We start from the raw sequence: 57,515 nt of genomic DNA on the forward strand, positions 1-57,515 counted from the left end.
ATACATGATGGCAAGAAAATTAAATGTGGAAAACAGATCCTAAGAGTCTTAAGAATTAAGGAAATGAGATCAAGCATGTGTCCCCCTGCTAAGCAAAAGCTGCCATTTTACAAGTTCACTCCTTTCAAACCCTTTGTCACTTTCCTAAGGCAAGACTGTTCGATCTCCAGCCACTCATGGGTGAGTTCAACATCAGCTGCCTCTGTGCTTCTCACCACCTACCAACCTCCTACAAAACTCCCCCTCCATCAAGCCTATGACACCTAACTCCATCACTTCCTGTCCCTCCTCATGGTTGATACCTACTGGCTCCTAGAATACTCCCTCCATCCACTGAAGACTTTGGTACCTGGATCACAGTCTTCTTAAATCAATTAACAACATGCAAGTAAATGACACTGCCGCTATCACATACCCATGATGCTCTGTCTGCTTGAACCCCATGACTTAAATTTCTACTGCCTTTGCTAATCTACTTCCATGACGATACTCTGAATTTCAGGATTGTTCCACTTCTGAAATTTTAGTTCCACACACCCTTCCTTCGGAACACATTCTTCCATCTTCTCCATCTTTCCTCCTGTCCTAGCTGCTCCCCTTTCCCTCCATTCCAAGAGCCTCTTCCTTCTGGCTTCCTTTTCCAAGCAGCCTAGCCATCCTGGGTTGTCCTTTCAGCTTCCACTTTACCTATTAACTCCTTTTTGTCTCTGCTTTTACTGCACCTCCAACCCTAGATCAACCATAAATTTCTCTCCTTTGATACCCAGGCAGTCAAATACTGGGGGGAAAATACCATGTAATTTTGCAGATGGGTGACACTGTTGAGAGTTACAGGACTTTGAAAACAGATCTATAGAATTATACAGTTTTCAGGAAACATGATTTAATCCCTGGCCTCTGGCAAGAAGTGACTAATTAGCTCAAGCCCCCCTACCTCAGTGCCAAAGCTCATGGGAAGTTAGGCTCAACCCAGGTAGATAACAATATTACACTTCAGATCACTTGGGCACAGTCCAAGTTCTCTTATACAATAAAATCTCAGGTTTAACCAAGTTACTTTATAGTTCTAAAATTTTATTGTATGCAATTCCATGTAAAATTAGTGACATTTGGGAATATTTTTGCATTTTAGTGGCATTTGTTTGAAAAGAATTTGACCTACAGTGGTAAATAATGTGCTTAATGATGGGGTCCAGAGATGGTAATGAAATGGAGGTAAAAGGCATGCATCACATAGACACAAGCCGAAATCACAGCTTCAAAGGGTTGGGGACCATTCTCAAGGCTTACGTGCAAACATTCTCTTACTTAACAATATTACTTTAAAAAAAAAAAACCCTCCTGAGCCTGTATTAATCTCTTTCCAAAATTGTTTTCAATTTCAAATCCAACATTTTTTGTGCTAAACAACTCATAGTAATAGCTCATGTATCCAAAATCATTCTACATTAGTCATTTTCCCACATAACTGAAGACTTCCATCTTTTAGTATTATTAAAAGGTATATCGGTTAGCCACCTTTCTAAGTTGATTAAATTATTCTCTGCCATCTTAAGGATAACATATAAACGTTTAGCTCTTTCTAGATTTTGCAAAATCCTCTTGTTAAAACTCAATTATAGAACTTGTAACATGTTTGGCTGCTCAAAGAATTTTTATGATTCTCTCTAGGTTTTTGTCTTTTTTCCCAAAGCTGAGATGGCTAGAAAAATATCCTACAGATAAATTTGTTGCTAAATTATAATAAATATGTACTATTATCTCCGAGGTATCAGGAAGTTTAATAATGGCCTCAAAACATTTCCCTGAGAGGTTTCTCTCTCTAGTTAACACCAGAAATAGTCTCTCAGATGTACCGAGAGTAACATATTTCACTCAAAAATATGAATAATAACTCATTTGTCACTTTTAAACCTTCTCACATCACTTTTGGCTTCAGTCACCAAGTTGTTAGCAGAGCCTGGTGATCAGGGTGGGATAAGGTCAAATGATTTTACCTGGGTTTAAGGTACCTCAGCTATCAACTGAAAGTGAGACTCGCATCATCTCTGCTCCTCCAGATTCCAGAGTCCGAGGTTCAAATGCCATAGTGCACGTGGAAGCCCTCTGAATGGAATAATGAGCTGTATCAATGGCAGAGCAAAGGCAACTGAGACCCAGAGGGCTTTTGGTGACTGACAGGAACATGATTCATCTTTCACCACTTCTCACCCAGTATATATCAGGCACTCAGGGAATGTTTAATGAACAGCTGAATGAAGGAGCTTGCTTTTTTTTTTTTTTTTTTTTTTCTGTACGTGGGCCTCTCACTGTTGTAGCCTCTCCCGTTGCAGAGCACAGGCTCCGGACGCGCAGGCTCAGCAGCCATGGCTCACGGGCCCAGCCACTCCGCGGCATGTGGGATCTTCCCGGACCAGGACACAAACCCGCGTCCCCTGCATCGGCAGACGGACTCTCAACCACTGCGCCACCAGGGAAGCCCAAGGAGCTTGCTTTGATGTTAATGCAAAACAATTTTGCCCCCAAAGCTAGAAACTTCTTTTTATAAAATTTGATGTATGTTTAAATCTGACTTGGTCACCAGAAACCTCTTTGGAAAACAGAGTGGCAAACTCCCAAAATTATGCCAAAGCGTTTTCCTTAGGAAATTGGTCCAATAAATTGAAATTATCAGCTCCACAAGTCAACATGTTAACTTTCAGAAGGAAACTAATTTTAAAAATTAGTTGCTCATCTATGTGAAACCCTAGCATACTTAACAAGATAAGTTATTCTGAAGATAAAATACTATACTGTTAATTACTGATAGCAGAGACTTCAAGTACTAGAAAGAGGAAATATATAAAAGTCTTGACCATGTCACATGAGAATTTATTGAAGAGACTGGGGTAGGTTTAGCTTGTAAAAAGGGGGGGGGAAGGAAAGATAGAGAAACATGATAGCCTCCAAATTAACCTCTCTTCACAACCAATAATGCTGGAGAGGGTGTGGAGAAAAGGGAACCCTCCTCCACTGTTGGTGGGAACGTAAATTGGTGCAGCCACTATGGAAAACAGTCTGGAGGTTCCTTAAAATACTAAAAATAGGGCTTCCCTGGTGGTGCAGTGATTGAGAGTCCACCTGCTGATGCAGGGGACATGGGTTTGTGCCCCGGTCCAGGAGGATCCCACATGCTGCGGAGCGGCTGGACCTGTGAGCCATGGCCACTGAGCCTGCGCATCCAGAGCCTGTGCTTCGCAACGGGAGAGGCCACAACAGTGAGAGGCCCGCGTACCGCAAAAAACAAACAAGCAAAAACCAAACAAACAAAGAAAAACAAAGAAAAAAAAACTAAAAATAGAGTTGCCATATGATCCAGCAATCCCACTCCTGAGCATATATCTGGACAAAACCATAATTCAAAAAGATACATGCACCACCTATGTTCCTAGCATCACTATTTACAATAGCCAAGACATGAAAACATCCTAAGTGTCCATCAACAGATGAATGGATAAAGGAGTAGTAATCTATTATATATAATGGAATACTACTCAACCATAAAAAATAATGAAAAATGCCATTTGTAGCAACATGGATGGGCCTAGGGATTATCATACTAAGTGAAGTTAAGTCAGAAAGAGAAAGACAAATACCATATGATATCACTTATATGTAGAATCTAAAATATGACACTAAAGAACTTATCTATGAAACAGAAATAGACTCACAGACATAGAGAACAGACTTGTGGTTGCCAAGGAGGAGGTGGGGGTAGGGGAGGGATGGATTGGGGGTTTGGGATTAGCAGATGTGAACTAGTATATATAGATGGATAAACAACAAGGTCCTACTGTATAACCCAGGGAACTATAGTCAATATCCTGTAATAAACCATAATGGAAAAGAATATGAAAAGAATATATATACATACACATAACTGAATCACTTTGCTGTACAGCAGAAATTAACACAACATTGTAAATCAACTATACTTCAATAAAATAAATTTTTAAAATATGTCTCTTAATACAGAAAAGGGAAGAGATTTATTCTAATTAGCTCCAGGAGGAACAAGTAAATGTTAGCTAGATGCAGATTTTAAGAAACAGCATGTTAACAACTGAAACTGCCTAGGAATGAATCCTTCCCTTTGGAGCAGTGACCTCCCTTTCATGGAATCAAATTACAAGGGATAAGAAGCAGCCAGGTGGGGATTCATAATATACTCAACCTAAGGACTTTTCTTGAAAGCATTTGAAAAACCAAATACTTTTCCCCAGTTATGACCCAGAAAATGAAGAGGACCAGTGTGAGATACCAGATGAACAATGTTCTCAGAGTCCATAGCATAGACGTTTCTTCATTTTTTGAAAACTGACCAGGTGAGAACCAGTTGGCAGACACAACAGGAACTAAATCTCCAGAAGGCTCCAGATTTGCGGTTCCCTAGCACACAAAACTAAAGCCCTTCTTTGCTCTAAGCACAATAAATACTTACTGAATTAAAACATAATCAGAAATCAAAGGCAGGCAAAGTGAAATGGTAGGAACTGCCCTCCCTGACATTTCTAAATAATGCCAGAGAAACTTTCAACTGCATGTTATAACTTTATAAGTTGTGTGTAAACATGACCTCTGAAAAAATGTCGAGGTCGATGATGCTGAGAGTGACTTCTTCAGTGAATCATAGTCATGTTCGAACTCTGCATTCAATTTTCCACATCTTTTCCAAAATAAGCAGTGTAACGAGTACACGCACGGTCCAGGTGTCCTCCTGCTGGCTTCCCATCCCCCCATCACACATCATTTTCCTGGTAATAATTCTCTGCCTTGGCTCAGAATGTCCCACCTAGCATTCCTGGCCTTTCTTTTTACTCTCTTTCCTTCACTACCGGAACTTCTATAAACCATCCACGGCATTCTATAGGTAATTTACAAATGGGAAAGCAAGGCAAAATCCTACCCACTCTTTCATGCTAATTTTGATTTCTGCCACCGATATATTGACTCCAGCAAATGGAAGAGACTTGGGGAGTTTAGTGAGACTATCTAGGCTTTCTTGCCTGAGATATTTTCCTAATAATGCAAAATTTTGGGAGCACAGATTTGTTTTGACAACTCTATAATATGGGTTCTATTAGGATTTCTATTTGAAAAATAAGGAAACTTTCCCAAAGTTTCAATCCTAGGAAATGAGGAAAATGAGATTCAAACTATATGTATTCATTCTACAGATCAGCATCTAATCATTATATTACCTTTCAATCAACCCACAACAGTTTAAAACCTCAATTCCTCCCTTTTTTCTTCCTTTTCATTGTCTCTTCCATATAAATGATTGGAAAGTCTTGTTTTTCCTCTGAATTTCTTGGGGACTGTCTCATCTTTGACTTCCACCACCATGCCCACTCAAAACATTAATTCCCTGTGGACTCCAGAATGGAAATCCTTTTTTTTTTTTTTTCTTTTTCAACTGTTACTCAAGATGCTCAACGCTACAGTTGCACCACAATTTGAGAGTTACTGCCCATCATTTTTCTTCGATTGGGTGAACAAATTTTGTTGGTCCAGGGTGGAGACACATGGCGTAACAAGGGGTTTTTCTTTTTACTGATTCACAAATTTATTTGGATAAAAAGACAACAAAAAGGAATATGTGAAATTAGATTGGCCCCACATGTCTGGGGTCCAAACCACTCTATTCACTCTCTCTAGAACATTTCTCACACTCAGGCTTCACACTCATCACTGCTTCTTAAGAAGGCTTCCTCTCACTGAAGATGTTGGAATCATACCCATCGTTCAAAGCCCGGCCCCCTTCTCTGCCCACATGAGCTTGTTGCAGATCTTCCAAGCAAAAGTTAATCCTTCTTCTTCTCACACTCACTTAGGGTTAGTTGCACTTGCTCAGAGCTTTCTATCTATTGAAATTATTATCAAATATTGTATTTCCGATTCTGGATGGTAAACTTAGAGGGGAGTTAGATCAGTTAGATCTTAGACATTTGTAGCCCATTTTTCACATACCATGAAAGTATTACAGAATTAACAATTCTGTAGGTATTACAGAATTAATAATTTAAAATATAATAAATTGCTTTCTGGTATGGTATCATATATGAAATAGCTAGAATTTTTTAAAAAAAACACAACTAGACTGCCTATTTCCTCTTCATTTGTTAGGTCTGGTGCATTTTTATCTTGCTCCTTCATCTGCTGTGTGTTTTTCTGTTTTCTCATTTTGCTTATCTTACTGTGTTTGGGGTCTCCTTTTTGCAGGCTGCAGGTTCGTAGTTCCCGTTGTTTTTGATGTCTGTCCTCAGTGGCTAAGGTTGTTTCAGTGGGTTGTGTAGGCTTCCTGGTGGAGGGGACTAGTGCCTGTGTTCTGGTGGATGAGGCTGGATCTTGTCTCTCTAGTGGGCAGGTCCACATCTGGTGGTGTGTTTTGGGGTGTCTGTGGACTTATTATGATTTTAGGCAGCCTCTGCTAATGGGTGGGGTTGTCTTCCTGTTTTGCTAGTTGTTTGGCATAGGTTGTTCAGCACTGTAGCTTGCTGGTTGTTGAGTGAAGCTGGGTGCTGGTGTTGAGATGGAGATCTCTGGGAGATTTTAACCATTTGATATTATGTGGAGCTGGGAAGTCTCTTGTTGACCAGTGTCCTGAAGTTGGCTCTCCCACCTCAGAGGGAGAGCACTGACTCCTGGCTGCAGCACCAAGAGCCTTTCATCCACACGGCTCAGAATAAAAGGGAGAAAAAGTAGAGAGAAAGAATTAGTAGAAGTAGGAAGAAAGAAAGAAAGAAAGAAAGAAAGAAAGGAAGGAAGGAAGGAAGGAAGGAAGAAAGAAGAAAAGAAGGAAAGAAGGAAAGAAAGGAGAGAGGGAGGGAGGAATGAAGGAAGGAAGGAGGGAAGGAAGGAAAAAAGAAAGAAAGAAAGAAGATACAGTAAAATAAAATAAAGTATAATAAAGTTATTAAATTAAAAAAGAATTATTTAGGGAAAAAAAAGGGATGGATAGAACCTTAGGACAAATGGTGGAAGCAAAGCTATACAGACAAAATCTTACACAGAAGCATACACATACACCCTCACAAAAAGAGGTAAAGGGGAAAAAAATCATAAATCTTGCTCTCAAAGTCCATCTCCTCAATTTGGGATGATTCATTGTCTAAAGGAGGGAAGGAAGGAAGGAAGGAAGGAAGGAAAGAAAGAAAGAAAGAAAGAAAGAAAGAAAGAAAGAAAGAAAGAAAGAAAGAAAGAAAGAAAGAAAGAAAGAAAGAAAAGTATAATAAAGTTATTAAAATTAAAATTAATTAATACGAAAAAAAAAAGACGGATGGATAGAACCCTAGGACAAATGGTGGAAGCAAAGCTATACAGACAAAATCTCACACAGAAGCATACACACTCACAAAAAGAGGAAAAGGGTAAAGAACACTCTTGCACTGCTGGTGGGAATGTGAATTGGTTCAGCCACTATGGAGAACAGTATGGAGGTTCCTTAAAAAACTACAAATAGAACTGCCATATGACCCAGCAATCCCACTACTGGGCATATACCCTGAGAAAACCAAAATTCAAAAAGAGTCATGTACCAAAATGTTCATTGCAGCTCTATTTACAATAGCCCAGAGATGGAAACAACCTAAGTCCATCATCGGATGAATGGATAAAGAAGATGTGGCACATATATACAATGGAATATTACTCAGCCATAAAAAGAAACAAAATTGACCTATTTGTAATGAGGTGGATAGACCTAGAGTCTGTCATACAGAGTGAAGTAAGTCAGAAAGAGAAAGACAAATACCGTATGCTAACACATATATATGGAATTTAAGAAAAATAAATGTCATGAAGAACCTAAGGGTAAGATAGGAATAAAGACACAGACCTATTGGAGAACGGACTTGAGGATACAGGGAGGTGGAAGGGTGAGCTGTGACAGGGCGAGAGAGAGGCATGGACATATATACACTAACAAACGTAAGGTAGGTAGCTAGTGGGAAGCAGCCGCATGGCACAGGGATATCGACTCGGTGCTTTGTGACCGCCTGGAGGGGTGGGATAGGGAGGGTGGGAGGGAGGGAGATGCAAGAGGGAAGAGATATGGGAACATATGTATAACTGATTCACTTTGTTATAAAGCAGAAACTAACACACCATTGTAAAGCAATTATACCCCAATAAAAATGTTAAAATAATAATAATACCCAAAATAGCAAAAAAAAAAAAAAAAAAAACAACTAATTTTCAATTCTTTTTTTCAGAAAGTGCACTTTATTGATTTTTCAAGTCAATACCAACTTTCATTAAAATAGTCTCTTCCACAAATCCCATGAAATAGTGAAAAGATATTGGAAATTTCAATATTTGGCATTAGTCACAGCAGCTAATAAAAACTCCCTTGTCAGAATACATGCCCTGACTCTTGGTTCATGAATAAGGGTCGATGTAGCAGGGCATGTTTAACAGGTGGTCATCCAGCTTATAAACCATATGTCCTGCTTCAGAATAGAACAAAAGTCTCTACCCAAAAGAAAAAACTAGCATGTGTCCATACAGACTTGTGCAGGAATAGCAGCTTTATTTTTAACAGCCAAAAACTGGAAACAATCCAAATACCTATTAATAGATGAAAAAATAAACAAATTGTTATACATCTATTCACTGGAATACTAATCAGCAATAAAAATAACAGTAATAAAAAGGAATAAACTGTTGATACATACAACAAGAATAAAGAAAAAAAAAAAAGAATAGAACAAAAGCCCCCAGACAAACAACCAAAAATCCTCATGATTTTCCAGGGCTTTATCCAATATAACCAGCATTCTACATAACTAGACATTGCCCAGCATGAGACCAGGAGCTGTACTATCAGGGCATTCGCAATTTATTAACCTTTCATAAGAATTCTCATCTGAGTCCCATTTCAGCTGGGAGTAGAGTAGAGCAATTGAGCTGTCACCTGGCTGCCACTGGCCTAGGGAGTCCTGGAGAAGAATGCTGCCGTTTCAAAGATAGAGATCAAACACCCATTCCTCTGCCTACTACCTTCCCGTCCCCCTTACTCCCTCTCTCCCCAAAGATGCTCCCAGCTTCCCTTAAGGAATAATTTTTGGCAAATGAGTAGAAAAAACAGCATGGGATAGGATGAGAGTCAGAGAAACCATCATCAGAGGGAGCATATAATGTACTTGAGGTACAGTCTACAGACTGCCTAAACAAAGGATTTTAAATCAAATCTGAAGATAAATGTGCTACTTGAATATTTAATAGTAACAGCTTCTTTTTTATTTTTAAATATGGAAAAGGAGGAAATAACACTTGAATAAATTTAATATGCCAAGATGGTAGCTTCCACTCAAAAGGTTTGTGCTTGTAGCGAACAAGGTTCTATGATAACCTGCATTTTATTTCATTTCATTTTTTCTTGCACATTTACAGAGAGAGGGATCAGAAGGAACCTTCTGTTTGGGGGCACTACATTCTGTGGTTTGGCATTAAGGGAATGTTTGCACCTGCTTTATATCTCACCTAATTACCATCAAATTTTGTAGAATTCTACAATCCATCCAGGAATATACATAATGAATCAATATTCCTGGCTATTGCTCTGAAAGTCTGATAATTAATCTGTAACATTCTAATAATAAAAACTATCATTCATTGAATGCTTTGTCTAGGGCAGGCAGAAGTTAAGCCTATTATGTGCAGCATTTGTCTAATCACTCAATCAACCCTATAATGAAACAGAATCATTAGCATCCATATTTTACAGATGAGGAAACTGAGACCCTGGCAGGCAAAAGTGAACTACCTGAGTCACTGAGCAGAAAGTGGTAGGGCTAGAACTCTCCCCCAATCAGGATTCAGAGCCGACGTAAGTAACTAGTATGTTATGTGTCCTTCTCAAACAAAAATTACCAAGTGTTTAAAAATACCAACTGTTGGGTTCCCTGGTGGTGCAGTGGTTGAGAGGCCACCTGCCGATGCAGGGGACACGGGTTCGTGACCCGGTCCGGGAAGATCCCACATGCCGCGGAGCGGCTGGGCCCGTGAGCCATGGCCGCTGAGCCTGCGCGTCCGGAGCCTGTGCTCCGCAACGGGAGAGGCCACAACAGTGAGAGGCCCACGTACCGCAAAAAAAAAAAAAAAACACAAAAAAACAACTGTTAAAAAAAAAAAAACTTGGTCCTGGTGGGGATCAGGACCAAAAAAGTACTCACATATGGCTCATGGCCATGTCACTTGATGTAGCTATCTTTAAAAGCCATATGACAATACTTATTAAAATTAATAGTGCACATAGCCTTTGATCTTGCAGCCCTACTCTTAGGACTTAATCCTGTAAATGTAAAAGCATATTATGCACAAGGGTATAATGTGAATTCTACTCCACAAGGGGAAATGTTGAATAAACTGTGGCATAGTCATACTGTGGAAAACAACACAGCTATTGAAAGGAATGAAGAGGCTCCACCCAGCCAGTTGACTTGAAGCTACTGAGAGAAAAGCAAGATGCAACATATATCCAATTTTTGTAAAAACATGATTAGAAATTTTAGGTCAGTGAAACTCTTCTGTTTGACGCCATTATGGTGGATACATGTCATTTCATATTTGTCAAACCCCATAGGATGTACAACACAAGAGAGAACCCTAACTATGGATTTTAGTTAATAATAATGTATAATAATATATCAACATTGGCCCATCAATTGTAACAAATGTACTACACTAATACAAGATATTACCAATAGGGGAAAGGAGTTGAAGGGTATATGGAATCTCTCTGTACTTTCCACTCAATATTTACTCAAAAAAATCTATTAATTAAAAGATGATTAGAGACCACTATTTATTTAAATATAAATTTAAATATAATAATGAGCATAGAGAAAACCATAGGTTGCCAGCCTCAGTTGCAGGGGCAGAAGAGAAATGGATAAGGGAGTCAAGCCAAAGAAGTGTTGGTTTTTTTTAATTTTTAAACTTACAAGAGGAAAACAATAGGTACTCTATTCTATGATCTAATTCTTGTAAAATTGTGGGGGTGTGTGTGTGTGTGTAGAAGGGAAAATATATAGTTGGACAAACCCAGGTGAAATTTTTTTCCAAATGCCTTTAGAATCCTTACTTCTATCACTTCATAAATGTTCCTTTCTTCAACTCACCTTCAATCCATGAAATAGAAATAATAATTGGTAAGAAACTATCATTAAATGAGGAGGTGAATCTTTAGACTGTGCTTTGCATCAAACAAAATCAAACGTGAATTTGAAGTTGGTAGTGGTAGAAACTTTAGTCATGTTTTTTTTTTTTTCTGTTTCTTCCTCATTCCAAAGTCAACACAAAATAACAGTGAGTACAAGACAGCCTCAGAACTTCTACTGGTGTTTAAGTCAGCATAGAGTTCTTTGCTTTTGATTTATTTTAAATAAGATTTTAAGATCTTGTTGGGGGAGTCTACGTCACACACACACAAGCACGTGTGCGTGGACCACCAATGCACTAAAAAAAATCCCCACCAAAATAAAAACCTCAGATGTATAGATATGTAGTAATTTAATTCACATGTTTGGAGAGTGAAATCCTGAACTCTTTTAGCTGAATCTACTTGAATAAGCATGGCCCCTAAGTGTAGCGTTCTCACCTAGAGCTGTGGCAGGAGGTTTCACATACCTCAAGGGACAATTTCCAACCATATCCTTCAAGGAACATTTTCCTCTAATTAAACTTAATCCCTATTACCTCCTGGTGGTCTCTAAGGGCTCAGTTTTCAAGAGCCACTGTGTTGTCTGGTTTGCCTTCTGAGATAGTTACAAATGCTGCAGGTCCCACCCATGCTCGACCTGCTGAACCCTGAAAAAACGTGAGCAGGAAACAGCCAGGGCCTCCTCTGCAGGGTTTACGTGATGAAATGCAGCTCACAATTAGTTGCCCCTGCAATTTTCACACCTGGGGCTCTCAGGCTTTGAGGGTGCAGGTGGCCTAATGCAGGAGTAATTAGTTCCATGTCATTAATTATTTATATGGAGCTTATCACCCTGGGCTGGTGATTTTTGTTGACTCAGAACTGCAGGTGCACAAAGGAAAAGTGCATTTTGAATGCTTGGCCTCTTAAAAGGCAGAAAGAAAGTTCGGTGTCTTAAAAGGTAGACAGAAAACGATGCCCTTTGGGGCTATCTTTGGGGCACGCTCCAGGAAGGGCAGTTTCATTCATAGTGACCACAGGTTTCTAAGAGTTTACAAGTAATTTAAAACGGTGACTCATCATTGCTGCAGGTGATTCTACTTGACTCACACAAAATTCTGTTTTTAGTATGTATTTTCCCATTTTGTTGTTGAAGAAAAGTAGGGAATGAGAATCCACTGTCTTATTTGGATCTAATTATTCCTGGAAAACTCAAAGTAATTGAAAGAACACTACCGGAAGTTCTTATTAACTCCACCTTCAGAAGGTCCTGGTGAATCTAATTTCAATGACGCTTATCAATACATAACTTCATTCTTACCAACTAGATACCTCTAACCTTGGCTTAAGCAATTGTTGAGACAAACTTTCCTGACTGACATGATGTATTCCTTATGATTTTAATCTCATTAACCTTCCTCTATTTTCTCACCCTGTTGTTGGTTTCCCATCTATTTCCAGTTATGTATTTCTCAAAGTGAAAGAGAGTGTACAGGTCATCCCTCCCACCCCGCCGAAGATTTCTGGTTCAGGATTTTATCGTGTGCTTAGAACACAGAACTGAACACAGTTCAGATCAATTTATGGTACACTTTAATCTTCCTTCGTAATGGCTTGAAAGCAGAGACTCTCTGAAGCTAATATCTCAATAGGAAAGACTTTTTTGATGCCTCCTCCATATCAAAGTAAACTTTAGTGCTGCCTCCACTTCAGTGACTCAGTTTCTTCTGCAATCACTCACTGTAGCAAGTTGACCAGGATCGAGTTAGGAGGCTCTCACAGGAGCCCTTGCATCTCCTAACTCTGCATTTCCAACAATCTCCAGACTACACTCAAGGTTCATGGGCACACTTTGAGCAGCAAGGTTCTCAGCATAAATGGAGAGGCAATTTCTCCCTTCCAACTGGATAACCTTCCAGTTTTGCTGTCAGAGTGATCTCCTGCCCCCTGATGGGAAAAATGACCAACCCAACCCCACATCACACTACCTTCTTCTGTGAATTTTGTATTTCAAACTAATTTTCTACTCCACCCCTCTTTTACTATGAGAAACTCTGGCATAAATAAAATAAATTATATATTAAGAAGATAAAGTGAATGGTTGCAGCTGGGGAGGTGCACTCTCCCATCTCTGTCTTCCAGTATGAAAACGTCATTTTAAAACTTTGAGTGTCAGAGGTTCTTAAAGTGAGAGCATCACTAACATCACGAAGCATGCACTGCTTAGTCAAAAATCTAGCGGTTTTTGTGTTTGTTTCACTCCTCTGAAATCATGAATAGCGTCAGTATAATAAATTTAACCCTGGCTTGGAAGTTAGTAGTGTTCATCTCTAAACTCTGCCATAAACTTAGTTTGATCTACTTAAAGCCCCCCGTGCAGCTCTTTCAAAACTTGAGGTTCTGTTCCCTCATTAGTAAGGTAGCTCTATAATTTATCCTTTAAACCAGAAACTCTTGAGAGTGAGAGGAGATGCTGTTATAATTACACAGAGACAACAGGCATACATTGGGACTGACTTAGGCAAACTGAAACAAGGTCCTAAGCAAACTGAGACTTTACTCTTTGGAAAATAAAGATTGGTTTGGACAAGACAGAATTGGCTCAAGTGTCTTCCAGGTCGAATGTTTACATCAGGAACCGTACAATTTCCAAGCAGGAACTCATGACCTGTGTCTTTTTTCATAACTCTGAGTAAGAGGAATGAATGCACCTCTCAATGTGTCAATACCTCTTCAATTGTCTCAAAGTGAATTTGAGGCTTTAGGATATCAACCTAGGGGACAGAGTGGTCGGGGTAAAATCTGCAAATCCAAGTCTCAAATTCCTGGATGCAAAAAATTGCTACCTCAGCAGCTAAAACACTTTACTAACCATGTGTTACTTTGACTTATTCAGAAATAGCAAAGATAAATATTCCGTCTAAGATTGTTGTGCTGTGTTTCATCAGAGGGTTTTATATTTTTGTTTTGTTTTGTTTTCCCTATTAAAAAGCAAGGGTTATGTAATATCTTGAAAGGTGAGGGTACTGGTGTGCTCAAAGGTTTTCAACCTAATTTAAAAGTTTCAACAGACTGGAAAACTGTACTAATAGTTCCCCCACCTGATCCCCACAAAGAAAATTAAATCAGAATGCAAATGATTATCATAGAGATAAACAAAGAGAAATTCAGAAAATAGCATCTTTCTTTTCTAAATATTTCTAACTCATAAACTGCAATGTATGTGTGTGTTCAAAATATTGGGGATATTTTCTATTTCACTTAACATCATACTACAAAAAATAGTCCTTAGAAGTTTATCATTCTCAGCCTACCTTCAGGTCTAACATTAATTTAGGAGAACCTAAAATACATAACTTTTCTCCAGGAGATCCATGAGTTTCTGTGACTTCTTAGGGATTTTATTTTCCAGTAGGCCTCCTGGTCTGAAAAACAACTTTCAAAACTTTACTCCCAATATCTAAATGATAGTTTTAAAGAACTGTCCCAAGAGTGCTGGAGAATCAAGAAGCAAAGAGGCATTTCATAAGCACTTAATATGTTCGTAGTAGTGATCAATAAAAATGAAGTTTACTTTTAGGTTTCATGTTTTTTTCATCATTAAAGTATGTTTTTCCTAAACAATATTTTTTTAAATATAAAAATGTTTGGTAATTTATGCTATTAATTATCCATTCTGACTGAATATTACAGCAAGATATACTTAGGAAGAACTCATAATGTGCAAAACAAAATGTGAATCTCATGATATGCAAAGTAAAAATATGAAGTAAAAAGTCAACCACAAAATGATATGTAGAAATAGAAGAAAAAAATATTAATAATTTTTTTTTGTTGTTTTTTTTTTCAGTATGCGGGCCTCTCACCGCTGCGGCCTCTCCCGTTGCGGAGCAACAGGCTCCGGGCGTGCAGGCTCAGCGGCCATGGCTCACGGGCCCAGCCGCTCCGTGGCATGTGGGATCCTCCCAGACCCGGGCACGAACCCATGTTCCCTGCATCGGCATGCGGACTCCCAACCACTGCGCCACCAGGGAAGCCCAATAGTGTTAATTTTTGAGAAATAGGATCAGTGTTTCTCTTTTTTATACTTTTTATAAATTTACCTGTTTTCCATAATAAGGCATATATTATTTGAAAGTGGAAAAAAATCATAAATATTGTTTTCAAATTGTATGGTACAGGGAGATGAGGAACTGCCCAGCAAAGATGTCATATGTCTTTCATCTTCTATTTAACAAGTGCCTTTGATCAAATCATCAGAGGTCATTAAGAAATGGAAAACACACACAAAAAAGTTACAGTCTTTGTAATAATGTGGTACATTTCATAATTTTAATGTTTACCAGTTCCTGGAACCTCAAATAGGCAAACACAGAAAAACTTGGTGAATATGCATAATTCTCTCTTTTGCATAACAGTATCGGCTGCTATATATTTCATATACAATTTGAATATAAATTCAGCTACTCTTCATCTACAATTAAGCCTTCAATTAAGACCTCACTAATTAAACATTTATCCAAGGGCACAAATTTTGTTTGCTCTGATTAAATATTCAGAATAAATCACTTTTTTGTAACCATATTCTTCCACATTGATTTTCCCTCTAAAGTTCACAAACCATTTCATCAACTTTGAAACTGAACTCATTTATTCCCCAAATTCTGGAAATATGTTCTTAAGTGGCAAGAAGCAAAAGTCTGAGCTCATCAAAGAAATCCAAACGTTCAGATACTTTTAATAGGAATTCAATGACAGTTGTGAATAACCATTTGTTTACGAGCTCATTCCTTCTTGCCCCACCCCCATGAGTAATTCTATAAAATAGTTTGAATATTTCCAAAAACCCAGGGGCCCTCTCTTCATTTGCTAGTAGACCAAACTACTACAGAGATAAAGCAGAATATGTGGTTTTGAAAATGATGATTGTAATGACCAAACAATTCTACACTCTGCAACAATCCTCTTTAATGTTAAATGTCACCATAATCAGTTTTAAGTCAGAGGTAATTTTCCTTCATAATTCTTTTTACCCTGTTTTATTCTATTTCATCTCCTTCAGATAATTCTGTTATCTGGGTCTGAGAAAAAATATATATATATGATTTTGCTAATCATTGCTATGTGTTTCACTAGTCCTCAAAGCAATCCAGAATCTGGAGGTCAAATGAGGATCTAAGACATGACCAAGGTTAGCAAACTTCCTCTGTGTCCCTTGCTTCCGATCTATTTGAAAAAGTTAAGGCATCACAACTAAGAGTTCAAGTCATCATTATTTACAGTAGTGCAGTCCCCTGGTGTAGATACACACACTCAATTTGCCTTCCCTCGCAGCTGTTCATGTGTGTCCAAAGATTTGTGCTTGATTCTTGGCTAGATTTGCACACTATTTGGATGGGTTCTTGGTCAATCTATACTTCAGAATTGTCCTCCCTAGAATAGCAGAAGCTGTGATCAAGCTCAGGGATGTTTTGAGGTCTAGCAATTAGCACATAAAGAAGTAATAGCCATAATTAGTTACTACTATGTATTCTGTAGTGTCTCCTAGGCAGAATCATTACCCTATTTAACAGATGACTGAATGGAAATGCAAAAATTTTGTGACTTACAAGAAGTTTAAATGTCAGTCACAGGCAAAGCCAAAGCTGTAGCTCGACCTCCTACAATGAGCTTTTTTAGGTGCAGAGGTAAAGACAGCTTCCACCCTCTTAAAAATATGACAAGTCGTTGGGCTTTGAGAGCAAGTGAAGTGGGAAGGGCCCTCCTGGGTGACTGGAATTGCATCTCAGGAAGATACTAACAGTTTGGATTCTAAGTGGGATGGAGGCAAGAAGTTCTACAAAATTCTCACACTCCTGCTTTCAGACGAGTATGAAGGGATCATGGTTTAGAGGTGCCCTGCTAAGGCTGTGCCTACAATCGTGACCTCACGTTTTTGTATTATATTATCTCTCTTGGTGCAATGTGATGGTTGATGTCTCACTAACTTATTAAGTCTATAACAGAATTTGGAGCTCAAAGTAGACCCAAGCACAGGGCAAACTCATCCTTACTCATTATGGCTTGTCGCATCCATAGCCTACAAAGGATGCCCTTCCAAGGGTCTGCATCTTTATGGAGTAGATGTTCCCTCAAGAACACATGCTCCCAGTTGACCTTTTCTCAAATAAACTTCCTCCTTGAACCTGAAAGAGAGCTTGAGAAACTCACTGTGTGTGTGACAAATCCAAGCATGTCCATTCTGCCATATTGTCTGTCACAACTGTAGCTCTGAAATCACAGAAGCCACTGCAGGGTTACAATTCCCTCTCTTTGAGATAGTATCCATCAAGAAATGGGACTCCTTATCAACCAGCTGGGAGTCAGGGCCAGTGAAGCCCTCTGACCACAGCTGCTGTCAGCTTTCAACACCATGGATTCTGTTGTTCTTGCATGTTGGCAAATAATCCAGTCACCCCTTCCCAGCTTTCCAGTTCTCTACTTATCAGGTCAAATTAGTTAGCACTTGCTAAGTCTTCTAAGTAATAAAGTATTCCTTGCCACTTGCTTTCAGAGTTGTTTAAAGGGTCTCACAGGCAAGTCAGAAAATAACTCTTTAACAAACGCTGGGAAACCACCCTTCCCTTGATGTAAAGGAAAAGATCTGCAGGCTGTTAAAAGAACTTCCTCTGATTAATAGAGCACTGAACTGTGGTGCAAATCAATGTTGATGGCAGAAAGAAAATGACTTTTGGAGAGGTGAAGTAGAGTGGTAAAATACATTTCTTTTTAAATAAGTGGAAGTCTTTTCTCTTTTGCATACAATGGCCTGCCACCCTCCTACTTATCTGCAGAGATCTTGACCTCACGTTTTTTTGTTCTATTGCACTCGTTGTTGCCACCTGCTGGTGACATAGCATGATTGAAGTACAGGGTGTGGGTGTTCATATGGGAAGTACAAACTGTAAGCTTAAGGCCAAATCAAGAGTCCACGTACACTGGAGACTCAGTCTTCCTTGAGACAGGAAAAGAACAGTCCTGAAAGCAGAGGGAAAAAATCCAATTCACACTCAACTTTCAAGAAGTTCTGCTATGTTTCCGTCCTATTTTGTCACCAATGCAAGAGACTCAGTTGCTTGCCATTATCCTTCTCTCTATAGGGTAACGTGGGACATGCCTCCTTCTGATCACTGGAGATATCATTTGTATCTTGCTATATTAATTTTGTATTTTGAAGACTAAAAGTTTTCAACGTAATGGAACTTGATCTCAAATGAAAGATGGCTTTTAGTTTTCCCTAAGCAAACTCTCAAGGCAAAGGGTAACTTCTTCTGTTCCCGAGGAGCCTAAGCGTGATAAGGTTCTGGCACACTACATCACTTGTAAAAGAGCCCTCAGAAGTATGTATATGCACCAACACACCCAGAGGACTCAGGATAAGCAAGTTGTTTGAAGTAAAGCAAGTCTAGTTTTTAAAGACCCATACTGAGCTATAATTTGCGAAGGAATATGAAATGGAAATACCTTTCCTTAGGTTTCTCCACACTCATAAATAGCCAATGCCATGGTACACATTTCCTTGGAAATTCAGACACATTGGAAGCTACTGTGCATAGCTATATATGTGTAACCTACAAATTTATGGTCATACAATAAGAAGGTTTCAAATGAAAGTATGCCAAGTATCAGGAAGTTCAAGAGTTAAGATCCTTTCACAATCTTAACACACACCCAGTGCACAAATGCCACATCATAAAGAGATTTAAAAGCTTTCTTCAGTAGGAATGCCTAATATTGAATAGGCCCAGCATGGACAACTTAACACTTATATGTATTTTGTGTTTTAATTTGTAATTTGAGTTGTGTTTTAATATAGATATTTATTTTTCATTCCCTGGTCAAGTTCACAGTAATAACAGCAATGATGAGGGGCCCAAGGCCATGCCGGCACCCTTCTCTTCTGTATACACTCCAAGTTACCTTGTCTAATTCCACAGCCTTTAAATGCCACCTATATTCTAGAGATTCTTACATCTCTTTCCCCATTCCTGATTTCTCCCCAGAGCTCCAGATTCATAGCCAATTGCCCATCTGAGAAGTAACCAGCACCTCAAACCTAACATGCCCCAAGCAAAACTCTTAATTATGTTACTCCAAACCTGCTCTTTTCTCTAAATTTCCTCTTCTCAGTAAATGACATTAAAATCTCCCTAGATACTCACATAAAAGTTCTGGGAGCTAACTTTGATCAAACTCTTTACTCTCACTGCTTATATAGGAATTCTTGCTAAATCCCTAGGCATCAAATTCTCTAAAATTCTAATTCTCTCTGTCTCCACTGATCCCACCTATATTAGTCATCTATTTGACATAATGAATGATTCCAGCACAGAGTACTATAAAACAACAAGCATTGATTATCTCACAGGGTTTCTGAGGGTCAGAAATCTGGGAAGGGCTTTGCTGGGTGGTTCTGGCTTCAGGTCTCTCATGAGGTTGCAAACTGTCAGCCAGGCTGCAATCATGTCAGCTGGGGAAGGATCCATGTCTGAGGTCACTCAGGTGGTTGTTGTCCTGCCTCAGGTCTTTGCTGGCTACTGGCTGGAGGTTTAAGTCCATGGCTACATGGGTTTCTCCTTAGAAACACATGGGAGTTTATTTCTCTCAGAGAGAGAGATCCAAGGAAGAGAGACAAAGATGGAAGCCATAGTCTTTTATAACCTAATCTCAGAAGCAACAGAATATCACTTATGCTGTATTCTGTTGGTCACATTGACTAATCCTGGTAAAATGTAGGAGGTGACCACAAAAGGATGTAAGTACAGGCATATCTGGGAGATTTTGTGGGTTCCATTCCAGACCACTGTAATAAAGCAAATATCACAATAAAGCAAGTCACACGAAATTTTTGGTTTCCCAGTGTATGTAAAAGTTATGTTTACACTATCCTGTAGTCTATTAAGTGTGCAATAGCATTAGGTCTAAAAATAAAATACAAATACCTTAATTTAAAAATACTCTATTGCTGAAAAATGCTAACCATCATCTGAGCCTTCAGTGAGTTGTAATTTTTTATTGGTGGAAGGTCTTGCCTCGATGTTGACTGCTAACTGATAGGGGGGTGGTTGCTGAAGGCTGGGGTAGCTGAGGCAATTTCTTAAAAGAAGACAATGAAATTTGCCACATGGATTGACTTTTCCTTTCACCAATGATTTCTCCGTAGCAAGCAGTGCTGTTTGATAGCCATTTACCCACAGTAGAACTTCTTTCAAAATTGCAGTCAATCTTCCCAAACCCTGTTGTTGCTTTATCAACTACATTATATCATATTCTAAATCCTTTGTTGTCATTTCAACAATCTTCACAGCATCTTCACCAGGAGTAGATTCCATCTCAAGAAATCATTTTCTTTGTTCATCCATAAGAAGCAACTCCTTATATGCCCAAGCTTTATCATGATATTGTAGGAATTCAGTCACATCTTCAGGGTCCACTTCTCATTCTAGTTCTCTTGCCATTTCTACCACATCTGCAGTGACTTCTTTCACTGAAGTCTTGAAGCCCACAAAGTCATCCATAAGGGTTGGAATCAACTTCTTCCAAACTCCTGGTAATGTTGATAGTTTGACCTCTTCCCATGAAACACAAATGTTCTTCATGGTATCTACAATGGTGAATCCTTTCCAGAAGGTTTTTCAATTGACTTTGCCCAGATCCATCAGAGAAATCACTATCTACGGCAGCTATAGCCTTACAAAATATATTTCTCAAATAATAAGATTTGAAAGTTGAACTAACTCCTTGATCCACTGGCTGTGGAATGGATATTGTGTTAGCAGACATGAAAACAACACGAATCTCATTGTACAGCTTCATCAGAGCTCACCTGGGTGACCAGGTGCATTGCCAATGAGAAGTACTATTTTGAAAGAAATCCTTTTTTCTGAGCAATAGGTTTCAACTGTGGGTTTGAAGTATTCAGTAAACCATGTTGTAAACAGATGTGCTGTCATCCAGGCTTCGTCGTTCCACTTGTAGAGCACAGGCAGAGTCAATTTATCCTAATTCTTAAAGGGCTTAGGGTTTTTGGAATCTTAAATAAGTGTTGACTTCAACTTAAAGTCACCAGCTGCATTAGCCCCAAACAAGAGAGTCACCCTGTCCCTTTGAAGCTTTGAAGCCAGGCATTGACTTCTCTTCTCTAACTATGAGTCCTACATGGCATCTTCTTCCAATAGAAGGCTGTTTTGTCTTCATTAATTATCTCAGCTAGATCTTCTGGATAACTTGCTGCAGCTTTAACATCAGCCCTTGCTGCTTCACCTTGCACTTTTATGTTATGGAGATGGCTTCTTTCCTGAAACCTAATGAACCAAGCCCTGCTAGCTTTGGACTTTTCTTCTGCAGCTTCCTCACCTCTCTCAGCCTTCACAGAATTGAAGAGATTTAGGGCCTTGCTCTGGATTACGCTTTGGTTTAAGGGAATGTTTTGGCTGATTTGATCTTCTATCCAGACCTCTAAAACTTTTTCCATATCAACAATAAGGCTGTTTTGCTTTCTTATCATTTGTGTGTTCACTGGAGTAGCACTGTTACTTTTCTTCAAGAACTTTTCTTTTGCATTCACAGCTTGGCTAACTGTTTGGGGCAAGAGGCGTAGCTTTTGGCCTATCTTGGCTTTCAACATGCCTTCCTCACTAAGCTTAATCATTGCTAGATTTTGATTTAAAGTGAGAAATGTACTACCCTTCCTTTCACTTGAACACTAGAGGCCATTGTAGAGTTATTAATTGGCCTAATCTCAATACTATTGTGTCTCAGGGAATAGGGACATCCGAGGAGAGGGATAGATTTGGGGAACAGTTGGCTGGTGGAGCAGTCAAACATATTCAATTAAGTTCGCTGTCTTATACGGGTGCAGTTCATGTTGCCCCAAAACAATGACAATAGTAATATCAAAGACCACTGATCACAGATCACCATAACAAATGTAATAATAATGAAAAGCTTGAAATATTGCAAGAATTACCAAAATGTAACACAGAGACACAGAATGAGCAAAAGCTGTTGGAAAAATGGTGCCAATAGACTTGCTTGACTCAGAGTTGCCACAAACCTTGAGTCTGTAAAAACGCAATCTCTGCAAAGGGCAATAAAGTGAGTGCAGTAAAATGAGATATACCTGTATGAAGAAGAGAGAATCATTGGGGGCAAATGTGGAGGCTGGCTACCATATCATACTAGCCCACGCTTCTACCCTCGACTACCTGGTCGCCTGGAATAGCTTCCTAATCCATCTCCCTGCTTCTCTTCCTGCCATCTCCATTTATTAACCACTCAGAAGCTAGAACTATCTTTTTGAAAACATAAATCAGATCTTGTTATTCATGTACTTCAAACCCTCCAATGGCTTTCCATTTTATTTAGAGTGAGATTTAAACTCTTAACCTGGCCCTGCCTACATGTCAACCTCAATGACCATCACACCCAGCCACCATGGATATGTTCCTGTTCCTCCAACATACCAGGTTGGAAGGATTCAGATCACAGCTTAAATGTCATTTCTAGAAAAGCCAGCCAACACTACCTTATCTGAAGTACTCATTCAGATACTCTCCTGCCCAACTGTCATCCCTGCCCCAGCCCCACACACGAACACAAATGTACTTCTTACCTGCCAAAAGAATCCTGATTTTGTGTTTAAGAGCAAACAAAGAGATCTTGGTTTCAGGGAACGCGGACTCCGCTCATCTACATGGATGACACATGGCTGCTCTGTAGCAGGCGTGGTAACCATTTCTTTCAAGGATGAAGCAAAAGGGTCTAGAAATGTCACGTTGTCCTAAACTGAGTAATGAGAGGTGAGGGGATGTCTACTGGGGGCTTCCTTTCCCTTGGTGAAGACAGCATCGTTTTCTCCACTACTTTTCTGAATGTGATTGCCATGAGGATGTAAGTCCAGAGCTATGAGATAAGCAATCATCTTGTGACTATGATATAAGCAGCAAAATAAGAAAAACCCAACAACACCCCAGAATCATAAAATAGGAAGATACAAATTGCCCAGGACTCTGATCTTTGAACCACTACACCATTCCTGGTCTACAAATCTTTAGACTCCCTGGCATGTAAAATAATTATGTATCCTTATCACTAAGACCCTGCTGGTTGGGTCTTTCTGTTACACACAGAGGAAAGCATTCCTAATTGATAAATTTATTCGTAAAGAACCTTCCCGCTAAGTGAGATGGTTCACACATTAGAAATCTTAGACTCTATAACATAGCGTACACTGACAACAAAGTACGGTATTTTGATGACAAAGTACCTGATGACAAAGAATCAACAGAAAGACTGAGGCCTATAATTTTCTTGCTAAACTTTCTTGAAGATCTTAAGCAGTAACAAATGAAGGCTGAATTATAAAAATAACTTGTTTTATAAGCATTTCCATGGAAAAGCTTTCTTTAATAAATTTAAGAATTATGAAAATGAATTTTTAATGAGTCTGACTACTACTGAAAAATAGTAAGTGTTTCACCTCAATGATCTGCGATTGTAAATGATCTGACCTAATGAAAGAGCCAGTATTATTAACCCCATTTCACAGATGAGGAAACCGAGGCTTTGGGAGGTGAATTTGCCCAAGGTCATCTAGCTTGCAAGACAGAGCTGGAATTTGAATCCAGGTTCATTGACCTTGTATCCACAAGCTTAACTCCAGTACCAGCCTCCAACCTCCAGCAGCAATGCTCAGCCCATCATCAGCTCCCTTCCTTCACTTCTCTTTTGATCTACAAAGTCAGAATGTGTAGACTCTGGAATGTTCTCATCTGATCGAACTGTACTTCCATGCCTGAGGTGCATCTTCCCCCCCGCCCCCGCCGTCACATTTGTCGTCTATATCTTTTTGTGTGTGTGTGTGTGGTACGCGGGCCTCTCACTGTAGTGGCCTCTCCCATTGCGGAGCACAGGCTCCGGATACGCAGGCTCAACGGCCATGGCTCACAGGCCTAGCCACTCCGTGGCATGTGGGATCTTCCCGGACCGGGGCACGAAGCCGTGTCCCCTGCATTGGCAGGTGGACTCTCAACCACTGAGCCACCAGGGAAGCCCCCTGTTGTCTATATCTTAAAAAACACACATTGAAGAAAGTTTAGATACAGTTGCTGTTACTCACCCAGAGGAATATTTTAAACCTTCTAAAGCTTATTAAATACCCATCATGACAAGGAGAAAGGCTTGTGCCCTGAAGTTGAGATTTAGTGCCATAGCTGTTTAGTTTGCGGTAGCTTTTCCTATTCCCTGCCATTTGTCTTGGTCAATATTCAATTTTAGCATAACCCTTGACCACTTAGCTGACCTCCCTACTTGCACACTTCCATCACATACTCCTGACTCTTCTCCACATAACAGCCAGAGTGATCCTTCTCAAATGTAAGTCAGAGTGCCTCATCCCTCTGCCCAAATCATTTCCTGGCTTCATACGTCAGCAAGGTTAAGTCTTTACAGTGTCTGACCAGGTCCTCTGAAATGCTTCCCCTTTTGCCTTCTAACCTCATTGCCTAAGACTCTTCCCTTTGCTGGCTTCTCTTGGGTAAATTTGCCTCTTCACTGTTCCTTAAATAAGACAAGCACTCTTGTACCTTAGGGCTTTTGCATATGCTGTTCCCTTTGCCTGGAAAGCTGTTCCTCCAGCTACCTGCATGTCTTGCTCCCACAATCCATGTCTCTGCTCAAATGTCTTAATATCAATGAGAACTTCATTGCATGCCATATATAAAACAGGAACAGCTTCCCTCCAACACACACACACTTCCTCTCCCTTGTGCGGCATTTTTATGCTTATTACAACCTGATACAGTATAAAATTTGTCTACTTGCTTACTGACTTTCTTCTTCCCACTGTCATATAAGCTCCTCAAGAACAGGAACTTTGTCTTGCTCAGTGTGTTTCCAGAATTCAAGCATGCTTATCATGTGAGAGTTGCTCCGTGAATCCTTGCTAAATGAATAAATGATGAGTGAATGAATGAATGGACAAATGCATCTTGGGCAGTGAAGTCTCACTACTGCTCTGTGACTTAGTTTCCTCATCTACAAAACAAAGGAGTGAAGATTCAAGGATTTCCATGCTTTATCCTTGCTCTCTTGTACCACATAAACCAAAACACAGGCCTGTCTCCATCTTGAGAACCAAGGGGATGAGCATTGGCCCAGAGCCAAGAACTCTGGGCCTTCCATCTCTTGGTTTCCTGGGTGGCCCTGGGCAAGTCACTTAACTCTATTCTTTAAGTTCTCCATTTATAAAACAAGGCTAACACTTAACTTCCCTCACTGTAGAGTTGGGAGCATTAATTAATGCTTATAAAGTACTCTGGTATTTCTCAATTAAAAGATTCAATTAGAGTAAATTGTTACTATTAGGCAAATGGAAACGAAATAATGAGACTGTTCTAGGCACTATAATTCATACATGAATTCCAGCTTTAAAAAATAAGAAGAACCACTGCCTACATTCTAAAACAATCCACAAAATGTTTTACTCAAAAGACAGTTTTTCCAAAATTTAATGGTCTAAAAAGAAATTCAGTTCCAAAGAAGTAACATGCTGACTCTTCCTAATCTAGAATGTTCTTGGTTGTCAAATCTAGTTCTGTATATATGATTAAGATTACAGTTCAAAAATTTATCATTAAAGAAAAAAAAATGAATATATTGTAGCCCATTGCCCACCTTATGTATCTTATCTTTATAGACAAAAGGAAAATAAATAATTTAAAGCACAAAATCTTACAAAGAAAATGTATTATAGCTGTTCGTATTTGTGACAACGTCCAAGATCATTCAAGAAAAAGAGAATACAAGGAGCTATATTTTTAAACACCAACACTATGAAATAGAGCTGGAGCTCTCCTAACTGGGTAACTTCAGGCAAGCTGAGGCTTTTTATTTAAAGAACTTTATTAAATTCAACCTCAAATCATTTTTAATTCACCCTGCCCAAAGAGAAAGCTTGCCCACGTCTCAGCTGCATTTTAAGCAAACATTTCGTTTTTCAGTATTATTGCCTTGGTATTCTCCAAGCAAGAGACTATTATGGCATTGCATGTCCTTCCTTCACCCCTTCCTTCTGAGCTATCTTCCTTCTTTCCCTCTCTCCTTTTCTTCATGGTCACGAAGGTCTGCCTGCCCACTGCAGGAAACCGGGGAAACTTGTTTAAGAAAACAGTTGGCCTCCTGGGATATTGGGGTGATTGGTGCTGCCCAGCAGGGACTGAGATTTAGGAGCCAGAAACACTCCAGAAATACTCATGAACATGGCGGATGCGGTGTTTGGAGGAGAAGGCCCCTCAAGATTTTATGGGCTCAAAAGGCAAGGAATCATAATGGAGTGTGAAGCTAAGCTAAATCCTTTACATTTTCTTCAGACCTCATCTCTGAATCTTCAGTTTACCCATTCTTTTGAGATGCTAAGAAGAACACATGTGAAGAATTTGCTAAGTAGTAAAAATATCTATAAACTTTCAAAATTATTATCTACTTTCTTGGAAATGGCTTTCTTTGGTATGCAAATTAATATTATGGTCTCTCTTCCCAGAAAAATGCACATAGATGAAGAATTTTATATATGATTTTGGAGTTTTGGGATGTCTCTAAGATTCATGAATCCCAGACACTGCAGCCAAAGGGAACCAGGTTAAGAAAACTATCTGAGGAGATCTGCAGCTGGGCTCCAGGGGTACCATGAATTCCCCACATTAAAAGAAAAATTTTCATAGAATATTTAGTTATCTAGTAAGCTTTTTTCCAACAATTCATGAGTCAGGCAGCATCCAATCTAGAGATAGTAAGGTGCTCCAAGTAGCTGTACAAGGTAAGAGATTTTTATAGAAAGTGAGCAGGATAAAGGAAGTTATACTAGGCATTTGCTAGCTGGTCAAAGCAGGGTTAGTTTTCTCATACAGAGTAAAGGGAAGTGTTGGAACCAGGTCAGGAGACTTGTGCTAAGCAGGCAAGTGCTGGATGACCTAGAACCAAGGTCTTATCGAGTTCATGTTAACTCCAAACTGCTGCCACCATTTACAGAGACTTACAAGGGTAGCAGCTTCCTACCCATATGTGTGTGACTACTCCGAGGAAGGGCTGAGACAAGATCTTAGAATTTCTGACTCTTCTCTAGTCTCTTTCTTGTCTACTGCTCTGTCACTCTATCTCTCTTCTCTAACACGAAGACTTGACCTATTCCAAACCTCCTTTGGAAGAAAACATGTCAAGACATAAGAATGCCACTGGGTTAACATTGTCAACAGGGAAATTAAAATTAGTCTTCTGCTTGAAATAAACTTTTGTCAGTTTAAAGTACAGTAGAAAAGTACAGTAGAAAAGGCATCTAAGATCTGGTTACTTTAACATCCAAAATTGTGAACATTTTCCTGAGGAATTTTTCTTAACTTCCGTAATGCTATCAATGGGGCCGGTGACCCACTTGAAGTTAAGAACATCTGAGTTAGGGCTACTTGAAACACTAATTTTGGTCCCCTGGTCAGAGTCTGAATTTCTCAAGGAGAAGGACATGTCTTCATCATCTTTTTATTATGTTTGGTACATAGAGTGTTTAATATATATTTATGCAATGAATAAGTCAATTAACCAACCAAAAGCCAAGCTGATTCAGTAGAATAGGTGTTGGCATAAAATAGAAGAAAAAGAAACATCAAGCAGAGAATAGAAATATAAGCAGATAATCTTATTCATTTTATTTCCTGGATAGTTCCAAATATTTCCCAGAGTAGGCATTTAAGTCATGTGAGGTATATTTTAAGCTTTATCAGCTTCATAATAAACATTTCCATGTGAAGAAGTATTATAAGATTCTCAAATGTTAATGTGTGTACACTGCATCCAAGTATCTTTTATAAATGTTGGTTCTGTTTAGGGTGAGGGCTTGAAATTTACATTTCAAACAAGCTCCCAGGTGATGCTGATGTGAGCAGCTTGCAGATCACACTTGGAGGAGCAAACACATGGTAAATCGAAGAAGTAGCTGTTAAGGGTTCTGTTCTTCCCCACCCATTCACTATCTTTGGGACCAGGATATAATAGCCACTTACGGATGGATTTAAGGTAGAGAAAAGGCCCATAACTGGGTAACTGAATAGACTCGCATGCAGAAACACCAAGAATCTCCTCTACAATCCAGCTGAAACTAAGATTGGATTGAATGTAAGGTGAGACACTGATTTTCCACTCTCCACCTATTTATATTGATATAGAATAAGCAAAGATATTTCACTTGTATTTGTATTTAGGTTTTCATTGACCAGAAACACAAAAATCAGTCATTTAAACATTTTATCAAACTGTTCAATCTGATCAGATTGTCAGAGAACGTAAAAATTCTTACCCAAAAGGAGAATTTCAGGGCAGAATTTTTTCTACATAATTTAACAATGATTTACCCTTCTTTCTCTCAATCCTTTTAGTCCTGGGCCATTTAGCCCCATCTTCTCACCCTAGAAAATTACTAGGTGAGGTCCTATTACCCTCAACTTTCTCTTTATGGTTTCTCAGCGCTCCTGAAATCCACTTACCGAGGAAAAGTGTTCATTTTCATCTTATGTACTTGTAACTCCCTACATAACTGTTCAAAGTTCTTGAAAGGGCAGATTTTAAGAGCCTTCATACTCTTACTTCAAGTTCATGTGTTAATGGTTGTCAATAAAACCAGAGTTTCAGGGGTTTTCTTCTATTTGCAGGATCTTTTATTGAAAATAAATTCCAAAGGTTCTCCTTCCTCCTCGCCTATGGTGAATTACTTTTCTACTGTACTTTAAACTGACAAAAGTTTATTTCAAGCAGAAGACTAATTTTAATTTCCCTGTTGACAATGTTAACCCAGTGGCATTCTTATGTCTTGACATGTTTTCTTCCAAAGGAGGTTTGGAATAGGTCAAGTCTTCGTGTTAGAGAAGAGAGATAGAGTGACAGAGCAGTAGACAAGAAAGAGACTAGAAAAGAGTCAGAAATTCTAAGATCTTGTCTCAGCCCTTCCTCGGAGTAGTCACACACATATGGGTAGGAAGCTGCTACCCTTGTAAGTCTCTGTAAATGGTGGCAGCAGTTTGGAGTTAACATGAACTCGATAAGACCTTGGTTCTAGCTCCTACATTGGCCCATGTTACTCTGAGAGGATTTGTTTCTCTGTAACTTCAGCTTCTGCTGTGCAAAGAGGGAATTGTATTAGTTGTTGTCTACTGGTGATTACAGCTCTAAATGTTGCTTCTATTAGAATCTACCTGGGGGCAATTAGAGAATCTAGATCAGCAAGACCAAGTTAGTTCTCAATGGGTGCCCACCCATAACAAAGGCATGGGGAGCTTTATTTTTGCCAACTTCTTTTATCAATTATTTGATGACAGTGTGGCAAGTAAAATTTGCACTATGTGTTCCAATGTTTTTCCAACAGTTACAGAAAATTAAAAACAAACAAACAAAACACTCTTGCATCTAGCTTAAACTGAGTTTTCATAAAGGTAGAGGTCAAAGATTGTTCAGAATTTATGCTGATGCTTTATCTCTGGCAGACCACGCCAGAGGTCTGTTGTTTTTCTCTGCAGCCAAGTACAAATGCCTGGTAGCAGCACATCAAGAATGAGAAGTTACCACCTTGATGTAATTGTCTGACTTGGGTCCATTTTGTCTCAAAAAAAAGTATCTTTATTTATAATAAGATAAACTATAAGGTAAATTATAAGATAAACAGTAATAAATCGATGCTCATAGTTTTTCATGGTTTGGTTCAGTGCCAAAAGAAAAAAATTACTCAATTTCTGTTCAGTCCATCAGAGGGACTCTGATCTACACTCCCTTTAATAAAGATTAGTTTGATATCCACACAAACTAAATAAGTATTTTATTTCCACAAAACCCTCTCAAATTTCAAATTTGCTTGTAAATTATAACCCAAGTTCATAGTTTGGTAGGTTGAAGGCGATTTAACAGATATTAAAAAAAAATAATAATAGTACTGGGCATAAATTTAAACTAAATGTAATTAAAACATATTATTTTGACAAGAAAACCTCTTATCAAAATAAGTCTGAACATTGTGACTTTTTGTTCCAATGTCATGAACATATATATTTTTTCTTTTTGATTTGCTAATAGCCAAAACCACATATTGCTACACTGTAACTGTAATGAAGGAAGATTTTCAACTAGTCTCTTTCTACAGTGTTTAATTTTATTTTCCTGTTACAGTATATTGGGCACAAGGGGGCACTGAAGGAGTGAACAATCCCATCTACCATACTGCAACTGAGACACCTAAGTGTTTGTTCACCTTTCACTCTGCCACATTGTAGTAGTTACTTTCTTTCTTCTTTTTCTTTCTTTTTTAAAATAGTTGTAAGGAGTTTGTCCAGCTTCTCTGGTCATGTGAGGGAAAACGTAGACATGGACATTTTCCAGCCCATGGATAACACCATCTTGAATGGCCTTTTCTGAGAATATACATCTCGTGTCATCATGAAATAGCATCATGTTTCACTAAAATGCCAAACATTGTGTCAAGAGTCTACCAGTTACATCCTTCCTTCTTACTACTTCTTACTATTCTTGGAGGCAGCTACAAACTGCATTTCCCAGCTTCCCTAAAAGATCATTGTGGATAATGAGATGGAAGAGGAAGCTGCTGTTGTCGCCATGTGTAGGACATCTGGGAGAGTTACCCAAAGGCGGCTGAACTGGTAGGAGTCTTTTTCCTCTTCCTTCTTCTTCCTGCCTAGAGAGTCAATTCCATTGCTTGTGATGCAGCAGCCATGTTTCAATTCTAAAAAATGACAAAACAGAAAGAAAGAATACGCTTATGACCTTGGTAGGGCTTTTCCACTTCACCCCTGCACTGCTTCCTTCCAAATTGCATGTTATATGAAAGATTAAAAAAACAAACAAACACAAAACTCTTATCTAGTTTAATTCCCTATGATTTGAGTCCCTATGATTTGAGTCCCTACAGATTTTAAAATAAAAGTATATGAAAACTACAATTTCCAAATGATGCATCCTAAAAATATCATGGTTGGCATGGAGATTCTTTAAGTGTATATAGCAAAGGAATTGAACCAAAGGAAATATTTCACTGAGCTTCCATATAGTCCCATGAGAGGTAATACATGATTATGAAAAAGCATGAAAAAAAGCATTTTTTAATTTAGCTGGACAAATATAAAATATCAACTCATAGTCCCTACAGAAAAGTTATACATTGATTACAATAAATTTGAATTCTCCTCTAAATTACTGCTGCTTCATCTATAAAAGCAACTGCCCTTGTCACTGGGGTCAGTGCAAAGCTTTGTTCATCTCCATTGTTCAGTAGAATGGGCAGGCAGTTGCACTTTACAAAAATTTACCGTCTCAGCACCCTGGTCAGCGGTCTCACCCTGAACTGTCACCACTCCCAACACCCTTAGCTCTCACCCCACCCTCACCAACGACCTTGCCTCCAATCTTTCTGGTAAAAGAAGACTAGAGAAGCCAAATATTCAAAAGCAGCTCCTTCTAGAGAAACATCCTGAGTTCCTGAGTCTATTTTGTCCATGAAAGATAGAACTGTTTATTTTTATGACGTTGGTTAATTGAAATTTTAAACGTCCCTACCATTTGTACTATTCTATGTTATCTCAGTAGGTGGAAAATATAATCTAGAATTTAAAAAAATGAGTGTAAATTTTAAAATGTGAATCTTTGAATTATCAAAGTTGATGCTGTGCTTTTGGACAGTCCAGTCAAAGGACATTGTTATTGCAAAGTATTAGACATTGTTTTACCAAATAAAGGAGGAGGATGAAGCTCTAATTATTAGATGAGGTCCAAGACAATGCCCAATTCTATAGGAAAATGACAGTGCTTAAGATTATAGGCCATAATATTTTTGATACAGAGTTTGCATCATTGAAAAAATCCATCTTTAATCCAAGAATGCCTTCATATATTGAAAGGAAATGACATGGCTTATGGGAAATAAATCATATCCTACTGTGACTTCTTTAAATGGATAGTGGATTTATATATTATCAAACTCAGCTGAATCTAGGGAACAAATCTTTTAAATTGCAGAGTAGACACAAAGAATTGTTGTTTTTTTAAAATATTTTGGTTAGCTTTTTAAAAAAAAAATTATTTATTTATTTATTGGCTGCATTGGGTCTTCGTTGCTGTGTGTGGGCTTTCTCTAGTTGTGGCGAGCAGGGGCTACTCTTCGTTGTGGTACGTGGGCTTCTCATTGTGGTGGTTTCTCTTTTTTCAGAGCACGGGCTCTAGGCATGTGGGCTCAGTAGTTGTGGCTCTCAGGCTCTAGAGCGTAGGCTCAGTAGTTGTGGCACACGGGCTTAGCTGCTCCACAGCATGTGGGATCTTCCCAGACCAGGGATCAAACCGGTGTCCCCTGCATTGGCAGGCAGATTCTTAACTACTGCACCATCAGGGAAGTCCTAAAGAATTGGTTTTTAATCAAAAGAGCAATTAAATACTGAACAGGTCTATGTTAAATAAAGTTATATAATTTCAGGTTGGGGGAGCTCTTTTAAAGTCAAAGCACCAGCCATCAGTCATAAAAAGTGGCCAAGCAGGAAGTGATTTCCTCACTAGAGATGCTTTTACCTGTGTTTGTTTAGTATTCTAGATCTGCAACTCAGATCTCAAACCTTGATATGAACAGTTTCAGCGCTGTGGGGTTTTTATAATATCAAACCAGAAAATATACATGTATATATTATAAAGAGCAACATAAGTATTTTCACCATAGAAGTATTTTGTACATCTGTTCCAACTAGCTTAAGCCTATTTATTGAAGGAACTTATTAACATGAAGTTTCCCACCACCCTCTGACACTTTATTTTTGTGAAGAAACTGGAATAAAGGTATTTTCAGCTATTAGCACAAAAAGGCAGAGGGGAAATTCCATGTCATGACCACTCCTTCTTTGGTTCCCAATACTGATTGCGTTACACTCTGGCTTCTCAATGTATAGTCTGCAGACCAACGGCAGCAGCATGACTTGGGAACTTGGAAATACAGAATCTCAGGACCCCCCTCAAACCTACTAAATCTACAGGATCCCCCAGGGGATTCATAGACTCAGTGAAGTTTGAGAAGTTCTCCTTCAGGCTGCACCAACACCTAATTGAATCACCACATTCTCCTAGAAGTTGGGTGATAATGCAGTGAGAATCTATCACCTCTCCAAGTATGGATGTTACAAAAATGCAAGTTAATGCCAGAAATATAAGTTTATACCTCATGCAAATTTAACTCAGGTGCTGACTTTAAAACCTCACTCTCTGTAAGATGAGACTACCATTTATTTCTCTGAATCCTCATGAGCAAGCAATCAATTAACATAAATTAACATTGAAGATGCTTAATATTAAAATAGAAAGAAGTAAACCAGCAGACAAGAAGAGCACATTAGCCTCATCCTCCATTCCACTTTCACCACTAGGAATGTGTTAAAACACAGATGGTTTGGCTGCAAGATTGTCTGTGTGAAGATTCTTCTTTAACCTGTTCTTTTGGTCTTAGTTGTCCTTTAAGTTTAGCTGTAGTAAAGATTATTGTATTTTAAACACACACATACACATATTCTTGAGGAATGATGTAAGAGATTTTCAATGGCCATTTTTACCATTCTCTATTTTTACTTTAAATACAAACTTGAGAACCTAATTCTATGTAAGCTGTTATCTACTTACATTTTTGGAAAATTATACAAATACCTATAGGTTTACCAGTGCTTTCTTATTACATGTCTTGTCCTAGGTTGATTGTGTCACTGACAATAGTTTGGAAACACGGAAGCAATAATTAAGCTCCATGAGAGATGACACTAATGCCTTATAAACTAAACAGATGACTCAACTATGGAAGGAAAATGAGTATGAATGTTTAAATAGGTCTTAACTGGGTTGGAAAGGAGGTGGGGATGTTGAGGAAGAAAGAATAAAAGAGAATGGGTGTGAGAAAGGAAATATCAATGGAACGTTGAGATTGCAAATGAAACCCACAGAAGTCAGGAAATTCAGGAGTTAAGGTTCCCACTGCTCCCTTAATTCTGCCCCTGGTGTTGGGCAAATGCATTGTGTATGTATCTTTCATTACCAGATCCCATAACACTTAGCAACAGAGCCCATTTAGGGCGGTGATGAAGAAGCATATTGCTCCTTATGAAATGAGCTTTAAATACATCGAAAGGTTAACAACTAGTATAACAAGGTACTTTTTTCTATAAAATCTTAATGTTAATTATAAAATCAGATAACATTGTTATGGCGTGAAATATGAAATACACAAGGCAGCACTCCCCTGGGGCACAATTGATGTGCACTCTGTTCACAATGGAATTTTCCCACCTTCAGAGGATAAAAGTGTAAATAATTCTTTCTCCCTGGAAAACTAATATGAAAATTAGCTAATGTAGCAACATTTCAGAATCTCTGCTTTACATAGGAAGGATACACGTCTGAGGCTACAAACTATAGTTAAGATAGCCATGTATTAATAAACTAATGCGAGGCAGGAGATGGGGAATAACAAATAATTCCTACCTCCCACCAAAAAAAATTAAAAAAACATTTTTGGCCAATTTTGGAAAGCTGTGTAAGGCATTATTTTCCTTTAGATTTATCTTCCTAATGATGTTTATTCTTGTTAAATGAATGCCTCTCCAAATGTACTCAAGGTTAAGAAGTATCCCAGGAGTGTGTCCACTTGGAGATTAAAAACAAAGCAGTATAGGATAAAAAGGTGCACAAATCATTTATAAAATGCCCCTGAAGTTGCAGTAAACAGTGAGTGAACAGTGAAGAGTGAACTGTGTAGACACAGCAGTTTAGTGGTTATTAAGGAATTACAGAAGCTTTTGAAGAGTAAATTAACCCTTCCAGGAGTGGCTGTATCATTTGTGGGGCCCAGTGCAAAATAAAAATATGAGACCCATGTTAAAAATATTATTAAGAACCTCAAACAGATAAACAACAAAGACCTATGGCACAGGGAACTATATTCAATATCTTGTAATAACCTATAATGGAAAAGAATCTGGAAAACTATATATATATATGTCTAACTGAATCACTTTGCTGTAATCTGAAACTAATACATTGTAAGTCAACTATACTGCAATAAAAAATAAATAGGGCTTCCCTGGTGGCACAGTGGTTGGGAGTCCGCCTGCCGATGCAGGGGACGCGGGTTCGTGCCCCGGTCTGGGAGGATCCAACGTGCTGCGGAGCGGCTGGGCCCGTGAGCCGTGGCCGCTGAGCCTGCGCGTCCGGAGCCTGTGTTCCGCGGTGGGAGAGGCCACGGTAGTGAGAGACCCGCGTACCGCAAGAAAATAAATAAATAAATAAATAAATAAATAAATAAATAAAACATTTAAAATTTAAAGAAAAAAAATATTAAGAACTTCAAGATGGTGTCAGTAGAGCATTAAACCAAGTGCAAGCCCTTCTGAGCACAGGGTCCTGCATGACTGCATAAGTTGCACACCCAGACCCCTTCTTTGGTTAAATGAACACCTCTCCTCTGCCTTTCTTATAGCACCTATCACTTTCTATTATTCTTAGTCCTTTGAGTCTCATCCTTAATTCTCCCTCTGGTCTGGACATTCCTTGTGGGCAGGGACTCTGAAAAGAGCACGGACTCTGGAATCAGATAAATCTGCCTTTACATTTCCAGCCTCCACCACTTTTTAGTTATATGAACTTAACCACATTACTTAATTTCCCTGAAACTCAGTTTTCTCATCTGCAAAATGAAAGAGGAAAGGATTGCTGTGAGGATAAATTAATTTCGCAGTGTTTGGCCCATAGTGAGTACTTAAGAATAGTGGTTGTTCATATTATTGCATTATAAGGTTGCTGTGAGGATTCCTGTGAGATAATAGAAGGAACTTCACAATGTTTAATGCTATGGGGCTGGTTGAAAATCGTATGGGAAGTTCATACAGTGGTGTGTCCAGAGCACTCTATCAATGGTACACCAATTAGCAACAACAGCAGTACCTGAGAGCTAGTTAGAAATGCAAATTCATGGACCCCAGCCCAGACCTCCTAAATCAGGAACTCTGGGGGTGGTGCATTGGGTGTGCCAAGCCTCCAGGTGATTCCAATATGCTCTCAAATTTGAGAACCACTGCTCTACTACATGAGTTGGATCTGTGAGCTGACTAAGAAAGTCTTCTATGCTATATTTTTATTAAATTACAAAGCAAGGTGCAGAAGGGTTCCCAAACTGATTTCAAGCCCAGAGATTTTCCAAAATTGAAGCCCATTTCTCCACCCTGGAGACGTTAATGATGGTATTGCTCTGGCCAGGGATGGAGGAACTAGTCTCACTCCTCAAACTTGTACCCGTTTCGCCTCTGGGGAGAGGAGCCCTTAAAGATTTTCCTTTTTCCATTTTGACTTTCTATACTGTTAGAATTTTCTTAACCATTCATATACATACATATGTGCATGTATACACATATATATATATACATATATAAATCTTGTCATGTGGTTTTTAAAAACTATTCCTCTTTATTTTTTAACAATTATTTTAAAGTAAATAAGCACATGCATTCTAAATATGAAAAAAGCATGGTTCTGATTAACTAGAATGAGGCCAGAATAAAAGGTGTTTGAAAATCAGGCCAAGTAGTAAGGGCCGTTCCTCTAGAAGCAGAGAAATAGCCATAATCTGTGGACCTCTAACCAATGGAGCCAAGCAAACCCTCCTTGCCTGGGAAATCCTGACAGCAGGGCCTCTAATTTCATGAAATAAGCCAAGTTGACCTCAAAAACCGTTGGCAAGGAAATTACACAGGAGCCAAGGTACTTCACACAATCTCTCTTCGGGTTTTCATTCTTTTAGGGTTGGTTTCCATGGAAATCTGCACCTGCCAGTTCCCTGGGGTCTCTAAGCCTGAGGACTGTGAGGAAACAGGGAGGAGAAAAGTGGAGACAGTGCAGATTTTATAGGCTTCTTTTACTTAGCATTTTCACTTACAGTGTTCTCAGAAGCCTAATTGTGAGGCTTAGAGAAATTCCATTTGTAATATCCCCTTTATTTACCACTTTCGTGCTTTCTGGAACCTTGAAAACATAAGATAGCAAGGCTTCAGTGCATAGTTATTTTGTGTACAGATATGAAATTGGGTCAAAAGCCAGGAACAGTATTGTTTTCAGAATGTTTTAGTAATGATAAGAATCCTTTATATTTACAAAGAGAAATCCTTACCCAAAGACCCCAGAGCCCTTTAAATCTTTGAAATCTGCCTTGAGCCAGAGAAGTAAGAGCACATATTTCTACAACTTTGAATCCAGAGTGTTAAAGTCACTAAGACAGGTGGTCACCAGCTGGGAAGCAGTGAGCACAGCCAGGTGACCTCTGAAAACCCCTTCTGAAGTAAGAATGTGTGACAATTGTAGTTACAGACCAGAAGTGTCTCTGCCGACCCATATGTGAAGCTCAATCCTGATCGGCTACATGGCTCTGTGCCTTCCCTCTCCTCCTGTAAAAATTTAGGTTGAGAAAGGATTACATGAATTTCTGCTCCAACTGAGAGGGCACCAGTCAACTTTGACTGAGTTCTGTTTGTGGATTACTGAGGGGGCCATAGGAAGGTGATAGCAAATAAATAGAAGAAAGTACCTAAAGAAGCTTACAACTGTTTAGGAATACACAGTATATGATGCACCTAATATATTCAAAGGGCACTTGTGTTACTTTTACACAGCAAAATTAGCCTTGTTTCTGGGACACCATTTCAAAATTGACCAAGAGGCTCAAGGCCAGGTTGGTGTTAAAAAATTGGAGGTATAATATCTATTTTTTGTATCTGGTTTGCTTGCTTGATGGTTGATTGGTTTTATGTAGAATATCTTAAATAAAACAGTTTTACTGAAGTATAACTTACATACCATAAACACCCGTTTTTAAGTAATTAAATGAATTTTAGTAAATTTATAGAGTTGTGCTACCATCACCACAATCCAGTGTCAGCATAATTCCATCACCCCAAAAAGATTCCTCAGGTCCGTTTGCAGTCAGTGTGTACCCCAGACAACCAATGAACTGCTTTCTGTCACTATCGATTTTCCTTTACTGGGCATTTCATATAAAGGGAATCATACTATAAATATTGTCTTTTGGCTCTGGCTTCTTTCATTTAGCACAATATTTTTTAAATTGATCCATGCCGTAGCATGTATCAGTAGTTTTATTGCTGAAAAGTATTCCATTGTACGAATATACTGCATTTTGTTATCCATTCAATAGTTGATGGGCCCTTGGGTGGTTTCCACTTGGGGCTATTATGCATAAAGCTACTATAAACATTCACATAAAAGTCTTTGGGAGAACACAAGTTTTAATTTCTTTTGAGTAAATACTTAGGAGTAGAATTACTGGGTTGTATGATAAACTTATGTTTAACTTTTTAAGAAACTGTCAAAATGTTTTCCAAAGTGGCTGTACCAATTTACATTTTCATCAGCAATGTATTAGGGTTCCAGTTTTTCTACATCCTTAACAATATTTGCTACAGTCTGATTTTTTTTTTATTATAGACTTTCCAGGACTGTCTTATTGTGGCTTTGATTTGAATTTGCTAAATGACTAATGATGGTGAACATCTTTTCATGTATTATCAGCTATTTGTATATCTTCTTGGCAAAATACCTAATCCAATAATTTGTTCAATTTTAAATTTGCTTGTTGTTCCTAGTATTGAATTGTAAGAATGCTTTCAATGTTATGGATACAAATCCTTTAACAGATATATGTTTTGCAAATATTTTTATCCAGTTGTGATTTGTCTTTTCATTTTCTTAACTGTGTCTTTGAAGTGCAAAAGCTTTTCATTGAGATTTATGAAATTTTTCTTTATGGATCTTGATTTTGGTGACATATCTAAGAACTCTTTGCCTATCCTAAGATCAAAAAGATTTCTTGAATGTTTTCTTCTGGAATTTTTATAGCTTTTTACATTTAGATGGTGTGGTACATTAATCTATTTCCAGGTATTAAACTAACTGTGCTTTCTTAGAAAAAATGCCAGTTGGTCATGGTGTATAATCCTTTATATATGTTGCTGGATTTGGTTTTCTAATATTTTAGAACTTTTCATCTGTAATCTCAAGGGATATTGGTCTATAGATTTCTTGTAATGCCTTGTCTGGCTTTATTATCAGGGTAATAATGGCCTCATAGAATGAGGTGAAAAGCATTCCCTCCCCTATTTTCTTGAAGAGTTTGTGAAGGATTGGTAATGTTGGCTCTTTAAACATTTGATAGAATTCACCATAGAAGACATGTGAGCCTGGGCTTTTCTACATAGGAGAGTTTTAATAACCAATTCAATTTCTCTACTTGTCAGAGTGCTAGTCTGATTTTCTATTGCTTCTTGAGTCAATTTTGGTAATTTCTGTCTTTCTTGGATTTTTTCATTTCATCTAAGTTGTCCAATGTGTTATGTAAAATTCTTCCTAATATTTCCCCTTATAAGCCTTTTTTATTTCTTCAGGGTTAGTACTAATACCTTCTCTTTCATTCCTGATTTCGGTAAGTAGTGTGTCTTCTCTCTTTTTCTCTCAGTCAGCCTAGCTAAATAATTGTCAATTTTGTTGATTTTTCAACCTTTGGCTTCATTAATATTCTCTATTGCTCTTCTGTTTTATGTTTTACTGATTTCTACTTCAGTCTTTATTGCTTCCATTATTCTGCTTGCCTTGTGTTTAGTTTGCTCTTCTTTTCATAGTTTCTTAAGGTAGAAGCCTCAGTTATTGATCTGAGATTTTTCATCACTTCTAATATAGTTTTAAATTTCCCTCTAAGCACTTCTGTGGTCACATCCCACAAAGTTTTGGTTTTCATTCTATTTAAAGTATTTTCTAATTTCCATGTGATTTCTTTCTTGACCCATATATTATTTGGAAATGTGTTCATTTCCAAATTGGGGTTTTTCTAAATTAGTTTCTGTTGTTGATTTCTAATTTAACTATGTTATGGTCACAGGAAATAATTTGTATTATTTCAATTCTTATAAATATAGTGAGTCTTGTTTTATGGTCTTTCCTGGAAAATATTCCATGTGCTCTGTTGTTGGGTGGAGTATTCTACAGATTGTTAGTTGAAGTTGGTTGATATACATTATATCTTCCTAATTAATTGGCCCTTTTACATTATAAAATGTGAAATTTTGTCTCTAGCAACATTTTTAAAGTCTATTTTTTTCTGATATTAATAGAGCCATTCAAACTCTCTTACGGTTATTGTTTGCATAGAATATAATTGTCATGCTTTTAATTTTAACCTATTTGGATCAAAAGTGTTTCTTTTATAGGCAGCTGGAGCTTGAAGTTTTATTCAGTCTAATAATCTTTGCATTTGATTGGTTTTTAAGCCATTCACATTTAATGTAATTATTGATATCATTTGATATATATCTTCCATTTTACTTTTTATTTTCTGTTTCATGTCTCTTTTTTTCCTCTGTTCCTGCATTACTCCTTTTTTTTGTGGTAAATCGATATTTCTAGTGCATCATTTTAATCTCTTTGTTATTTTATTTCTTAAATAGTTTGGGGTTTTTAAAGTGGTTGGTTTAAGACTTGCACTACAGATCTTAGCTTATTTCAACCTATTTCAAATTAATACTAACTTAATTTTTATAAAATATATACACTTAGTCCAATATAGCTCCATTTCTTCCTCCCTCCTTTTTGCTATTATTTTCATATATATTACGTCTTTGTGTTATAAGATTAGTAATGCAGTTTTATGAGTATTGTTTTATGCAATATTACATATTTTCAACCAGTTAAGAGGAGAAAAGAGAAGAAACTATATTTATACAATTTCATGTATTTTCCTGTATATTTAATTTTGCAGTGTTATTTATTTCTTCACATGGGTTCTAGCTACCATCTAGTATAATATATCTAGTATGATTTCCTTTCAGTCTGAAGGAATTCCTTTAGTATTTGTTGTAAGATAAGTCTGATAGCAACAAATTCATTCATTCTTTATTTATCTGGTAATGTCTTTAATTTTGGAATGTCAGTTTGGGATTGTCCGTTTGTAATGGATTTAGAAATCTTAGTTAGCAGTCACACTCTTTCAGCATTTTGAAAACATCATCCCATTGTCTTCTTGTTTCCTTTGTTTTCAATGAGAAGTCTGTTGTTAATCATAGTATTGTTCCCCTGTATGTGATGTGTCATTTTTTTCTTATTCTTTTCAAGATTTTCTTTGTCATTGGTTTACAACCACCATTTGACTATGAGACCTCCAGGTGTGACTCTCTTTGTGTTTATCTTCCTTGGAACTCACTGAGTTTGTTGGATATGTGGACTAGTTTTTAATAAAATTTGGAAAATGTTTGGCCATTATTTCTTCAAAAAATTTTTCTGACCTTTTCTCTCTCCTCTTTTTCTGAGACTCCCAATATACATATGCTAGTATGATTGATAGCATCCCATAGGTCTCTGAGGTTATCCTCATTTTTCTTGATTTTTTTTCTTTCTTCTCCAGCTTAAATAATTTCTACTCATTCACCTTCAAATTTGCTGACTCTTTCTCCTACAATCTCAAATCTGCTATAGAGCCCCTATGGTGATTCTTCACTTCAGTTATTTTACTTTTCAAATGAAGAATCTCCACTTAATTATTTTGTATTTATTGAGATTTTATTAATCTAGACTTTATTAAGAGTCTCAATTTGATTAATCATTGTTATCATAGTGTTCTTTAATTCCTTGAAAGTTACTTTTAGTTGCTTGAATGTATATATAATAGCTGTTTTTAAGTCTTTGTTTAGTCCAACAACTGGACTCCTCAGAGAGAATAGGTATTCATTTTTTTTCCTGAACATGGGTCATAGTTTCCTATTTCTTTGTATGCCTTACAATTTTTTTTTGTCAAAAACTGAACACTTTAAAACTGGACATTTTGTGTAACATGATACAACAACTCAAGGTTTCCTATTTTTCTTTCCTGGAAGCTATTATTGTTGCTGCTTTTTTGTTTGTTTCTTTATTTGTTTAGTAATTTGCCTGGACCAATTCTGTGGAGTCTGCCTCCCCCATAGCATTTGACCATTAGTGTCTTTGCTCAGATTTTTCTTCATTCTTGCTTTTATTTGTTGAGTTTGGCTTCCTTTGATTTGCTCTTGTGTAAGCGTGGCTTAATGGTCAGCTAATGCTTGGTCAGAGATTGTACTCAAACACCTTGAGCCATTCTACCACTTGACAATAGAGCTACGTGTAGACTGGGAAATGTATTTAAAGTTTAGGTGGTTTACAAAACTGCCCTGACTTACTGTCTGTGTGTTCAAAACCTCACAATCAGCCAAAATACATAGCTAGGGACCTTTCCAACCTCTCCTGAGTATGTGTATAGCCAAAACATGCAGACAGCTTTCCAGATGACCAGAAATATCTTGGAGCTTATCAAGGTCCATCAAGCCTATATTATTCTCTGGCTCTCCCTGTAAAAATTTTCCCCCAAGCAAGATCACAGCTTCAGGCTAGTTGAATTATTGGCCTTCTTTGTTTGCCACCAAGATCACACTATTTTCAATAACACTTAGGGATGTGATTTTTTTGCACTCTGTTCCAAATCAAGTCATTCCTTCCAGCAGTGAAGCTGCTGGTCTTCTTATCTTAACATGCCACAACAGAACTTCTGTACTAACTGAAATGGAAGCATCCCCAGGCTGAAATGCCATCAATTTTCACTGTTCTACCCCAAAGTTCTAAATTTGTTTTTATATCTTTGGTAGATTTATTTGTTCTAAATAGTTGTTTTCACAATTTTGCCCAATTTTATCATTGCTTTCTGGGAAGGGGATTTGCCTTGCTCCTTACTTCTTCTGTCTGGAATCCCTGAACTCTAGAATAAAATTGTGTGTCTTTGGAATCCCAGCAAAGAGATTACTGATGGGAAGAAATCTAGAAAATATCACTTTATTACAAATTAAAATAAAAATAAACAACCTGGAGTTGATTGCCCCTCCCAAATTGGTACTAAGCCCAGAGATTTCCCAAAACTGTACTCATTTATCCACTTTGGCAGGTGGCACTAAGGGTGCTCCCCAGGCTGGCCAAGTTTACCCACTCTGGTGTATACTGTTTGTTGATATGTGTGCCTTTTTACCAAGCCTCTAGGAAATAGCCTCTCCAAGTGAATCAGGATGTTAAGGGATATATTGGCTCTTACAACTGAAAAAATCAGGGTGAGGATCAGGTGTGGTTCAATCAGGCTTCCTATGAGGTTCTTGCCTCTGCTCATCCTTACCTTCATCATCAGGCTGCAGCAGTTTCAAGAATAATACCTGCACAGCATCTCAGAGAGAGGGAGGAAAGGACTATTACTTCCTCTGGCTCTCTCACTAAAGAAAAAACTCCCATTACCACATTTCCTTGAAAACATACCCATTTCTGAGCCAATTCCTTTGGTCAGAGGAATGCCATATGCTGATTGGCTATAACCTGGGTTTTTAAACTGACCCTTGGCAAACTTCTCAAAGTTCCATGTACACATGAACCCTGTGGGGATCTTGGTAAAATGCAGATTCTGAATCAAGAGATTTGGAGTGGAATCTGAGATTCTGCATTTCTAGCATCCCAGGAAACACTGAAGGCCTACATTCTGAGTACAGAGGAATAGTGGCTATGTGGACTAGATATAGAAGGGCTGTAAGCTTCCTGAAGATGGCAACTTTGTTTTTATTCACCATTGAATTCCCAGGGCCTATAATACTACCAAGTACATAATAGGTATCCTATAAATATTTGTTGAGTTTTGAAGAATTATCTTCCAAAAAACTGGGAAATTGATGGCTAGGCAGGTAACAGATCTTCCTAATCCATTAACCCTCTCCAAGCACAACTGTCAACCTTTGAGCTTTTCCAATATTACTTAAAACACCCAATAAATTCTGAAAGCCCAGAATGAATAAGTGATACAACACTTGCACTTTGAAATTGGAAAGTTACAGAAGTCTCCTTTCCTTGAGAACTTTGATAAGAACAGCTCAATAACCCCATTGAGACATCAATATTTAGACAGAGGGATCTATTTTCTAGGTGCACAAAATTTTGCAATTAGAAGTATTATATACAAAGATTATTGAATGTTTGAGCCTCCAAGAAAACTGCATTATTTTCTGCAAACTTTTTAAAAATTGAAGTATAGTTGTTGTACAATATTATATGAGTTACAGGTATACACTATAGTGATCCACAGGTTTTAAAGGTTATACTCCATTTATAGTTATTATAAAATATTGGCTATATTGTACAATATATCCTTATGGCTTACTTTATACCTAATAGTTTGTACCTCTTAATCCCTTACCGCTATATTGCCCCTCCCCCTTTCCTTTTCCCCACTGGTAACCACTAGTTTGTTCTCCATATCTGTGAATCTGCTTCTTTTTTGTTATATTCACTAGTTTTTGTATTTTTTAGATTCCACATACAACTGATATCACACAATATTTGTCTTTCTCTGTCTGACTTATTTTACTTAGCATAATACCCTCCAAGTCCATTCAGGTTGTTGCAAATGGTAAAATTTCATTCCTTTTTATGGCTGAGTAGTATTCCATTGTATATACATACTAGCTCTTCTTTACTCATTCAACCGTTGGTAGACACTTAGGTTTCTTCCATATCCTGGCAGTCATAGATAATGCTACTATGAACATTGGAGTGCATGTATCTTTTCAAATTAGTGTTTTGGGGTTTTTTGGCTATATATCCGGGAGTGGAATTGCTGGGTCATACGGTAGTTCTATTTTTAATTTTTGGAAAACCTCCATACTGTTCCACAGTGACTGCACCAATTTACCTTCTCACCAACAGTGTGCAAGGGTTCCTTTTTTCCATGTCCTTGCCAATATTCGTTATTTGTGTTCTTTTTGATGAAAGCCATTCTGTCAGGTGTGAGGTGATATCTCATTGTGGTTTTGATTTGCATTTCCCTAATGATTAGTGATCTTGAGCATCTTTTCATGCATCTGTTGGCCATCTACATTTCCTCTTTGGAAAAATGTCTATTCAGTTATTTTGCCCATTTTTAAATCAGGTTGTTTGCCTTTTTGATGTTGAGTTGAATGAATTGTTTATATATGTTAGATATTAACCCCTTATTGATCATGTCATTTGCAAATCTTTTCTCCCCTTCAGTAGGTGGATGGTTTCCTTTGCTGTGCAAAAGCATTTAAGTTTAATTAGGCCCCATTTGTTTATTTTTGTTTTTATTTCCTCTAGGACGTGGGTCAAAAAGGATCTTGCTGTGATTTATGTCATGGAGTGTTCTGCTTATGTTTTCCTCTAAGAGTTTTATAGTATCCAGTCTTACCTTTTGGTCTTTAATCCATTTTGAGTTTTTTTTGTGTGTATGGTGTTAAAGAGTGTTCTAATTTCATTCTTTTACATGTAGCTGCCCAGTTTTCCCAGCACCACTTATTGAAGAGACTGTCTTTTCTCCACTTTATATTCTTGCCTCATTTGTCATAGATTAATTGATCATAAGTGTGTGGGTTTATTTCTAGGCTTTCTATTCTGTTCCATTGATCTATGTGTCTGTTTTCATGGCAGTACCATTGTCTTGATTACTGTAGCTTTGTAGCATAGTCTGAAGTCAGGGAGCATGATTCGTCCAGCTCTGTTCTTCTTTCTCAAGACTGTTTTTGCTATTTGGTGTCTTTTGTGTTTCCATACAAATTTTAAAATTATTTGTTCTAGTTCTGTGAAAAATTCCATTGGTATTTTGATAGGGATTGCTTTGAGTAGTAGGATGAGTTTAACAATATTAATTCTTCCATTCTAAGAACATGGTATATATTTCCATCTGTTTGTGTCATCTTCAATTTCTTTCATCAGGATCTTGTAGTTTTCTGAGTACAGGTCTTTTACCTCCTTAGGTAGGTTTATTCCTAGGTATCTTATTCTTTTTGATGTGATGACAAATGGGGTTGTTTCCTCAATTTCTCCTTCTAATATTTTGTTGTTAGTGTATAGAAATGCAACACATTTCTGTATATTAATGTTATATCCTGTAACTTTACAGAATTTATTGATGAGCTCTAGTAGTTTTCTGCTGGTGTCTTTAGGATTTTCTATGTATAGTATCATGTCATCTGCAAACAGTGACAGTTTCACTTCATTCCAATTTGGATTCCTTTTATTTCTTTTTCTTCTCTAATTGCTATGGGTAGGACTTCCAAAACTATGTTGAATAAATGTGGTGAGAGTGGGTATTCTTATCTTTTTCCTGATCTTAGAGGACATGATTTCAGCTTTTCACCATTGAGTATGATGTTAGCTGTGGGTTTGTCATACATTGCCTTTATTATGTTGAGGTATTTTCCTTCTATGCCCACTTTTCTGGAGAGTTTTTATCATAAATGGATGTTGAATTTTGTCAAAATCTTCTTCATCTATTGAGAAGATCATATGTTTTTTATTCTTCAGTTTGTTAATGTGGTGTATCTCATTGATTGATTTGCAGATATTGAAGCATCCTTATATCCCTGGGATAAATCCCACTTGATCATGGTGTATGATCCTTTTACTGTATTGTTGGATTTGGTTTGATAACATTTTGTTGAGAACTTTTTACATCTATATTGTTCATTGATATTGGCCTTTAATTTTTTTTATGATATCTTTGTCTGCTTTTGGTATCAGGGTGATTCTGGCCTCGTTTAATGAGTGTAGAAGTATTCCTCTGTAATTGTTTTGTAATAGTTTGAGAAGGATAGTAGAAGTGGCCTGCTATAGGTGATGTCCTATGTGTCCTAGCAGTGCACTCCCCTCTTGTTACCCAAGCTATATGCTCTAGGGGTTCCCCTAAGAGGGCTGTATGGGTCCTTCTATTGTAGTGGGATGACTATGGGCATGATCTGTTAGGCTTGTTTGGACCCTAGCCTGGTTGGTTGCCAGGCCCTGCCTTGTGCTGATGCTGCTGGCTGTTGGTTAGCAGGGACTTGTCATGAATGGCTGATTGCAGAACCCCAGGGGGCTCCAGGGCTAGTGCTGGCTCACTGGTGAGTGGAGACAAGGTCCAAAAGACTCCAGGGCTGTTGCCCTCCCACTGGTGGGTGGAGGCAGGTCCTGGGGTTAGTGGCAGACTACTAGCAGGTAGAACTGGGTCCTGGAGTCTGGCTGCAGGGCCCAGGGTTCTTACAGCTGGTGTCAGATCAATGGGGGTGGGGGGGGGAGGGCAGAGTCCAGTTCCTGACATAGTTGGGTATGGGGTCTTAGGTGTCCCAAAGCTTGTGTTGGCTGGCTACTGGGCAGGGCTGGGGCCCAGTTGGTCCCAGGGTAAGCTCTGGCCTGCTGTGGGTGGGCTGGATCAGCAGGCTGTGGAACTGTGGTTTTCTTGCATCTGGTGTCTGCCCCCTGGTGGGTGAGGTTGGTCTAGAGGCTAGTGCAGGCTTCCTGGAGGGCAGGGCCAGTGCCTGCCCCCTGGTGGATGGGGCTGGGTCTTGGCCCTCTTGTGGGTAGGACCATGTCTAGACATGGTTGTGCGTTTAGGAAGTCTTTAGCCAACCTGTCTGCTGTTGAGTTGGGCTGTGTCCCTACCCAATTAGTTGTATGGCCTGAGGCATCCCAACACTGGTACCTATAGGCTGTTGAATAGGGCCAGGTCTTGGTGCTAATGAACTAGAGGGTGGATCCCATGATGGCGCCTAATTGCACCAGTGTTTACACAGTAGAAACCTCCCAAATATGGTTGACACCAATGTCTATGTCACCAGGGTGAGTCTCAGCCACCTCCCCCCACCCTGTCCCTCTGGGAGACTATCCAAGACCAGCAGGTAGGTCCGGCCCAGGCTCCTATCAAATTACTGTTTTTGTACTGGGTCCCAGTGGGCATGAGATTCTGTGTGCACACTTTAAGAGTGAAGTCTTTATTTCCCCCAGTCCTTTGGGACTCTCAAAATTAAACCCCACAGGTCTTCAAAGCCAAATGCTCTGGGGGTTTGTCTTCCCAGTGCAGGACCCCTGGGCTGGGGAGCCCAACGTGGGGCTCCGAACTCTCTCTCTCCTGTGGGAGAACCTCTGCAGTTAGTCTCCAGTTTGTATGTTGCCCACCTGTGGGTATGGGATTTGATTTTATCATGAGTCTGCCCCTCCTACCCATCTCGTTGTGGTTCCATCTTTATGTCTTTAGTTGTAGGTTCTGGTATGTTCTGGTCTTTTTCATCGATGGTCATCTGCAGATAGTTGTGATTTTGGTGGGCTCATGAGAGGAGGTGAGCTCAGGGTCTTTCCATTCTGCCCTCTTGACTATCCCTTTGCAAATTTTTAACATGCCTTCTCGTATGGGACAAGGGTAAGTGGCATGTAAAAATGACACAAACTATCCAAATTCATATTGAAATATAGAAATGAAATGAGATATTCTTTTGTTAACACAATATACTCTGATTCATTAGAAAATATAAGAGCAAGTGATTTAGATTTGAAAGGACTTCTAATACTTTCTAAGAAGTTATTCTGAAATATTTTTACATCTTTCTAAGTGTTTCTTTCTGATTGCAGCCCTCAGCAGTAGCTCTGCATTCTGTAGAAGGAGTGAAGCCACTTGGATCAATGCCTTCCTGAATTCCATGCATTCACCCAGACTGATGGCTTTTGAGAGAAAACATTATCTCCAAACGAAAAACTTCAAATGGAAGACTGTAAAACATAAAAACAGCCAACCAACCAACCAAACAAACAAAACCCACTCAGACTTGTGACCCTTGGTACTTCCCAACTCTAATACCCTAATGAAGCAACTTTTCTGAAGTTAGAGGGAATAACAGCCATCCTCACAGCAGTCAATGCCAATGTAAAGTCTTCATGGACCCCACCTGCTTGGTAGTAGATCTCAGATGACTGTCATAGGCCCAGTCAGTTCCTGTGAAAGGGCTAATACCCAACCCCCATTTTCTTATCCCCCTTCTCTTATCAGGGGGAAATGCATTTATTCCTTCTGGGGACTGGTTTGTGGAGGTGACAATTAGCCTCATGGAAACAAATGCAAACTTGTAACTGAGACTTCTCAGTTGCCCCTAAACTCCAAGCCTGCCTCCTGACAAGCTCATAGGATAGAAGGTTATTCTCTGGCCAGGAAGTTTATGAATGACTGTTTTTTTTTTTTTTCATGAGAGAAGGATATATAGGAATAAGAAAAGAGAAAGCAGGGGACAAATGTTATCATCCATTTTTCCCTTCCTCAAGCAGAAAATGGTCTGTGCTTCACACAAAGGAAGCATAGGGAACAAGACCTATTGCTTTCCCTGGCAATGAAAGGGAAAAAAAGAGCATCATGCACCAACTGAAACAACTTTGAAAGCATCAGTGAAGCCAGTTCTATAGCTGAGGGGCTGGAACACACCATGAACAACTTAGGGAAAAAAATCTCGGTAGCTAAAATGTCTACAAAAGCCTAGAAATTGCTGCCTTCAGTGAGATATTTTTCCCATCAAATTCTGTGGGAAGACCAGGGGACAGAATTGAAGAGAGACACAAACAGTAAGTATCCCAGGTAGAACCCCAAATCTCTGGGTTAAACCAGAACTGTTATAACTCTTGGGTATTCTTGGAAGAAAAGAGAATTTTCCATAGGAATGACTATACATATTCTTCCCTGCCAACCACCCTCTGCTGTGCCCCTATATTCTTTTTAAGCACTTATGCATTTTCGGACTTCCCTGGCGGTCCAGTGGTGAAGAGTCCGTGCTTCCTGTGCAGGAGGCAAGGGTTCAATCCCTGGTCAGGGAACTAAGATCTTGCATGCCGCGTGGCACAGCCAAATAAAATAAAATAAAATAAAATGACTTATGCATTTTTGCTCTTCCTGCAATGTATGCCAATCTGAACCCATAAGAACTGGATGAACCAAAATGGCCACAAAATGATCAAGGAGATAGTCCACTTCACTTTTCCTAAAAGGTTCTTCCCATCTCTTATCCCCTCTTGATTTTAGACTCAGGAAGTTTTGAAGAATGGTGGTAGCAATCAAAACTAAACTAGGGAATGAGGGGTTCTGAAAGCTCTAATAGGAAATATATTAGAATTAGGGAATTTTGCTTAGGAAAGGTAATTCTCTGAGCTCATCATTGCCTTTGCTGTGTTGGAAATCTTTCAAGAACTCTAGATAATGGGTTTTAAGAGAGTAATCCAAAATAGTTTTTGAAATACTAGGCAATCTAGAGAATGTACAGGACCAAAAGTGGTCAGACGAAAGTATTACAGACTTTCATCATTGCAAAGTGGTGATTTTCCCCAACCTTCCCATTTCTATGCAAATCCTTAATCAAGGAAGTAGTAGTGATTACTAAGTGTCTCTTAAACTTCTGGATACAGTGTGAATAATCAAAGTCACTCATTTAAAAGATGAGACATAAATGAGTAACTATGAAGATCATATAATCAATCTGTGGAAATTAACAACATTTCAAAGTTCAGTTGAATCCCCCTGAAAAGTCCTAGCTTTGTAATTCTAAACAGTTGCTGCTTCCAAGCCAAAAAGTAATCCTTTAGTCTTCTCTTTGGTAACTATTCCTTCCTACCTCACCCCCACCACACCTATTCCCAGTGTTTTTCTTTCTAACAAACAGAGAAAGAAAAAGGAAAAGAAAAATAATAACTGTTTAAAATTCCAAGGTTTTACTTCAAGCCAAGGTCACCTTTCTAACTAACTTTGATCAGGTAAATTACCTCTAAGTGTCTCAATTTTTCCCTCTAGAAAATTGAAATAATGTATCACCTTTGATCTGCAAATTTGTAAGGGCATTTAGAGATTGAATGAAACCTACCTGCTGGGATTTCTGTTTCCAGGAAGATGGAGTAGCCATCCTTCTACTTACTCCTCCTGCTAAGTTCAACTAAAAACAACTAAACTAAAAACAAATATAAGAAGATCCTAAAGTTGATAAGAGGAAGACAGGCCAGCTAGAGGCCTTGGGACCTGAAGACCATAGGTGGTAAGTTCCCTGAGGTTTCTCGGCACTTCATGTATTCCAGACTGAATACTGGAGAAGTGGTACCCTACCAACACCATAGATGGAAAAAAAAAAAAAAAAAAACCAAAGGGAAGCCTGCTCTCTCTGGCCAAAGGATAAGGAACAGAGTAGTCTAGAAAGGTAAAAAACTTTTAGATAACAACCAGTCTACACCAGCTAAGCAACACAGAAATAAACTGCAGCCCAACCCCTACCTCCACCAGCAAAGGCCAAGTGGAGAGCTTAGACATCCACCCTTGGCAGGTTGAAATCAGGGGCTCCAATCCTCTCTCCCCCAGCGTTTGTCAGAAGAGGCCTAATGGAGAGTCAGGATTTTCACCAACATTAAGTGGTAACAATAACACCCCAACCCACAGCATTAGTGGAAGCCATTCAGGGACCCTGAAATCCCACCCCAACCAACAGCAACAAAGATCCCCTCATCCCCTGGGTGTCAGTGGAGGCAGAGGGGACAACCTGGACTCCAATCTCACCCAGCAGTAAGGTGGTGGCACCCGCCACCTTCACCCACCAGAGCACTGTCAGAGGAGGGCTGCTACAACACAAGATCTGAATAAGATCTAGAATCTTATAACACACCCAAACTGTCTGGGTTTCAATTTTTAAAAACTCACTTTTTATACCAAGAACAAGGAGGAGCTCAAACTGAATGACAAAAGACAATCATCAGATGCTGCCCCAAGATGATACAGATGTTAGAATTCTCTGACAAGGATTTTAAAACAGCCTTCATAAAGCTGCCCCAATGAACATTTATAAACATACCTAAAATAAATGATTAATAGAAAGTTTCAGCAAATAAATAGAAGACATGAGAGAAAACCAAAAGGAAAATTTAGAACTAAAGAATGAAAATAACTGATATAAAAAGCTCAGTGGATGGGCTCAACATAAGAAGAAACAAGGCAGAGGAAAGAATCAATGAACTTGAATAGAACAATAGAAATTATCCAATCCAAACAACAGAGAGGAAATAGACTGGAAGAAATGAACAGTCTCAGGGGTATGTGGAAGTATAACAAAAGACCCTGTCATCAAAATCCTAGAAGAAAAGGAGAAAGAAGATGAGAACATACCCAAACAAATAATGGCAAAAATTTTCCTAAATCTGGCAAAAAAAAGGGAGGTTGGTGGGGTCCAGTAGATTCAAGAAGCTTAGTGAAACTCAAACAGAAAAAAAGAAAAAGAAATCCATTCCAAGACACATCATAGTCAAACTTCTGAAACTAAAGACAAAATCTTGAAAGTAGCTGGAGATAAATGAGGTATCCCTTAGAGGAGAGAAACAATTCAAATGGCAGTGTATTTCTCACCAGAAGCTATGGAAGCCAGAAGGAAGGGGCAGAAGATTTTTTTAAGTGCTGAAGAAAAAAGAACTGCCAACTCTGAATCTTATACCCAGTGAAAATATCCTTTAAGAATGAAGGGGAAACTTTAGACATTCTCAGATGAAGAAAAACTAAGAATTTATTGCCAGCAGATCTACTTTGAATGAATAGCTAAAGAAGAGTGCTGGCTGCTCATGCGGTGTGGGACAAGTGCTGGCCTGGCTGCCTTGCTCTGTGGTGGACTTGCAGCCATTGCAAAGGCCAACAGGGAGCTCCCCTCCTCCTTCCCCATGGGCAGCAGCAGCCCCAGGGTGAGGGTGCATCCAGACCCCTCCCCATCCAGCACTGTAAACAGAAGGGAAATGATAAAAGGACTCTTGAACATCAGTAAGGAAGAAAGTCCACAGAAAGAGGAAGTATATGGGTTAAGCACAAGACTTTCCTCCTCCTTGATTTTTCTGAATTATGTTTGATAATTAAAGTAAAAATTATAACATTGTCTAATGTGATTGTCAATGACTGTAGAGGAAATATTTAAAACATCTGTATTACAAATGGGGATGAGTAAAGTGACATTCAGGGAGGTAAGATTTCTTCACTTTAGTTAGGGATGGATGGAAAAAGATATATGATGCAGTATATTTTATGCCTGTGATATACATGAAAGCAAAAATTGGTAGACCTGCAAGGAAAAGTCAACAAATCCACAACTATAGTTGAATATCTCAACTCCTGTCTCTCAACACTTGATAGAATAACTAGACAGAAAGTCAAAGACAGAGAAGAATTCAACACCACCATCAACCAACAAGGTTTAAGATCTAAAGACATTCACAGAACACTCCACACAATGACAGCAGAATTCACATTTTCAAGTACTCACATAGCATATACCAAGATAGACCAAATCTTGGCAATAGAACAAATGCTAACAAATTTAAAATATTTGAAATCAAATACAGTATGTTCTATGACCATAATGCAATCAAACTAGAAATCAATGGCAGAAAGACAAAGTGAAAATATTCAAACACTTGGAAACTAAAAAACATACTTCTAAATAATCCATGGGTCAACAAGGAAGTCTCATTGAAAACAATAGAATGAAAGTTAAAATAAAACATATCAAAATTTGTGAGACACAGATAAAGAAATGTTGAGAGGGAAATTTGTAGCACTAGATGCTTACATGAAGAATGAAGAAAAGTCTCAAATCAATAAACTAAGCTCTCACCTCAAGAGCATAGACAACAAAGAGCAAAAATAAACCAAATAGGAAGAAGGAAGGAAATAAAAAAGAACAGAAATTAATAAAAATTGAAAACAGGAAAAAAATAGAGAATCAATGAACAAAAAATTTGGTTCTTTGAAAAGATCAATAAACTCTATAAAGTAAGTCTGACAGAAAATAAAAGAGAAGACACAATTAAAAATATCTGGAATGAAACAGAAGATATCACTGCAGACCCTGCAGACTTCAAAAGGATAATAAAGGAATATTACAAGAAACTCTATACATAAAGTTGACAATTTAAATGGACCAATTCCTTGAGAAGTATAAACTAGCATAAATCACTCAATATGCAGTAGAAAATTTGAGTAGCCCTATAATTATTTTAAAAATTGAAATTGAATTCATAATTTAAAACTTCTCCAAAAAAGAAATCTTCAACCCAGATGGTTTCACTGAAGAATTCTACCAAATGGTCAAAGAAGAATTAATGCCGATTTTGTACAATCTCGTCCAGAAAATTCAAGAAGAGAGAACACTTCCTAATTCATTCTATGAAGCCAGTATTACCCTTATAACAAAACCAGACAAAAATAGTACCAAAAAGAGAAAAAGGCAGACCAATATTCCTCATGAATATGGATGCACACATCCTTAATAATATATTAGCAGACAGAATTCAGCAATGTATAAAAAGTATTATACAATGACCAAGTAGGGATTATTCCAGTGAGGCGAGGCTGTTTGAAATTTTGAAAATCAATGTAATCTACCACATTAACAGAGGAAAGGAGAAAAATCATGTGATCTCAGCAATTGAAGCATAAAACACATCTCTTCTGCATGTTAAAAACTCTCAAAACACAGGAATATAGAAGGGTTTCTTCAACTTGATAAAGAAACGTCTTTTAAAAAATACCTACAGTAACATTCCATATAGTGGTGAAAGGAATTCAAGATAAGAGAAACATGAAGATGAGACAGGCTGCCTCACAGTTGGTCAATGTTAGAGAGAAGATGTGCTGGGGAAGAGGAGCCAGCAGGACCCAGGAGGAGAAGGGTCTGAAAAATGCCCCCTTGCCTTTGTTTTTTTAATTGAAGCATTAGTCCATCTTCCATTTCAGAGGGGGAAAAGTGTATTCCACCTGGTGAATGTTTTAAGTTCCTAAAAAGTAAATAACTGTTTCAGCCTTTGAAATTTCACATGAAATTATCAATGAGTCAGGAGAAAAATGCTAACGTCAAAATTAAAATCAAATGAATCATGGCTTCTCCCTGCAAAGCAGAAGCACTTTGGTCTGTGCTTATACTCTGCTGATGGACAATTGGCTGCCAGCTCCCTCCCACCTCACCCCACCCCCACCTGCCTGACTGGCCCTTCCCCCCAGCATCCCATAGGCTGGGTTATGGAGAGGAGCAGAGCAATTCGTCTCCCACCATGAGCATTTTCCACGAGGAAAGGCTGTGGCATTACTCCTTTCCCCAAACTCAGTCCTACAACCCTGGAAAAAAGGGAAATCACGATAGGATTGTGTTCCCTGTCCAAGCTGGCGTCTCAGAAGAGACCTTCAGCAGAGTTACACTTCGGTTCAGCAAACTCTCAGATTGGTGACAACATAGGACCAATTCCCTCTCCTTTTGTGTCAGATCAGGTTAGCTTTTCTAGCTCCTTTTTCCCAAATGCATTTCCTCATCTCCCAGACTGTCCTGGTACCCGGAAGAAGGGAGAAAGAGAGAGAGAGAGAAAGAGAGACAGAGGGAGAGCTGAATGTAAAACAGAAGTATAGGAAAATTCTAATTGGTTTTTTGAAGATTATGTAAGTGATGGGGACAAAATATATCAATTTCCACTCCTGCTAAACAAGGACCACCACTTGACTTACCTCATCACTGGACAGCCTGTGATGTCCTTCGGGACCCAGAAGTCAAACCCCCACAGATCCACTTGGCAGGAGCTTTGAGAGAATTGTGTTTTGGCAACAGCTGCTATGGAGGGAGGCTCCTATTTTTACACCACTGGGGCTGAAACACAACCATCTCCCTGAACTTCCTAGAAATGGTACATAATATGTGGTTCTAGGAAGGGGGGATCCTTGAGACACTGCCCCCCTCCCCATGTTATGAGAATGCACCTGTATTTTGGGAGTATCTGGCAACCCCCTCTCTGCTCCTTCATGCCACACCCTTAAAAGTATCTTAGCAAACTCATGAGTACACCAAGGTACAAAGGAACATCCAGGCCTCAACCTGACCCAGTCAGTGAAAGTGATATTCAGGTATAAAAGGTACAAAAGAGAAAGGATCTAGAGTTCACTTAGATGTTATTCCCCAGCAAGGCAGAAACACATTTTCCTCTGGGTTGCTATTGTTGGTAAGAGGATTCTAGAATTCTTAGTCTCAGCTCTTTTTCAGGTAACAAAACTGAAACTCTTTTTCAGTTTCTCCACAGTTCAATAAAAAGGGAGGTATCAAAAGTCACTTCTGTGCCTTCTCTGCACAGGTAAAATACTCTGTAGCATCACCAAGGAAGGAGTTACTGTGCAATGGTGGTATTTGAAAATCACCCTTCTGCTCATAAAAGCTGCATTGATCTCACTCACATATGTATTTCTTTTCACCACAAAACAATGCTTAACTTCTCCAGTTCTCCCCATTTTCTTTTATTCAACCAAGCGATCTTCAGGTAAACACACAGCAAATCCTTTGAGACTAGAAAATATTGGAATTTTCTCCTGGGCCTATTTTCTTATTTTTGTTTAGCTCACCCTTTGATTGTCATGAGGTTTGCAGTCTGATTCATTTCAGGGCCTTGATGTTGAAACATCATTATTGTCATGCCTCCTAATATTGACAAGACAAATGTGCTAGTGAGGACAGTAGGTTTACTGGTGAAGCCAAGTGACTGAGCAATGTTTAAGTAAGTCAGTAGTAAGATTTCTTTAGAGGAGAACATTTTATCAAATTGGTATGTACAGGCCAGATGGGCTTCAGAAGATCCTAATTTCCAAGGCAGTCTACGACGAACAAACTTCAGGGCTCCCTGTTTGATTCCCATGCCAGGAAATCCTGCCTGTAAATGATTCAGAAAAGCTGATAAAGTTTTCCACGGATTTGACTGAATTACAGCACAGGGAACCCTGCGAAGAGGAGAGGCAGAAAGACAGCATCTCAGAGGATGGAGGAGGGAAAAGGGTAGACCTGAAGTGAGCAAAGCACAAGCACGTCAGCTACAAATTGTGTACACATGCAAGATGAACTTGTGAACACACGTCCAACTTGGCAGATGTTTAAAGATTGGGTATTTATAATGTGCTCCTGAAACATCTTACTGAAATGATGATGGTTTAAGTGACTTTGATTTAGAATTAGACTTTTAAGAATTTTTAAAAGCATTTCCAATGTTATCTACCAAAAACCAAATGCAGCTTCATGGAGATAGGATTCTCCATAAACTGACGTCTTGTGTTTCTGAATGTTGCCTCCAATCTTTTCTCTACCTCTTTGCCTTGCAACAATTGAAGCAGCTGGGGGCTGGAGCTCACTTTATTAGTGATTTAAAACACACCCTTGGAAACTAAGCTGGCTTTTTTTTTGTCCACCCAGGTGGGAAGCGTGTTCCAGCAAATGGGAACAACACTTAAGAAAGTTCTCAAACAGCTAATGCTTTAAGAGCTCAACTTCAACAAATCTTCTACCAGCCATCTCGGCAACAAAAG

At 38.5% G+C, this 57,515-nt stretch overlaps 1 protein-coding gene across 1 annotated transcript; it reads right to left on the minus strand.

Annotated features, from left to right (window-relative positions):
* Window positions 1-21,362: 21,362 nt before the first annotated feature.
* Window positions 21,363-21,872, minus strand: LOC137208038 (tigger transposable element-derived protein 1-like). Its single transcript, XM_067708494.1, has one exon. The coding sequence runs from the start codon at window positions 21,870-21,872 to the stop codon at window positions 21,363-21,365; it is 510 nt and encodes a 169-aa protein (XP_067564595.1).
* Window positions 21,873-57,515: the final 35,643 nt, after the last annotated feature.

This window comes from Pseudorca crassidens, chromosome 15 (assembly GCF_039906515.1).
Source record: "Pseudorca crassidens isolate mPseCra1 chromosome 15, mPseCra1.hap1, whole genome shotgun sequence".
Classification (NCBI taxonomy): domain Eukaryota; kingdom Metazoa; phylum Chordata; class Mammalia; order Artiodactyla; family Delphinidae; genus Pseudorca; species Pseudorca crassidens.

Coding starts and splice junctions, on each gene's coding strand:
- LOC137208038 (XM_067708494.1), bottom strand. CDS start 21,872: ATGATTAAGCTTAGTGAGGAAGGCATGTTGAAAGCCAAGATAGGCCAA.